This window comes from Lepisosteus platostomus, chromosome 3 (genome assembly GCF_059453375.1).
Source record: "Lepisosteus platostomus isolate fLepPlt1 chromosome 3, fLepPlt1.hap1, whole genome shotgun sequence".
NCBI lineage: Eukaryota > Metazoa > Chordata > Actinopteri > Semionotiformes > Lepisosteidae > Lepisosteus > Lepisosteus platostomus.
In genome coordinates, this window is record NC_142613.1 from 11,317,062 (window position 1) to 11,389,150 (window position 72,089).

Consider the following 72,089-nt stretch of genomic DNA (forward strand, 5'->3'; position numbering starts at 1 on the left):
GAAGAAAGCAGGAATTTAAGGGGCAGGGAGAACAGAAGAAAAATAATTTTAAAATGGGTAGAATTTTAAAAAGTGTATGGAGAAAGGGTGCCCGAGGACAGAGAATTCTAGAAGATGAATTCCTCCAGGACCAACGCCCTTATTTTTTTTATAATACCAGCAGAACACACAATCCCAGTTTAGGACAGCCTCGGTCCATATACTGTAGGTTTTCTAAGACTACATTCCCAGCAGCACTAAAGAACTGGGAAAAGCTGTTATCGTGCTGGTGGTCCATTTAAGTCAATACTCAAAATAAGTATTTAGCTTGAGTCACATAACTTGAGATACTTAACACATGCCTTAGTAGCTAATTCTGACTTTTTTTTAAAATTCGATCATTATCTACAGCTTACAATTTTAGGAGAGGTATGATGGACATTTGTGTAGAGAAATTAGGATTTGTGTGGAAAAAATGTGTGTGCGCGCATCCAGGGGTTTTTATTAAAATTAAAATATTTTAAAATTTTAAAATATTAAAAATTAAAATTATTTCCCCATCCATCTGCAAAGCAAAATTCAAACCTGTGGTCCTCCTCTCCAGTCCAGGTATTTGTATATGAGACAAAGCTGCCTCACCAGTAGTAGGATGTTCAGAGATGCATCTGGTAACACCGTATGCTTTGTTTCCAACTGCTGGCGAAAATATGAAGGGAGGTGAAAAATTTCATGCTGCATGAGGTGAATGCATCCAAAGGTGTTTTACAGATGATCACAAACTACTTTGATACTTCTGATACTTTTATGGCCTGAACCACAAATACTGTGTACACGTATAATGTAGTAGTATGACACACATGAAGCATATTCAATTTTTTCATTGTAAAAAATGATCCTTTTAGATTTTTTGAATAACAGCAAAATACGGACAACTACATAAAGGTATGACAAGTGACAGAAAAAACATGGAGTAAATTTAAAACTTTACAGTGAATCATGGACAGTTTTCTGTCCAAAACTGCATTTCCCCACCCCAGAGAAATTAAAATAAAGTACTTTGCAATTAATCGCCATGAAATGTAGTACATTGCCATAGGTTAATTCTGCTTCTGTTGTTTAAAGACATACTGCCATAATGATAAACAATACAGTACTATAATACTGGCTGCAGCGTTTATGTGAATCAAATACTAAATATTAAAGAAAATGTTACAATGGTTATCTAATTTCATGTAATTTACTGTATATTATGCATTATATAATATTTAGCATTTTAATATAATTGTTTTAATTGCAAAATTCACTGGATTTTTAAAATCTCCTCAACCATCTATCATCATTTTAATAGTGCGGGAGCCTTAAGCTTTGCTGATAAGTTAGACTACGTTAAATACCAAAAAAAAGAACATACCAGATGATTTTAATGTATTTTCTTTTATATTGGTGTTTACATTTATGTACATACTGTACCTGCTGGTAGAAACGCAAACATGATTTTCAAGTCCACTGACCTAAAAACTGATAGCTATAGGAGAAGGTAATGTGATTAAAAACAGAAAATATCCTTAAGCAGGTGTTTCTTGTACAAATACATGCAATTTGACTTTACATTAACAACCAATGAAAATCAGCATCAGTGAAATACAGACAGAATATATACAAAAGTAATTTGCCATAGCAGAGCAACCCTTTATGGACTATTCCATTTTATCTGCCCACAAATAAGGCTTTTAACACCAGTTCAAATTAAACTCAAACAGGCACTTTTAACAGCATAGATGCATGAAACAAGATAAAAATAGGTTTGTTTGTTATGCTAAGATGATATATACCAAAGCCTGATCTTATAATACTGTTAGGATGCCTTAGCCAAAAGGATTAAGTGTACTGAAAGACAAATACAGACTGACAAAACTTTATTTCCTATAGGAAGAACTATCTTCATGAGAAGATTAAGATGATCTAGCATCTATTTTTTATAGATTGCTTTTTATACTAACTTCAATCTGAATTATTTTAGTTTTTTTTTTTTATATGTTGTGAACTTTCAGAGACTTCAGAATAGGCTCCTCTGAAATCAAATTATAGGCATTACATTGTGAGACACTGTGACATACTATATGTTACTACAAGGAAAATTCTACAACTTCAGAATTGCATTTTTCCAAAGGGAGCATTGCTTTATTTTCTGAAATCTTAAATGTTTAAGTACAGAATAATTATTTCCTATGGAGCTTTCTGTATTTACATCATTCTGAGCATTTAGATAAGTTCTGAAAATGTATCACTTCATATTTCCCCACTTTGCTATAGCTGTGACAGTGACATTGCTGCGGTTTTCTTTGTATGATTAAAATTGAAACAATTTTGTTTTGGTACAATATATGGTTGATCTCTAGCAATCTCAGTTTTAAAGAGGTTTTCTTTCCAGCATCCATTATCAGAAGGTCACTACTCTGCTAGTAAAGGAATAATACCGATTCCTCTGACCCTTGAACAGTTTCAAAGGTGTCATGTGTCATTTTTTCTAGGCTAACCAATCAGGGATTGGCCATCAATAATAAACCTATTTTGTATTTATAGTTTGTGCTTTATACTCTTCTGCAAGGATGAAATTCAGACTATCAACAACTTAGACTAGCTGGAAAACAAAACTGTTATGAATGCACAGGGCATAAGTACAGAGAAAATAGCATGATTTCAACCATACAAAAGACAAATTTAACAAATATAACATTCTAACTTATATTACTTATTTCTACCAGTAGGCGGAGGAGCTTTATGTCTTCCTCATAATTCTACTCACTCTTTTCACTGTGTAAAATATGTTGGAAAATGGGACATGAAGAAATGTAAGTACAAATGTATTTCAGCTGTAAGATGCTTCTTTAGTGCTGAACACTTCACAAACACACTTCACAAAATCCTTCAACTAGAAACCAAAACTTTGTAAAAGATCTTCAGTAACACTAACTCCCAATTCCTTAATATTCCTCATTTATTACTTAACCATAAGCAAGATTTCACTACAGGTGTTATCATCTGATATTAAAAAATCAAGAACAACCAAATTATCCTGTCCCAAATAATTTCCAGTAAAATTATTTTCCAATGTTCTGTTCTGTTTGTGTTCTATACTGAAATTGGGGAAAGATTAGCACCTCATACCTTTTAAAAACAAGTGTTGCTTGCAAGGATCGTATTTCCCCACTTGCTATAGTCCATCTTTCTTTAATAGGAACTTACTTTACAGATGCTCAGTAGTAAAGTTAGATTCTAATCTCACTTATTCCTGCTCATCTATATTTATCTTGCTTTCTGGACTTCCCTGTGCACATTTCTCTCATATCCCCTCTCCATCTTCACCCCGGCAGCAGCTCCCTGGCTCATTCCTCATGAAAGTGAGGAGGGTCCGGTCAGCTACATCCTCACAGTCAGGCTGCCGTATTAAACTCTTAATACATTTAGAGCCAAATAAACAAATACATTTATCCCTGTGTCACATTCATTAGGATTTAAAAAATACTATAATTGAGTCAACTCTTTTCTAGTATAATTCAGTGTGTACATGATGGATCAAAAACAAGAAAGTTAGAACTTGACATTTGTTTTTTGTATCATTCATACTAAAGCGTACAATGACCAAATAACAGTTTCTGACCGTTTCTCACTCGTTTTAGCCTACTGAATACCAAAATATTGGCTAAAGACAGCATTGCTCATTTTTATGTACAAGAAACAAAAAAAAGATTTAAGAAAAGAGTGCATTTACAAAAAGAGAAAGCATTTAACAGTATAGAATGACTTTTTTGGAATCAATTATGCACAAAGTGTGCGGTTGTTAGAAAGGGAGTAACAGTGGTTCACAGTATTGCTGAGAAATTAAAAAACAAAAATGTAAAAAACAAAAGTTGAAAACAGGATATACTCGGTTTTAGTCACAGCAATTTCACAGATATCAGACACGCAAAGGCAGAGCTAAATTGCCCCAGTACTGACTTGCTTTGGAATAATCTTTTGTTCATACAAAAGATACCTTTTTATAAAATGGTTTGACAACCTAGAATGAGCTCAGCCTTTAAGAAAAAAACACAAATTGCACAAATGGTTATGGAATTATTCCTATCAGTTTGTCAAATATGGTCTTAAAAGCTAAAGACAGAATGAAAAATCTTAACCACTCTTGTCTTGAATGTGTGACAATAAAGAGTACGCTGAAAGCAGTATCCATGGAGGAATGTACATTCAGTCTAATATAAGTAAAATTATTGACAATTATAAACCAAGTCATGTGCTTTCTTCATGGAAAACAGTTTACTTGTACATGTCTTATTTACTCATTGATGAAGTAAGATTTTTTATTAATCAAAAACTAAGAAAAAAACTTGGACTAATGAGTAACAGAAATAAAAAACTGTTTAATAGACTAACATGTGATAGTACTTACTTTGCATGATATGTAGAATAATAGTTCACATTCTCATAGCAATGTAGATTTCAAAGAGCGACTAGTTTGATGGTTTTGAATTTAATGAGTAACATACTCTATTTGTCTCTGGAACTTGATTAGGTGTCCATCGGATAATCAATAATCAATCAGTTAAGCTTGATTCAAAATACTTAATAACTACAACATACTTTTCAGCACCTTTTTAATTGTTTTAATATCATTATTCTTCTGCAAAGATTTAAATTCCTCTTCTTTGAATGACCTATAAATATGGTGGCATGCACATTTCAAGGTTGCGCCACAACACATCAATGTTAATCACCAATTCACATTATAATGCACAAATGTTCTGCAGGCACACATGTTGAAAATAAAGTAAGAGAAATAAAAAATAGGGCAACAAAAGAGCAGTTTACAAAGCAATATATATATTCTTTCCCATCCACTATACTCTGCTGTTAAGGAGAAATCATGCAGAATAATGAATTATAAACATTCCACAAAAGAGCAGAACCAATCCAAATCATCAAATGGTAACCTTACATTATGATGTTCAAGGGAAAAGGTGGATAGTATCAGAAATATGACATTGTACTCCAGTATTCAAAACTTTGCAAAGGAATGAAGGATTATTAAAACAAGATCCTCATGTATAATGTACAACATTTAAGTGGCTCAAGATACTCATACTCACTTCAAGACAACAGAATTCTGACTAGTACAGAAAGCTAACTTTTTAAACCACATTGAGTGCAAACATAGGGTTTTTAGTTTTGGATCTAATGCATCATTTCTTTATATTTTTCATACATTCTTTGTGGGGCATCATTTCTAACCATATGAGATAATTATTTAAAAATAGAATGTGCAATTTGCAAATGTGGTATGAAAGTCCAACTAAGAAAAAACAGTTTTGAGGAGGGGTTTCAATAAATATTGGAGCCTGTAAAAAGCTTCGGTATCAGCTTCAAAGAAAGAATTTCCTGGCCACTTTGCTGTATGAACAGCTTTGTTTCAAGCTGCAATCTTTTTTCACTTACTACAAAGACCTGTAGGACAACACTTTGAAAACAAAACCAAATGTGTTCAAATCAGGGTGACCTAAAACGGTGGGTGGTAATTAAAAAAAAAATGGCATTTGATATGGCAATCTACTATGAGAGTAAAATCTGCATATATATATTTATATAAAAAACAACAATAACAAAAAGAAGGTTTGGGTTTTTTGTGCAAGTTCTTATGTTCTTGAGATGCAGCAGCAGATCCTGATCATTTGAAGACAGTCTCAAAAGCTGGGCACTTATGGCTTTTCATCTTCTTCATGGTCTTTTTAAACTCCTTGCTAGACTTGTCCCACTTGTGGATGCCAGTGAGTAGGTACTGCTTGTCCACTTTGCGGCCCATTATCAGGTAGGTGTTGCTCAGGTGATCCAGCTGCTGGCAGGGGCAGTCAGCGCCATTCTTCAGGTACAGCACCAGCTTCTTCAGATCCTTCTTCTTTAGGTTACCAGCTTTCAAGGTCTTTTTCTTCTTCTGCAGAATCACCTTACGGTCAGAGTTTTCCTTCTTCACCTCCTTGATTTTGGTCTTAATGGCTGAAACAAGGAGATGAGGTCACATTAGACGAAGGAGCTACAGGGCTTTGTAGTAGCAAAGTTTATTATTACACCAATAATTAAGTGTTAAGTAAGATTCCTAATAATCTTTCTGTTTTTATTAAATGGACAATGGCCCAAACTGAGCTTAGCTATGCTTATTCAAACCTTTAGGAATGCATCTAAGATGGGCCTCCTTAATAAGCAACATGTCCTGGCCCTAAAACACATTAGGATATCATAAATTAAGTCCATCTTTGACACCTCCAATGATGAAGTACCCAATATCAGCGGCTCTTAGTCTACTACACCGAAAGTGACTCATCTGGACTGGGTCCCTAGCTGGAAGTCACAAGTTAATCATCCAAGGATGACCAACCAGTGAGGAACCTGCAACTGTGATTACTGGACTTAAAGGATATTAAAAAATTCCAATTTTGTCAGTCTCTCTCTCTCACTTGAGACCTGTGATAAGCTAATCAAAGACATAACTGCAGCCACTGTTGTACCATCTTCAAGAAACTTCAAGGTCAGTGAAAGTTGGACTTTTGTTGACAAGTCTTAATATCGACATATATTCAGTAGAAGCAGCTATACCGTGTGGATCAAATAATTATCCCCACCATACATTCACCTACAGTTGCATCCAGGTCAGAATTTTGTTCACAAACAATTAGAAAGCCACTCAGGTTCAAATCTTAGTGGATTCATTTCCCTTTCCTCCTTTTTCCTCCCCCTTTTCCTTATGCTGAAGTGTACCTTTGGCGCTAAGCAAGTGGAATCAGATTGGATACGGCTGCAATGAACCCAGCTCAAAAAAGTCTAAAAACAGTGTTTCCTGTTTGCAAGATGCAAGAACCTTATGAGGTTCATGCATAGCTTAGCTGAAAAAGTCTTATGGTATGCAGGTCCTTCTTCAGCTTCACAATAAACCCTATGGTTCCAGCAGCATTTAAACTGTAATTCAGGTCCTCAAGTGCTGCATTTGTTTCTGGTTTTCATTTCATCATTAATTAAACTAATTAAACAGATATATTGAATTAACCACATTTAAAAGGTTTTCATCAAATAGTTACTAAAATCTGAAGACAACCAGCACTCAAGAACTGGATTTGATAATATAGTAAATGAGTGGATAACGGTGGGCAGTCTAAATGTATATTGCAGCCATTAAATAATGTTAAACTGGGAAAGTATTCAAATGACTACCAAAATATACATGTATTGCTGAATAAAAAATATCACTAACATTACATATTTTTTTATAAACATCTTTAACACCAGAGATTTTAAAGACCAGAATCTGATTCCCGAGAGAGAGGTTGTTCAAATATCTTCTTGAATGGATATATATTAGTTGTTTTATTATGGTGACAATAACCACAAGGCAACAGGCTCATAAATAATGATTTATTGCACTTGTGATCAGAAAAAGATGTTTCCTTACCGTGATATAATAATAACAGGCTGCATCTGAAGACCAGCCAAAATGAAAACTTAGTCTTACTTGTTGTAAACCCTTATTTATAAGGAAAAATAGTCAGATGAAGTCCTAGCATCAGAAATAAGTATCATTTCTATTTATTTTTCATGATACGTGTAGATGTTGTGAATGTCATTCAATCATTCAGTTCTTTACCCATTCTGAAGTTTCAATTTTCAAAGTCAAATATTAACACCAAGGGCATTTACAGTTTCAAAATATAAAAATGCAGTTTAACAAATTCCATAAAATCTTCATGAAAAACTACAAATGCCGAAGGCCATCAATAGAAGATAAAAAACGTGTCCTTTGCCATTAAATTACTGAAAGCATGTTTGAAAAAAAAAGTCTAAAAACTGTTTCCTGTTTGCAAGATGCAAGATTCTGCAGGACTTCTAAGGATTATGTATCTGAAAGTTATTTTTACTTTATGGAATGTTATGGTACTGCAGTTTATGTATACAATATCATTGAAACTGATCACACAACTGAAAATGATCACATTTAAATAAATATCACATTTTTTACAAAAGCTTAGAAAGCTAATATGTTTTGTGAAGTATACAAAGTTTGTTCTCTGCCAAAAATGTAATAGGTTATGTATATATTTATGTGTGTAAATGCATCTTCTGCTTTAAAATAACATTCATGCAGTGAAATGATTTTTTACTGGTGACTGCTGAAAACTGAAAACAGGGTTTTGAAGTTCTGGACAGACATCTTGTGTGGTACATGAACTGGGTCTAGCATTCCTCTCACTCTGACCAAGTCTCAGAATATCAAGTGTCCATTTCCCTTCCTCATCCCCCAACTCCATGTTGCTAGACAACAGTCTTATCAGTCAGTACTGCCTCTTTAAACAAGGTCTAAATAACCTTATAACTGAAAAACAATACTGGGCCAGACAATTCTTTCCTCTCGGTGAGTGCTCTAAAGAAGGAACTTTGCCAGAAGACACATTACAGCAGTAAGTGGAGAAGGCCACAAACAAGGAGCTGTCTGTGGACCCTGAAAGAAAAATATAAAACAGCTATTTTTTCAAAATTCCACACAGTGTGAGATGATAAGGTTTCCAGTGTTCAAAGAAAATAATATCTTACCTGCAACAAATCTGAGATCTATAGCAGAAATCCAACATTAAGCTGTAGTAGCTAAAGTCCTAAAAGGAGTCTAATGTCAGAAAGCCTTTACATATGAACAAAGCCACTGTGCAGCCTCATCAGTTACCATTTATTATAAGATAATCCAGACCTTCAATTCCAAACATCACTGAAAACTATAAAGTTCACACAAATATGTCTAAATATGCAACCATTCATAAGAGCCTACAAACAAATACAATTGGTTTATAAGCTCACATGAATGGAAGTATGGAAGTAAGAAAAAAAAATGAAGGTAAGTGTCCCAGACACTGTACATGTGGTGTTTCACAATTAAAATTTATTTTAAATCTGTTAATTTGTCTAATCTTGGTGGCCAACATGCGTGTTCTGTCAGAGATTGGTATATTCATTCTGGGAGGACTGAAGACATTACATTTTAGATTCTACAAAAAGTAAATGGAATCCAGATGTTGAACACTACAAGTCAGTCAGTCAAGACTTGCTTGAAAAAACACTCAACTACATGGACCAGTGGTTCAGTGTCCCTTTGAAAGTTGTCTGCCATCTGGTTGTGGGAGTTGCTCACAGAGAGTTGAAGCTTTAAAACAAGTGAGGACTCCAAATGGGCTGGATTTAACTCTTTACAGTGTTTATGTTATCATAGAGGCTTACCAGTTTTGAGTGGCTGAAGCCTATCTGTTGCACATCCCCCTTTAAAATGCAGTGAAGAAGTCAATTGCTTAATGACACACTGAGTCATTTGACTGTATTTGGACACTTGATAGAGTTTTCACTTTTTACAGTAACTAAAACAGCATGCGACTACTAGTCCCATTTTGTTATGAATTAAGCTCTTTATCTGTTAAATTGTGCAATTCTTATAATTGACATTTATAATGAATGAAATGAGAACAAAATGTCCCTTTCCTACAGTGGGTGCGTCCTGCTGTGCATACCTACTGCATCTAATTAGAGCTGCTGCTTTCTGAGCCACAGCACATATTATCTCAAATCATGTCTAAAATGAATAAATTTAATAAAAGTCAGCATGCAAACTATAAAGAATAAAAGTTTTTTTGTTACAACTTGCCAAAGGGAACCTTAACCTAAAATTAGTTTTTCCGGAGATAGTAGTGCCTGCATGGCTTTAAAGACATGATTTAAAAAACTAAATCATTTTTATCATTTCCTCATGCAGTACTTCTTTATATGAAAATGAAGGGGGTAATTCTGAAGGATACTCATCTTTCACTACTAAGGAAATTTGATGCCCTTCATTTGTGTTAACAGTATACCTGTATATTCTCACAAAAATAAAGCTTGAATTTGCATTGCATTTTAATGGCAAAATATGTATTAATAATGTACTTTACAAATTCACATTTCAATAGTTAAGTTCCCTGAGGCCTGTCCAAATGCTCAAATACAGTACTGTGAAAAGCCACCTTCACATTGTTAAATTACACAGACTTTTTTTATCACATACATATTGCCAATTAGCTCTTTCCTCTGTCAAATTAACACCAACAATGGCAACTGGTATTTTGGTGAGCAAGATTCTGAGCTCATTAGGGAGATATATTTGTACAACAACAAACACACACACATGACTTTAACCATCATGAAACGTCTTAGTAATACAGCAGCGCCTTCCTGTATAATCCTGTCATTTTATCTTTTAGTTAAAGGGAAATTTTAAAACATCTCATGGAATTCTGCATCCATAACATAGTAAAAGCTGTCAGATGGGGTCTTTACAGACAAGATCAATCTGTCCCTTAGAAAAGCAATCAGCCTGCCTTGTACCATTGCTCTCTCTGTTGGAATTTTCCTTAAGAGGGAATTTTCTGCCTTAAGAGGTCATTTGACCAAAGGCTTTGTGTCTCTGCTCTGAAGTTTAATGCATCTTTTAATCCCTTGACAGGACATGGCTGAGAATTACAGGCAAAGTGCATTGGACTGAACAAGCATACTGTAGCTTTTACGTACTTTTCATAATCCCAGTTCCAGTAATGCAACTGTAATAACTTGCAATTGTGATTTAATTGGAAGCACTGAAATGTGGCTAATAAGAGTGGTTGCAAATACAACATTTATGGAAAGAAAACATTGTGAAGAGACAGAAAAGACAGAAGAAGTGGAGAACTAGCATTACACATCAAAAAAAGCATTCTGGCACATGAACCTAACCGAGGTAAAGCAAGGGTCTTAAGATATATGGGTCAAACCTAGTTTTAAAAAAATCATTCAAAGAACATGAATGACCCACTGTTAGGAGTATGCTACAGACCACCAAATTCAGATATGAATTATAATGCAGTCTTACAGGACTACATAAGGTATGTATGCATAAAGGAAGCAGTGGTTTTCATGAGAGAATTTAACTTTCCTCCCACAGACTGGGAAAAATGTATAGTAATGCCAGCAGCTGAAACCAAACGAAGACATGGGTAATGACTGTTCCCTTCCTCAATTTGTCAGAGCACTTACTAGAGTGAATACTTGTATTGATTAAGTGTTTGCAAACAATCAAGGGTGAAGAAAACAGAGTTGAGAACTGTAATATGGTATTCTTTGAAGTGAATTTCTACATTACTAAACCCACAGGGGGAATCCAAAAGGTTTATAAATTTAAGAAGGCAGAACAAGGAGGAATAAGAGATTTAGACGCATGCTGGCAGCAAAAACAAGCTACAGATACAAAATGGGGGAAATCAAGTTTAAAGAGGCTACTTATGAGAAACATAGGAGCTAATGTAGACACATTTTCATCTTCTAGACACCCTGGGGAGGCAAAATAATAATAGCTTAGTATTCTGGTTGCATGTGAGTTTAAAAGTGTAGATTTCAAATCAAGAAGCATTAGAATCATATAACACACTTTAAGGTGTCATTTAAAAATATAATGTATAATACTGGCTTTCAAAACACAAAAAAAGAATATTGAGGCTCTGGACTCCAGAGAACAACCAGATGCATTTCCAGGTCAAAGAAATGTCCTACCTACTGTATCTTCTCCTTCATGAGACATACAGTAGTGGTAATCTGGTGTTCTGGCTAGATTCTTCTTGCACAGTTTGACCTACTTAAATATCCTGCTTAATTCAATTGGAGTAGTAATTTCTCAATTTCCACCCCTGAATTGCTGTATAGTGGGCCTGCTGGTGCATGATCACCCAGGTGGGTGTTGTACTTCAATCATGGATTAAATAAGTCTCCTATTTTATATAATACTACAGGATGAACAGTGCCAAACCAATGACTTAATTTCCCGAAGACTAAAGAGTGTCAGGTGACTCTAACCATACTCATGTGTTGAGAGTCACTCATGTGAGGTTGCAATGTTTTCCACAGTTCTCCATTCACTGTTCTTCCCTGCCTTCTCTTTGATCTCTCTCCAGTTCTCCACTTCTCTTCCCTTGATCTTTCCTAATATGTCTGATCTTTCCATAATCTCTTTTTTTTACCTCCTAATCGCCTTGTTTTTCAGCTTCTCTGCCTGAAAAGGTGTGACCACTGACCTCCACCACACTTACAACCTTACTTCAGTAACTAAAATCTGTCCTCTGATCTCTTAAGATACCTAAAGAAGCCACAATCAATCCAAATGGGTCAATTTTGAACTTCAGATACAGCAGGAGCTAGCTGTGACTTTTCATGGAGAAAGTTTTACATTTGTCATTAATGCTCATTGGAACTGCTTACTCAAGACCAGCGACTACTGCCAAAAAGGTTACTTGCAAAGGTCGAGCTCAATGTCAAAACAAGCATGAAGTTTTCTTTGTTCAACAAACACTAACATGATTTCTCCCTCCTTAGGTTCCTCAGTTATTCGTGAGAAAGGACTGCCTGTCTCCATTGATTTTTAGCAGGTTTTAAAAGAAATTTACATAAACAAGATACAACGGCATGAAAATTACACCGAATTGCATGCATCTTCCTCAGCCAATCAAAAACGTCAGTCATTCTTCACACTGAACGATTTTCAACTGGATATTCAATAAGGCCATGCCACAAACTCAATAGTAAAATACTGTAGGTTATATAACCTTATAAAACTTAAATATGTTCTCATTATTCTTAATTTTGCAATCATAGTTGAAGTAAAATTGGATCTGACAGCCAAATTCAAAAGTGCCACGTTGCCATTTGAAAATCATGAATTCTCTCCCAGTGCTCTAGTCAGAAACCTTGGTATGCTATTTTATTAAATATCATATTTCAAATACAGAATCCTACAGAATGTCCTGTATCAGGTCCTGATAAATCTGTAGTTCTCTTGTATCCTCTTGTAGTTTCCATGCTTAGACTGAAGACTCTGTTTGGGATCACCACACAACAGAACTCTTTCCACAATCTAATGAACTATTAGATTAAAAATTAACATTTGCAGTTCAAAATCAAACTTCTTTTAATATACATTTATTTCAAAACAGAAAACAGAGAATACTGAAATCCAAACCAACTTGACATGTTTGTTCAAAAATTCTATGTGGCTTTTTTTGTAATTTAAGGTGGTTTTTTCCTCCAGTTCACATTTGTATAATTTAAATTCAACCTTAAGCATTTACGAGCTTCAGTGTTTAGCATAAATTTGGCAACCATTATCGTTTAGCTATAACACAGCTGTTTTAAAACCTCATGGCTTTAACAGAAAAAGGTGTATTTATAAGCTTGTGATCAAAAGGCTTAATGGATTGCTGGAATGTGCGATTAGCGTTCTTGTGAATTATTTTTAGTATAACCTAGAATGGCATTTCGGCATATTCTTGTAATACATTCTTGATTTTTGTTCACATGTGCTCAAAATAAAAGTTCCAGGACCCCAATTACTTTATAGCTGCTCTGTGGTAACTAATGGCCAGTCAGTGGCTGAATCAGGGCTTGAATTGGGAAGTTGCTGCTACGCAGCCTAACCACTATTCCATGGTTTATTTCAATGGAGCAATAATAGGCGTACTTTTTATGTTTTAATGCAACAAGAGAAAACAAAAAGTGACATTGAATGGAGGATTTAAAAGGTCTACCGCATTTAAAATGGTAAAAGGACATTTACTCTAGGCAACTGATGCAAATGGTACATTCAGTGAAACAGTTAACTGTAATGGCTGCCTGTTACAACAGCAAGAGCCAAAGCGTCTCATAAATCCCATTTACAATCCCTCTCCCTTTGACTTTGTTCACACTTGTTAATTAAAGGGGCAGAAACTAGCTGAAGTTTTCCAGGTATTAAGAACACACATGGCAGGGATTAAGAGCTTTTATACCTCCATTTCTATTTTCTGAATAGAATCTTTGAGGGTGATTAGCAGTAAATGGAATCAAAATGAACAGCTTTAATAATTAACATGTCATAAAGAGAGGGCCAACAGTCCCCTTTTTCTTGTTAAATGTTAGTTCCAATGACCTGAACTTTCATTAACCTCCAGGTTTAATTTAGCACCCCTTTAACATTGATATATTTGCTGTGTACAAAATAATGCAATAAAACTGAGAAAATCTGGGTAGGATGTTAAATTGTTTTTTTAAACCTGTTAGCTGTACATCTGAAAATTTATATTTTCACCCATTTTAACAGCATCACCATGATATTTACAAATAAAATCAATTACTTTATTAGAATCTGCAATGGGAAACAATTTTACATGAAGTTAAAACAATGCTTAATGAACCTGAGAAAGACAAAATGCCTGAATCTGTCAATGTTTACTTTCAGGTTTACAGTTTACTTGACTTCTGTGGTAATGGACAACATCAACAACAAAAAATAGGTAGTGTAAAACACAATGATGTCCCACCATGTCCCATCTTTAATGATCATAAAGTGAAAATGTGATGGAGTAAGAGAAGGTAAGTTAACAAGATTTATTTAAAAAAATATGCAAAGTCACTAGGATACAGTCAAATCTGGTGATTTTCAGTATTCCAAAAGATGCATTGGATACAAAAATGCCAAAAAGTAAAAGCAGTGCCCGTCAGATTTCAAGTAATTGTGGAATAAACAAAGTAAAATTCTTACTCAACAACAGCTTCAGAGGCTAAAAGAATCTATTGTCAGAAAAGGAGATTTGATTAGTCCGTCATGCTTTAAGATTTCCAAAACCCCTGTCCAAAAGAAAGATTACAAGCAGATGAATCTTGAAAACCTATTATTAAGAACAGTGACTGTCGACTAATTCACCATACCATTAGCAGAGTTTCAGAAAGGTGTGAGGAGGAACATTGCTTCTAAAATAATGAACATCTGGGATCAGAAATATTCCTGCACTACAAAATGCTTCCAGTTTAACATCACCCATTTCCAAATCATTAATATGATTCAAAAACCATGAAGACATCTGTTGATGAGGAAAACTAATCAATTCCTAAACATAACCCCACTGGTTCCGTATGTGTTCACTAAGTCAGTTAGCTTGCCAGGCACCAAAATTCTAACTGTGGCAAACAGAATATTTGTGTTCTTAAGACCTTTATGTGTATATCCAAAACAGACATATAAAAATAAGCAGCATTCCAAAAAATGTATTTTCAGTTGCAGAAAGACTAAAAATGGACTCTCTTCGGTTTCCAGCACATTCTGCAAAAATCACTTCACATTTCATTATAGAAAGTTTCTTGGCTTATCCTTTTGGCAAAAGCAAGACCAAAGTGGGATGTTTCTCAATGAGTTGCTGGGTCCTGAGGAGCTGGTGGAATGTGATGACCTGTCTGACATCACCTCCCAAGATATCTCCCCCAGTATACAAGCTGCCAAACCTCTGGGGCAGTCCTTACATATTGCTAAATTCATTCCCTCAGCCTTCAGCAAACACTGAATATCTGGCAATAAATAATTCAATCAATCACATGCCTAATTCCCATCTCACCAACAAAAATAAATCACTGAGCCTGGTCTAGACTACACTGGTTCTTTTCTCTACAAGAAGTGAAAAATATTAAGGAAATTCTGTGGTTTACAATCCACCCAGAAGGCCCATTACATTTCCACACTCTTTGCAAAAAAAGGAGGAAAAAATGGCCAAATATTAAGCAGCTTCACAATCTTGAATAGATATACATGTTCACAGAGTTGTGGCGTTTCGAATCTACAGTGGATATAAAAGGTCTACACACCCTTATTGAAATTGCAGGTTTTTGTTATGTAAAGCCAGAAATCAAGATAAATCAAGACAGGCATTTTTCCATCTTAAATGTGACCTTGCAACAAAATTCAAGAGAAAAATAAATAGATAATTAGCAAAAGTAATTGAAATGAAAAAACCTACAGTACAACACCCTAGTTGCATACGTGTGCACACCCTTTTATAATGGGGACTGTAGCTGTGTTCAGAGTTAACCAATCACATTCAAAATCATGTCCAAAGGTGAGTAGCATACACCTGCCATCAATGAAACTGACTCTGATTAACCCCAAATAAAAATCAGCTGTTCATGCAGGATTTCCTTGAAATGTTTGTGGTTGCATCCTACTGGGATAGCCATAGTTTGCAAGGAGCTGAGAAAACATCTACGGGATCCAATTGCTGAAAGGTACCAATCAGGAGAGGGGTATAAAAGAATATCAAAGGGATTGGATGTACCAAGGAGCACTGTGAAGACTATCATCAATAAGTGGAGAAAATGTGGCACCACAGGGACATTGCCAAGATCAGGATGACCCTCTAAAGTTGATGACGGGACAAGGAGAAAATGTATCGGGGAGGCTACCAAGAGGCCTACAGCACCATTAAAGGAGCTGCAGGAATTTCTGGCAGGTACTGGTCACTCCTTGCATGTGACAACAATCTCCTATATTCTGTACCTGTCTGGGCTATGGGGTAAGGTGGAAAGATGGAAGCCATTTCTCACAAAAGAACATCCAAGCCAGTCTAAATTTTGCACAAAAAAAAATACAATCACCCCAAACCATGTGGTGGAAAATGTCTCAGACCATAAGACAAAGGTTGAACTGATTGGCCTTAATTCTAAAAAATATACATGTTTTGGGGCAAAGACAACAGCTCATCCAAAGAACAACATACCTGATGTGAAGCATGGTTGTGGCAGCATCATGCTTTGGGGCTGCTTCTCTTCAGCTACGACAGGGGCTCTAATCAAGATAGATGGGATAATGACTAGCTCCAATATCAAGATATTTTGGCACAAAACCTGCTGGCTTCCAACATAATGACCCAAAGCGCACATCTAAGCCAACCAAGGAATAGCTTCAGAAAAGGAAGATCAAAGTCTTGGAATGGCCCAGACCTCAATCCCATAGAAAACGTGTGGAATGACTTAAAAAGGGCTATGCACAGGAGATGGCAATGGAGCCTTGGCAATTTTGAAGGAGTTTGAGCTCTTTTGCAAGGATGAGTGTGATAAAATAGCAAAGGTGATAGAGACTTATTCACAAAGACTAACTGCTGTAATAAATGCAAAAGGTGTTTCCACAAAGTATATTGGTTAGTTGGGGGGAGGGAGTCTATGCATACTTATGCAACTAGGGAATGTCTGATATGATTTCTGGCTTTACATCACAAAAATCTGCAATTTCAATAAAGGGTGTGTAGACTTTTTATATCCATTGTGTTATTTTGCTCCGATTGCACAGATCCATATACTTATGGCCAGACATGACTGAAAAACGCTTTATATTCTGCTTCTATGGGAGGGATGTACAAGACCATCTTCATAAGAATATTTACCATTTTAACCAACTGTAAGAACCTGCACACAAATGTGAATGCTTTGAAAGATACTGCCTTAAATAGAACTAATATGCAAGGTACATAGTAATGCCTTTCAGACCAATTTTCAAATGTCAGTAAATTTAGACACACAGCTGTACCAGTTGAGCACTAAAAATCAAGGGGGTTCCAGAGATGTCAAGATGGATTTTTAGATGGTTTGGATATTTGTAATCCCTGGTTGACACTCAGACTGTAGAGACATTCTGACATTGTTTGAAGCCAAAACTTTATTTTTATAAGTGTATAACAAAATGCTTTTTCATCCAATTGGTTATGGAAACTATTCAAGGATAAGATTCTTCAAAGCTCTATTGAAAGGTATTTCTTCATGCTTCTTTTAGTTAGCTGTTAAACTGTAAAATACGTATTGGCAGTGTTTAACCTGTGATTAACTATCATCCGATAAGGGGAGGGGGGGAGTCATGTGCTCTCTAATCTCTTAAAGCCTAGAAACAGGATAAATTCTGGCCTGATTGAGCCGCTGTGTGTGGCTTGAATCGGATTACTTACCAACTAATGGTCAACTTGAGACTGGCTTGATCACTGAGAGAGATCAAGGACCAAAGACGGTAACTTCCTCAAAGCTAGTATTTATAGATCTGGGATTTGTGTTCGATAATGAACTGAAAATTTGTTTCATGCTTATTACAGTGCAAACATTGGTTCCGGGAATTCTTTGCTAGAACTTTTGCAGTCTCACAATTGCAACTGTTTCAATATTCAGGAGCGCATATATTAATCAGGGATAGAGACCACATTATTCCAATTCCTAAACATTTGGTTTGGCTTCTAGGTGTACTCTGCCTTTTTAAATTTTATTCATGACAGCTTCTTTACATGTTGCTTTAACACCCCTTTGTTTTAAGCTTAACTTGTATTATGAAAGCATACTCCTTGATTTAATATGAGTGGGCATATACTACATAAGTTTATTTCCCTGTGCATGTCTTCTCACTTCAGCAGAAAACACCACTTAAATCAAATTCTCCACTGTGCCAGCAACAAAGCAGAATTGCAATTAAATGGGGAGGACTGGTAACACTGCAAAGTGGAAACAGCTGGGAATGTCACAGGGTTGTACTTCATGAGAAGAAATGTAAGAGATGAAAAAAAAAAGACAAACAGAGGATGCAGATCTGAAACACTTCCCCTGCAGGCTTGATTTTAGTAAGTCTGCCTTGTCATTGGCTTCACACAGTTTCAATGATTACTGTTAACATCAGAAAAAATGTACAAGTTATTTAACTTAATTCACCATGATAAACAAAATGACAAAAACTTCAGGAGCTTATCTCCAAACATTTGCAAAACGTTTTTACACTGGAAATCTCCAACAACATAACTATGAAACCAGAATAACGAAGACCATATATGAAAAAAGACCATTTGGCCCACCAGGCTCACATGGTTTAATTCTCGGTAGTCCCACAGCCAGTAATGGGAATTAACTCCCGAACATGGAAACCAGTTGAAACTCAAAGAAAGGGACAGCTTAGAGTAGCCAATCAAGACTAAAGTATCCTTTTGATAGGAGGAATGAAATTGTGAAGACTACACTGTGTGATCTGTTTCAGCATTACATGTAACTATTACACCAACTGTAGTTTAAGAATTGGCAAAATATACATATAACAGGATTAGCTCTAGGTTCTAGATTTAAAAACTGCTTTTGATATTGATTCATCTATAGTATTCTATTTTCCTGTGAAGAAAAATGTTCACAATATCTGACATTCTGCAATAGGAAAAAAACTTTTTTTACTATTTAATATTTTTACAGCAGTCACATCAGGAAGTATTGGATTCCAGTACAATAATATTTTTAGAAACATTAAGTATGTTTACAATTTTCTTGGGATCCACATAAAAATGTTAGAACTGACTTTTTTCTCACCTGACTGTAGAACAGATCTGTAGTTACTTAGATGCTATAGTGGGCAATTGGCTCTTTTGAGATTGTTTTGTCATTGCACTGTACACACTGTCATAATGCTGCAGCAAACTGAAAATAATTGACAATGAGATTACTTTCTATGATGGCACGCATATATACTTACAGTGAATCCTATCAAGAGATTGTCTCAGATAAAGTAGCAACTTCACTAATGTGTTTTATAAAAATTTGGGAAAACTACAAATCTGATGCTGAGGCAAAAAGTATAAATATTTAGCTTTGTATATGAAACTAAGATATGAAAGCATTAGTTTGCTTGTAGCAAAACTGCAAATTTATCTGGGTAGGTGTGAGCTATTGCCTTTTTAAGCATTTATTACTTAATGAAAATTAACTGAGTTTTTATACTCATATATAATGAAGTGCAGTATTTGTGGAAAGATTGGATCTAAAAAAATCTTTTAGAATCTTATTCTCTAGACAGAGTGTACAGACAAATCCTGTTTTCAAGAAATGTTTTTTTCTGGCTAAAAACAATGTATGCAAAGATATTTCAGGCTGGTTGCTTATAAAAGTGAGTGAGTTGCCTGTACATTTTTCAGGTTCCTTGAGTCTAAATTATTAGACTTGAAATGCATTTTACCCCAGTGTTACTTACATGTTTTCTATATTCCCCCTTCAATACCAAAATAGTAATGCCTACAGACAAATGTAAATGTGGCAATACATTTTGTATGTAACCCTACACCACCCAAAGAGACAAGTATCCCTAAGATCCTCGTTACCCCCCTTGAAAGTCAATAGTCCACAGATTTCAAAGAAATAGTTATTTAAAAAGAATTTGTTATAAATCTATACTACAAATTCAATAATGAAAACAAAATCAAGAATAAACATGCAGAAATACCAATCCCTATAGCCCCAAAACACAAGAAACAAGGATAGGTCAATAGCATTTAGTTTACAAAATAGCATGTACAAAATTACAAATCATTTTTATTCTCCAAGATCAATAAAATAGCATTTTCTTAGACGTTATGTTATAAAACGCTGTAGGTCATACAAGCTACTGTACATAGCCATGACCTCACACAGTTTGATAAACTGTATCTTGTCTAAATGGTCATGAGCCCCAGAAAAGGGGGGGGAATTCCACACTCCAGTCTTAAAATATGTCTTTTTTTTTTCCCTATTCCAAAAAACATACAAGGTCTACAACAAGTAAACCAATCATTTCCATTCAGCAAACTCACACAATCCCAGGGGGAAACCCCAGGAAGTACTGGATATGATAAATGGTATTGAATGATAATGACAACTTGATCGCTCAGATAAATGATTTTTCCCCAACTTAAAATCTTGTACAGATGTGTTGCCATGCAGGGTCCAGAAGTTAATTGCAAGCAAAGCATTTCTCTGGCTTTAAAATTATTTCAGCTGAGGGAGCACAAACCCAAACAATCCCAAAAAAAAAGTAGAGGGCTTGAAATGGTTTCTGCAGGGATGGATGTTATTCCAATACCAGTGGTCATGAAGGTATAAGTGAACAATCCTGGGGGTTCCTTTCATGGTAATGGTTTGAAAATAGCTCGTGGCCAGGAAAAAACATGTTTCAGTTCCTGTCTCGGCATTTTGGATTCTTCATTTTAAAAGTCATCAAATCTCCCGGAATTCTCAGGATTTTTCAGCGGCAAAGAATTTCATTTTGAGTTTCTTCAAATCACTAATTAAGAAGATTACAATTTAAGAGATTTTGAGATTGCTATACGAGTTTGTTTATATAAGAATGATTTATTTATGCCTGTTTTGTCTTTCGAGGTGCAGTTTTTCCACTCTTACAAGCTCTTGCATCTTCTCAGATAAGGAATTTATTAAATTTGAACTATTTTATAATAAAAGCTTGTGAATTAAGTGTATCTAGTACAGAATTGTACCCAACGTTTATGCATTTGCTAATGAGTGCAACAATGTAACTACTGTAAGTGAGCAGTTGAGTGTTATTGTTTTTCTACTTCTGTTTTATGAATCAGCTAAAGATTGTAAGCATGTTAAAATAATTATCTAGGAATCTTAGATGTTTTATACTGAGGTACCATTTTGTGCTGTATTACAGGGGAAATGTCATCCCAATTTATAAGACCAGTTATTAAATCTCGGTAACAAAATAAATTCATTGATAGTATAAACAAAAGTCTACAAATTTTGAATTATGCACAAAAATTATTAACTTTGTGGAAGTACCGTAAGTCGCCATGTTGTCACAAACCCCATGGCAATGGTGGTCTTGCTCTGGGCGAGAGTTTGCACAAATTACATTTTGAAGCAGTCCTTCCTGCTCACTAGTCAGTGTAATGACTAATGTAATGCAATGTACAGGCAAATAAGTACAGCCTATGCAGCAGACATTTCTCTGCAGAAAATTTCCAACATGATCCGCATGCAGAATTAACAATTAAGTTCCATTTATCGGCAAAATCGTCTCAAAATCAAGAGTAATATTTCTATTGGATTAAAAGATGTATTCACAAGCCCGCTTGTTTACAATGTAATAGGGACACAACACATCATCGCAAGTTTTGTTGCCTCATTCTAAATATATGGCACTGTGCATCCCTGGAAATTTAACCTATTATGTGATGGAAATTTGAGGTTTTAGAAGTCACTGTGTACATTTTACTTTTATTATAGTTTGAAATGCACTCCAGAAAATGCACAGCTGATTCTCTCTACCCCTGAAGTAGATATAAAAATACCATTGCAGTTCCCCTTTAAGGTGAAGTTTTGGTGTTTGAGGAATGCTTTTGAGTTCTGGAACCAATCAGCAATTATAAAGCTGAAATAATGGGAATTTAATTCCAGATATACAAGCTTTCGCATTCACATTTCATAAATGCGAATGTTTTCATGTTCGTTGCAGTTTTCAAGGAACAAAATAAGATCATATAATGAGGGATTACTGCACACAAATTCCTGTACATCACATGATACTATAAAATTTCAAAAGCAAACCATGAAAGGAAGAAAAAAATAAGTTAAAAGGTCTACAGTAAATAAGAAAGTAGCTAATTTTGTCACGTGGCAGGTCAACAACTCATGTTCAAGCATTCTAGACATATACATTAAAAATCAAAATGAAGTCCTGATCATTTAACCCAGCAGCTCCTAACTCCTCATAGTCAAAACTGCAGAAGGTTTCCCATGTTTCTTTACACCATCAATCGCTTAAGACTGGAAAAAGTATAAACTGGTCCAATTAATCCTTTAAGGGTAAGAGTTGTTTATAACTTAAGGTATCCCAACAATATTTCTGTTTGCTTATCTTGAGTACTGGAAGCTGGAAACCTTACCACAAGTGTGACATCACAGAGCCCACTGAAATTAACCAAAAATGTCACCTCATGTGTGAGGTTCTCTAAATCTGGTCTTGCACCTGTAGGCTCACAGTCTGCTGCGATCATACCTGTACTAAAATAGCTGTCAGGACAACAAAGGAATAATTGCCCTGATTCCAATTAGCCTTTTCTTGTACAGAGGAACAGGTAGTGGCAACTCAATTACAATCACACCTTGCATTTTCTGAACTCTTCAAACTGTTCCAGTAAGGATTTAGAAAGATTACACTGAAGTTACCAGTCTGTTGATGACATCTGATTTGGTATCACTTTGTTTTACATCTGATGTTCCCCTCATACAAGGTGTTCTATAGGGTTCTGGGGTGGGAGGTTTACATTTCAGCACTTACCGATTTCACAAATTGGTCATATTTTTGCAGTTCTATTTGCAGATCAAATGCTGTAGGTCTGGCAATTTAGAGATGCCAGTCTGATAAGATTTGCAACAAGAATTTAAGTTCAACAATGAACTCTTGTCACAAAGTCATTAATTCAGTATTGCTATATTCAGTTCCAGCACTAAAAAAATAATTTGATGGACAATAAACACTTTGGTGTTACCTTTCACCCTCTACAATCATTTGATATCAACATGTTAGGAAGATCAAGGGCATCATTTTTTCTACCTGTGTAACATTGCTTAGTTAAGACCACTGCTCTACCTGTCTTATTATTGAAATACTTGCACCTTTATTTAATATTAAACTACATAACGGCTTAAATAGTGGGATGTATTCTAAGGTACTAAAGAGGCTCCAATATGTACAGAAAACAGACTTCTAGCCTAAAGAATTAAGAGTAGCCCAAGGCTGACTCCCTGCAGACTGAGCATCCACAGGTTAAAGAAAAGTCAATATTCCAAACATTCAAGTGTGAGGGCATTACTATCTATTCAGGGTCACACATTTCACAATGTTGTTCATTTTAGGGTGAGCTACAGTATAATGTTTTTGAATCCTTTAGTTATGTTTTAAATTCATGGCTAAACCGGTCTTAAAGCTTGCAAGACAAGCCTCCAGCATCATTGAAACTTTTTTCAAGCACTGGAGTGATTTGGAAAAGTAAAGCTATGACAGGTGTTAACACTTTTGCACTCTATCGTGTCTCTCTGCGTGTTGAAGTTTCTGTGGCAAACCTTGTAGCGTTTTTAAACCATTACATCTCATGATTTTCACACGACATTCCTATTCAGCTGTAATTAAATACTTAAGAGTTAACTAAAGCATCCTTTCAAATTCACATTGGCACTGTAACCTTTTGTCACTAATTTTAAAGCACATAAAAAGAGGACCATTAAGTTAATAGCTACACTGCTTTTATTTCACTACTTTTCAATTGCTGAAGCCCTTTGTTGATCCAAATGCTTTTTATCTGATTAAAAGTACTTTGCGTGATGAAAAGTTAATTGATTAGGAGGCCAAATTAGGATCAAACCAAAACAGATGCTGTGTCAAGGAGCACTTAGCTCTGAAGTAACAAATAAGCCAAATTGCTTTCACCAGTCTTTGCTTTCCTAATACTCATAGCTAATACCACTGCAATGACCTTTTTAAATGCTGTACAAACAATATACCTGTAGTATAAGAGCTTTGTCCAGTCCGGGTCTTGACTCTGTATTGAAGGCTCATATACAGAGAATACCACACTTGGGCTAACTATTGCAACTTTTTCTGGAAAAAAACAGTTTGGAAAACCTTATGGAAACCCACTTAAAACTTGAGCAAGGAATGCAAAACATTTAAACCGTCTGTTTTTGGAGCCGATTGAGGTTTTAAGCAGTGGTCGTAAAAGAGTTTTTGCAACCGTGTAAATGGGATTGCCTCATGTGCACAAACCTAAAACTATAACCTGTGCAATTTCACATCAATCATTCTAGACACAACAAGAAAAAGAGTATTTAAAAAAATACAGAATGGAAACATCAACACAAGAGAGACAAATATCTAAGGCAGTAAAATCATTTTCATTGTGTAGCCACAAACCACATTAGAATCCCCAAATGAGAGGTGTGGTTTATTCTTAACTATTCTCTATGTACTCCCTTCCTGACCAGGCAACTCGGATATACAATAGGTGCAGCACCAGGAACCCTCTACAATCTCACTGTCCCCAATAATCATATTCATACTATGTACAGAGGTTATTCTCTTTCTTGCAGTTGCTCAATGCCACATCATTTTTAGCACTATTTTTCATGTTTAAGGCCCTTCAATCAAGTGGAAAAATGTAGCCTGACATGCTTGGCTGACCATACACTTGTTCTCTCTATCATTAAATAGATTTACAATTTGAAAAACTTGAGCAAAGTGTGTGCCAGAGGGCTCAGATACCATAGACTATGGAAATTCTTTAATGTATTTTTGGTTTCTCTAACTACGGAGATACAATGGCTGTTATTAGCATCCTTTCAGCCACTTTTCCCCCTTTAATGAGGAGAAAAGAACTCCTTAATACTCTCTTAAATTATTTGCATTTTGTGTCAGCACACACCTTGGTCTGAATCCTCTGAAACATGCTCATTAACCACTAAATGTTTTTCTGTTCAACAGAACTCCTTTTCTAAAACTGGAAAATGGTGGGGCTATTTGTTATACAACACTCCACTTCTGTTGGCATTGTACAGTAATTCATCTACGCAATAAGCTTTATGTAGTCATCATTGTCAGGAACCATGCCTGGATTTGTTAGGACATGTAATTTATTATGATTTTTTTTTAAAAAAACTTCATTAACACGCTATCACTTTAACAGATACGGAAGACTTGTTAAACAACATTAAAGGAAAATGCATTGTAAAACCTTGATGTCACTCAAAAAAGACCAACCTCCTTTCTAATAATCAGAGAAACGAGAATAAACAAGAGGTTACAGATTTTAATTTTAAAAATGTGATTAGGGTCACTTAAGAAAATAAGAAAGGTTACAAACAAGAGGAGATCTACCCAGTGTGGTGTACTTGCAGGTGTTTTTATACTGTAGGTGTACAAAATACCAACAGAGGTCATGTAAGGTGTTACTGTATGTATAACTCTCCTTACATGACCTGCAATTCCAATGATGAAAAAAGCAAAAACTGGCACCACACATATAAAGTATGAAAACAAAGGAACTGAGGGCTTCAACATTTTGAAAGATAAGGTTTCAGTGAAGAACATAATACATTATGAAACATATACACATTTGAACTTTGATTTAGATTGTGTTTAAAGTAGGCACGCTAAACTTAACCAAATGATTTTAAGTTTAAAAAACATTTGCTGAAAAAAATTCCCCGATGGGCGACAATGTATGAACAAGGTCTCACGAAATGAAGCCTGGGAACCTCTTTAAACACGAGTTAAAGGTCTTTCTCCTGACATCTCCCAAGTAATATGGCCTTGAAATTAGTAGATTCCTATCATCTATATATGTGAGCAAGTAAACAAAAGCAGTCTTTCAGAGGTCTAGCTATTCTGGTTAGACTTAATCCTACCCACCATGTAGTCAGCATTCTTACACTCCTTACTTTATAGATTAACAACAAATCATTAAGCTAAATTTCATTGTTTACCATTTTCAAATGTCATCTCCATTTTATTTAGAAAATCTCAATGATGCCTTAAAAGGTAAAAAACAAACGTCTGGAAAAGAAATAATAGGCCATGGAAAAATGAGCTGTGCAAACAAGGCTTCAAACAGCTCATGCACAATTTTGAATGCACACAGCAGGAATATTAGAACAACATGATACTGCAAATGTGATTTTGATTTACTTGGGAAAGATCGTTTTAGGCACCACATGGTCTTGACTTCTATGCTTCATGACAAGTGAAACACTTCAAAGTGTAATATAACATTGCATGTTCTTAAAGCCTCATAGAAAGTTCTAAATTTGTCATTACAAGGTGCTGCCATTCCCCGTTATGTGTCGGTCCTTGACACACATTTTTGTGACTGTTAGTGCAGTACTTTTGTACAAGAATATTGGACAAAATGATTAGGCTTAAACAAAAATCTTTAAACAAAATAATTAAAATCCCCACTTTAAACTTCATATTCCTCTTACAAATCCATGCTGATCAGTATTTGTTAAGCCATTTTTGTATCTGGTTTGTTCTGGTTTCTCTGCTGGGAAAAGTAAGGGACTCTTTGAATGCAACTCATGAACAGTTGTGGAACAGAACAGTACAGAGGTGAGGGTTAATGACTTTTTACAAGGCTGTCTCCAACAAGCCCATCCAGACAAGAGAACAAATATTACAATTTATGACCTGTAACAAATGCTTAAAATGCTCTAGCACCAATTGGAATTATACCTAATTCATCTGTCACAGAGTATTAGCCTTTGCCCCCCAGTCCAAACTATGACCCCGATTTAGCAGGGTTAGAAATCTGCAGTGTCATTTTTGAGTTCCACAATTATTTGTCTTGGTTCAACAGTTTGTTTACCAAAACAGTGTCATTTTAAGGGTGGTAGGCAGATGAATTGGAACAGCAGTTTATCTTGCTTTAAAATTGCAATATTTTATGTTTATACACAATTTGAGACTGTAATGAATATTGAAAACAGAAAACAAGTTAAAGAAAACTGATCTGTGGTAAATCCGTCCTGAATGTAGAAAATGGCTTAGGTTTCAAGTTTCCATTGAGGTGAGTACAGAAAAGTCTTCATTGTGAGGCTGTACACTTGACTTCACTCACTGCTGAAACATGCTGAAGTTTTTTTTTAATATTTTTGAGGACAAAAATAATCATGCTTAACATCTTTATGTTTTTCAAAGCAGTCAGTTATAATGTTCCATGTGACTTGAATTAATCCTTTTTTCCTCTCAAGAAAGGCCATTTGGAGTTCATGTTTTTATAATCCTCTATTTTGGAGCATTTTTATTTCAATTTATAATTGTAACTGATTAACAAAACATAACTTTTCAATTATTATGCACTATTGAAAAATAGTTTAGGACCAAAACTCACTTATCATTGTTTTAATGCTGTAATACTAAAACTCTTTAGAGATAATGTCAGTTATCTGACTAATTTGAACATAGTTTTGTTTTAAGGGGGTTTTAAGGGGGTTTATAATAGTGAGAAGCCCAATTTATTAATGTATTGATTATGTATGTACATAGTAACACAGCATATTTGTTAAAATGTTCCGTTATTTTTAATACAACTACATAAACTCTAAATTACTCTGCATAATAGCTATTAAGCTTCCAAATTGTGTTGCAATCTGAATTTAAAATATGACATATATACATTTAGAATCTACTCCAAAAAACTACAAAATGACGTTATATGGATACAAGAAAGATTTAAAAAAAGATTGTCAATTTCATAAGTATTCAAACTTTTTGCTACAGCAACCTAAATCAGTTCAGGTGCAGTTTGAAGGGTCACAAAATTAGTATAATGGTCTCCATCTGTGTGGAATCAAAGTAGTTTAACTTGACTTCAGAGTAAATGCATCTGTCTTGAAGTTCCTTCAAATATTGAATTTCAAGTTAGAGTTCAAATAGTGATACAACGCATCAACTATGAAGACCAAGGAGATTTCAAAACAAGTCACAGAGAAAGTGGTAGACAGGCACAGATCAGAAGAAGGTTACTTATCCCCCGAGTACAATGAAGTCAATCAACAAGAAGTGAATCATGCAGCATACCACCTAGACTACTTGGATACTAGGCTACCTTTCCAAACTGAGCAGTAGGATTAGGAGCAAACGTATTAGAGATGCCACTGCTAGCCAACTGTGACACTGATACATTTGGAAAGTATATGGGAGTCATTAGCTTTTGAAAATTTCAAGATGGGAGTCTCATCATCCAAAAAATGAGTTAACAAAAATCATAAACCCTACAGAAAGATGACCTGTATGAATGAGTGGCAAGAATGAAGCCTTTACTGAAAAAGATTGATCTTCAGTCTTGTGTCTGCTTTATTGCCAATGTGGTAGGAAGGTTTTATCGTCAGACAACAAATTGAAACTTTTGGTCTAAATGCAAAGCATCACACCTGCAGCAATCACAACACAGTACATCACCCAATCAATCAGTACCATGTAATGGGGATGCTTCTCATCTCGGAAGCTGTCCTGATTGAGAAAAAAAAAGATGCAATTTCTTTCTAGGTGAATCATAGAACAAAACCTGCTTGAATCGCCAAAAAATCTGAAATGGATCTAGAACAAACTTGAAGCATTAGGCCCAAGTCACACTCAAATGGTCATATGAGAAACACAAGAGTAAGTGTCCCTGAGTGGTCCAGTTAAAGTCCTGTCCTGAATCCAATAGAAAATGTTTGGCCAGGTTTCACAATTTCAGCTACTGGCAACAAACTTGTCAAAATTGGAAAAATGTTCTGGGATAAATAGCCAAAAATGACACCATTCCACTGCACAAACCAAATGTAAAAGTCTATGTAGAAAAATAGTAAGAACTGCAGCCAAAGGCACTTTAACCAAGAACAGACACAGACAGTGAATACTTATGGAATCAGTACATTTACATTTTGCACATCTTAGAAGGTTTTTCCAACTTTTAGTTGTCTATTAAAGTATAGTATGACTATACTGAACTAAGACTATACTAAATACTAAACATAGTATGACTTTTAAAGAGAGAGGAAATTCTACACCTCACTCTTGATCCGTACTCTTTATAGTAGAGTAAAACTGGTATACATTGTTGGAAAAATACTGAAGAACAAGTCCATATGTGCCCAATATTCATTCTGTTTTTAAAAAGTCTATTCATTTTATGAAGTGTGCTTTATGTCAAATCATCTACAAATGTTCAAATACAAAGAATTAAATAGAAAACTAAGTTTCAGTAAAAGGCATTTCAAACAGGTTAGTTTTAAATGTATCCAAGCAGTCAAGAGTCCTTAATTCTTCTGGGAAAGGATGTGTGAAGTACGAACACACAAAAGATGTATTGGCAATATTGGAGTTCATTTGCTACTGGCTAAGCAGGCAAAGTGAAAACAAAGCAACTTCCTGGAATCAATCACAAGCTTTATGAGGGGCTGCCTTACCAAACTCACTGGCACACATGTGTTCCAGGATGGCGTCTGTTTTCATTTCATTGTCACATGGCGGGCAGATGCCAGAGTCTGCAACAAAAAGGCAAGACGTTGTTAAAGATACAAAATGTGAAATGTGTATATATATATATTTTTTTGTGCAAAAGGTCAATGTTTATGGACAAGAAATGGTAAAAACAACAGAATTAACTGAAATATTTTAGTATGTTCTTCCACATTACTGGATCAAATGGTCTCAGAGAAAGTATATCTATTTCAACTCATCATTTTCTTCACAAGCACTGTGCTTTATGTTGGGCAGAAGGGAGGTTTACGCTGTCTCACAGCTAATAGGCCTTGGGTTCAACTATAGTCATTGGGACCTTTCAGAATGGAGTTAAGTTTGTTTCTTCTTCCAAGGTTTTCCTCCTAATTCCATACTGTATAAGTGTGCAGTTGAGGTCTGGCAACTATAGCTGAAAACTAATTCATTGCTAAATCTGGGTGCAGTGCATCTTGTGACATGCTACATCTGCTAATCTGCATGTTATCTCAAATGTAAAGTTGTGAAAAATTATTCTCCACATACATTTATCTTTAAAAATAACAAGTAACATTCTTATAATGTGGATTTCAGTTTATTTAATGAGAAACATCCTGAACATGTGAACAAGTTTTTCCTACATTGTTACTATACAAATGTATGATCTTGACCTGCAATTACTACTATTTTTCTATAGTTTTTTTGCACAGTGAGAAAGCTTACACTAAGGTTGCCGTATAGAAAACTGAATTGTGGGACACGATTCCAGACATAATGAGGCCTTCATAAGATCTAATAAGTCAGGTAAAAAGAACGATACTGAAAGGAGAATAATCCAAGGCGGTTATTCATGTCAATACTAAACTACCAAAAAAAGACATTCAACAGCATGTTTAGGATTAAGGAATGCTTCCCCAGATGAGTCAATCCAAAAGTTATAACCATTTCCTACATATACAGTATATGGAAACAAGATGCTTGCAATTCTTAAAGTGGCATAGGGTGATTCATGGCTTTGCAGTCATACAAAAAACCCTATAGTAAACCTAACAGAGATGAATGACCGTCACCACCAACCTTGAAATACAACAGACTTTGGGAAAAGAATCAGCCCTGTGAACGTCTGCATGATTGGCAGATTACATTAGTACAACAAAAATGCTTTAACCATTTTGAAACATATATATTTTTTTTTTATTTTATATGTACCCAGTTTGGAAACTGAAAATTATTTACATCCCAGCTCACAGCACTGCAGGGGGAGAAAAAGGCAGACCTCCTTAAAGCAGTCCGTCAAAAGATAAGGCACCCTGGAGGAGAGGAAGAAATATTTGGAAGAGTACAACATCTGTCACCAAGATCACTGGAAGATCTTAGGTTCCATCTTCCAGAGGGATGAGAGAGCTCTAATTGACTTACCGCAGTCTTACCACTGACACTGCACTGCCAGCTATGCACCATAGCTTAGTCTGCTGGTAACAGGACCCAGGATCGAGTACGAGCTCAACACACAGTGATGGCATTTATTGTTTGGGCTTCTCACTAGTCCTTCACAAAAAATGCATTTAAAATAAACTGTGTGAATGTATCATGCTAGTTTTTGTTGGAATATTTTGTTGCATTTTGTTTAGATTGAACTTTTTCTCTCAAAAGGACTGTATTTTGATTGTGGAACTGATATTTTATTTACATAAATTAAAAAAAGCAAAAAGGTGTAACTAAAAACAATGAAAAAGTAGCAGGTAGGTCAGGTCTCCTGAACTAAAGAAAGAACTAGCTGGAGGTGCTTCTCTAAGTTTCTGAATGACTGGCTGTATGTCAATAAGAATGAGGCACTTCTATAGACAATTTCAGACAGAGACAGTGCCTGTCTTGCCACAACCTTTATGTGAAGCCCTACTTAAAGACATCCATGTTATATTCTGTTGCTACAGCACAAGTATTGTTCAGGAAACAGTGGTGCTGACAACAAGCCCTATAAAAACTTTCGCAAAAAGCATTAGAAAAAACAATAACTCCAAAAAGCCTTTCACGCTCCAGAAGTCTATATCAATCTCATTTAAACATATTTCAAATCAAACATTATTATTCTAACTTGTTTGTGCTTTTGCCTTAGCTGTTGAAAACAAGTATTTGAACTACAAGAAATCAATCTTAGTTTTAAGAGCCGATCCAGACTTATTTATGATTTGTGTGCTGCAATGTTGAGTCTGCACACAGAAGAACGTTTGGGAAGTGATCAAGACATTGTGTAAAGTATACGTTTATAATTTCACTGCCAAGTTACTAAAAGGCTGCCAAATTGTCATCCTGTTCCACAATTATCATTACTTGAAACAGCAGTAATGGTAGAAATAGTTTCTTAATGTAATCAAATAATACGAAAACAGTGATAATTAAACTCAGCTCATGTGATAATTTAAAGATGATTAGATCTCGTCCCATTTCTTTATACATGCTAGGAATGAACACAGCAAAGGTACAATAGTGTGCCGCCTGGACATAATCACAGTAAGAAATGTACATGGATGGCTTCGCTTTATATTCACACCCAATCAAAACTACAGAGACCATGGGTTGTTGTAACAGGTTTTACATACAAAAATATATTGTAACTTATTGGGGAAAATTGGAATAGAGAGAACTAACACTAGTCTCTTTTCTGACCTCCCAGTTCTTGTCTGCCTATTACAAACAATATGTAAACTTCAAAGAACCCCCTTGACGTAATTTATGCATAATTTACGCAATTTACTTGAAAATAAAATTATAGCTGTAGCAAAACTAAGATTCTAGTGACTTTAGCACTGAAGTGGAGTTTGAGCAATAGACCTTTCAGAAAAGGCTTTCACCCTCACTAGGTTACCAGAAATACCAGAATTGTTTGCATTACAGAGCCAAGATCTGAGAAATCGATTTGACCACCACCATGAGGCTTTCATTTCCTTTCTAATCATAAAAAAACAAGACAAGAACAAAATCCTTAAGTATTTGTTAGATGCATATCCCAGAGGATTCTATCTCATTTTGTTCCTGACACATAATAAAAGATAATCAAATAAAGAAATTCAGGTAATAAAGAGTCTAATAAACACCAAATTCCTGTTTGCACTTTGTAGTTACCATTTTACAAAATAAGGAGATATTCTACAATGGCAGAGACTTTCATCCAACAGAGCAATTTTTCCCCCAACTCTCCACACTGGTTTTTCTGGTTAATTTCGAATTAATATAAATGATGATCAACTTAACTAAAATATGGGTAGATGACATTTTGCAATGAAGTTAAAAAAAGAGACGAATTTTCAAAGCCTGACTGTTTTATAAGGACATAAGCGTTTTCAAATACCAAGATGTTAAAAGAGTTTTATTGGAAAATTATATTCAGGGGAAGTTCCAAATCTTTTTACCCCCCCAAGATCAAATTTTCCATATCCAAATAAGATTTCTGAAATGATATTTAAGTGATGACTAAAAAAAGCTTGATTTCTTACTCGCATGTTGTTTCTAATGTTTTAAACTCTAAAATATTCACAATTCTTTCCAGAAGCAGAGAGCAGACTCTCCAGGGCAAAAGGCCAGAAAAATCACTATGCCTTCTTATCATCAAGGGCCAGAACCCAGCGCCCTGACCTTGCTGTGGAATTTGCTTGTTTTTATGACATGTCATAATGTCATGGCCCGCAGTGCAACAATACATTCTGCTATCTAGCTGGCTGACCAATGGGGAATGCAAGTGTGCCTTATCTGACAAGGAGAATCCCCCCTTTGAAGCTATAAAACATCACAGTGCTTTTTCAGTTGACTTACGGAACACAAATTGTGTTAAACTGACCAGATATAAGCCTTGTGCATGACTTTACCCTGTCATACAGGGCCTGATGCAGAAAGCTACCAGCCATAAATTGTTTCCTTTGAAAAGACTTAGAATGGTATATGGAAAAATCACATGATGATGATGTTAGCTCCACATTTAACGCCAATTGATCATGCCTGGTCTAGTGTGATGCAATATTACATTTCCCATAGCAATTGCACAGTTCTACCTTGGACCCCCTTTTTAATGATCAGTTAACACTTTGTATCCATGCAAATATTTTTTGCATAATGAAAGAAAACTCATCTATATTTTAAAATAAAGATGAATTAAAGAAAATCAGAAAGAACTCCTTCCATCACAGTTCATTACATTCCATCATGTCATAATTATCTTTTTGGCCTCAAGTCAAACAACTCAGTGTCCTGTCTGGCTGACTTACCAATGAGGAGTTAAAGTAAATGCATAAGGCTGTATATCTGAAGTCCCCTGACTGATCAAAAATTGGCTTAAGAGGAATGTGCAAACAGTTTATTTTCTTGGCAACCTGTACAACAGCTTTCCATTAACCTACACAGTTGCTTTATTAAAGAACAGCTTCCTATCCACACAGAAAAATAAGTGTCCTTTAACATCCAAAGAAGAAGCCCTTAAGTAATGAAATTTCACAGCATTTCTACACCAATAATGTACGTTTGTGCATAACAATCTGAATCAGGCCCTGTATGAGGCACAGAGCTAGGCTAACAGACATACCTGTCACAAAGTGGAGCAGGTATAAACATCGTCACAGCTCTGATTGATCATACATCAGATGTGACGGATTTTAATATGGTGGGGTATGGATATGTTTTTAATATTTCACAATACATCTGCCACAAAATCTAAAACAGAAAGTCAAAAAGAAAAACAGCATTTGACATCTGCACCCCAGGCTGCTTTCATCATTAGGAACAATTCAAAGAATGGCAAATTATGAATGAACAAACCATTCAGGAATATTAATATTTTGGTCAAACAAAACCACAGAGCGCACTTTACACTTCAGTAGGCTGAAAAACACAATCAATAAAATTCAGACAAAGGTCTTTTTTTCAAAAACAGAGAATATGCTCAGATGCTTCTGAATCGAGATAGGAATGTTTAGAGAATTTCAGCTGAAATGGAATCCAAGCAGTGCTTTAATGGATTAACCCGCTCCAGGGGACCAGATACAAATGCTTTTGATGTTACCTGGAAAACCGTTGGAGGAGCTTCAGTTGAAAAGTTAGTCAGAAACATATGTCTACATTTAATTGTTGGATGTTTCGCTCCAGGATCTGGACAGCTGATCGTATCGAAGAAACCACAGGGTTGTCTGTATGTATGGTGGTAGAAGATTGTGCTACCTGCTTTTTAACCTTGTTCGGAGAAAGCATTGCTAGATCTGATTCCTAATCTGGTCCAGGAGAACTGTAAATACAACAAGGTTTACTGTAACCTCCTAATATTTTCTTATGGCATTAACAAGTCAATGTTTCTGATCAATACAGCAAGTGATCTATGCAATTCTCAGATCAATTTGCTACTCAAAACCAGATGGGCTCGATGGACCAAATGGCCTCCACTTGTTTACAAACAGTAAATGTTCCATGAGGGATGTTTCCAATCCCAAAGAGCTCTAAATTACTTAATTGACTAAATAACCTTATTAACAAAAGTGATCACTGAGCATTTGTTCCACGTTTAGGAATGGATGATTTAATGTTACATATAAGACCTCCTGGGAAGCAGCTCTTTAGGACCAGCTTCACCATCCTCTCTCCCATTAACCAGAGAGGAATCAACTTTAACTGCCAGTCTTACAATCGTGGATTATCAAGAAACATTGTCAGATGCCGTTTAACCAGACACTTGCTACATAATGATTACAAATTCCCACATTAAAAGATACATGTTGTAACAGATCCATCTACTGTATATACCTTTTCAGTATCTAAATCCTACAATGCAACATTCTAACAAATTATGCCCTTTATCATCATGCTCAAATGACACTATATGTCATGTTTACCCACTTGTAGTGAAAAAGTGCTAGCAGAATTAATTTGCCATACTTTCATGTAATACCCAAAGAGGCAAAGGACTCTCATTATCATTTCAGCACATAAACCAAGCTGTTGCATATTTTGTTCAAAGCAGAAAGATCTAGGCTCCCGCAAAAACTTCCAAGTTTTAGGACCGAAACACACTGAAGAACCAAGCTTATCTACAGTGGTGGAACATTGCCCCACTGGTCAAAAACTGCTTCTTTTCCATCTCCCGGTTTAATTTATTCCAGTAGAGTTCTCCAAAATATGCATTTAACCAGAAAATCTCACACTTACCTAAGATCAAAAACTTGGACTCCTTCATGGAAAGCAATATTACTAGGTTTTAAACATGCACATTTAGGGAGATAGTTATTTTTGTTATTACTTTTTAATTTACCTTGGGAAAGGAATATGTAATCATAGGGTGTGTGGATCCATTTTTAATTATAAATGGAATTTTCACCCTGTGCACTACAATAAAATCTCAGGAAAGGGCTTGTCAAGAAAGACACTACTGTCTGACAGGCAAAATAAATTACAGCTGGTTTGACAGCCACTTCATGCCCAGAGCAGCCTACAAAACCAAAAGCTTAAGGAATAATGATGAATCATGATAATGAATTTACACAAGCAAAAGCTTTAAGAAATTCCACAAGATTATACGCTGTGAATCAAAAGATTCTCATTCATTATGTTTTTTTTTTCTTTTAAATGTTATAATTAGCATAACAATGTTGCTTAATATGCATCTTTTGATCAATTCTTATTTCTAATGTGGAGATTTACTTTTTTAATATGCAAGTAATACCTATAAGATGCGGAGCATTAGTAAGGCAATAGTGTGCAAATACTTTTGAGCACTGTTCTATAACTTTTAAAGCTGTTATAGGGTCTTTACACAATTTAAAAATCATTTCAGAAAACACTTTTGTAATAAAAGGGCTTTGATGATAACAATGACATTCTAATATATTAGGCAATACAGCATTTTCAACTAAAAACTATCAGGTCACTTACAAGTTCTGTGCTTACATCTGTGGATGTTTCAAACTGTTTTGAACATGTGGGAAAATTCAGAAGACATTCACAGCATGCAATCTGGATAAAGTCAAAAGACTGAATCAAGCCCCAGACCCGATAGCATTTTACCAATCTTAAAAGTAATAGGTATTGAGGGGAGTTTTACCTTTTGATGTAATTCAAGTAGAAATTAATTCTGGAATCTGTACAGATTAAAAAGGAAACATCATAATCTTTAAAAAAAATTACATCTAATTCTAAAACAAAGTAGTTCTCAAAGCTCTAAAGTGAAAGAAACGGGTATGATGACCTTTTTAGTTTTTAAAATCCTTCTTCAATTATCAGCTCAGCTGGTAAAAACCTTTACCTTTTTACCATTTTTTTTGTTCTCAAATCTAGGACTTGGAGGCAAAACCAGAGGGCGTGGAGGCTGTCCAGTGAAGGGGCACTCTCTTCCCCAGTGTTTGATATCAAGCTCTTTACAGTACAAATAAGACCTCCAGCTTAAGCATAGACACTATTTGAGATGAGGGAGGGTGGAAATCTGCTAGGAGCTCAGGAAAGGTGATATGCATTTTGAAATACTTTGGCATTATGGAATCTGCTCGTACAGAGGCATGGATATTGTGAAAAGGTAGAACTGAAAAAAAAACACATGCTTGAGCTCATTTGGCATTACCTGGCACCTTCATGCCAATCTCATTAATCAATGTCAGCATTAAAACTTGGCTACAAGTAACCGACCATGCAGGTGGGAACACTGTGCATGGAAAAGTCTACCAGCACATTACTCAATTCAGTTACACTGAGGAGTGCCAAGTCAAAGCCCATCATTTATTTCAGGATTTCCTAATGCAGGTCTTTAGATCCCCGTTGTCTCCAGAGTTTTATTCCAAGTATACCTCTAACTACTTTCAGCAAATAAACTTAATTGATCAATTAGCTTTATTTGACTTTTTCCCCAGCATTTTCAGCTTGTAAAAAAAAACTAGGTAGGACAAGAGTAAATAAAAAGGAAAGAGTAAAGGAAAGAGTAAAAGAAAGTAACCTTTACTCTTAATACCAAATGTATGTACTGTAAATGTAACATAATAACCTCCTACGAAATGCATAATTATTCCCAATGACCAGGTATTCAGGGAAAAAACAAGGCACTGCCCGACTTGGAGACTAAACAGATTCTTTTTTAATTTCTTTATAATAATATAGTCAGGTCTAGGCATACCTCAAACCAAGGAACTGATCTTCAGCAACTAGTTAAAAAACATGTAATAAAGACAGTAGTTCAATTAGCTTACATACCTTGTGTTCAGTTGGAATGATAACATCAAAAGGATTGTGAAATGCTGCTCACTCCGTTTATAAATGCGGACCCTGGGTTGTGGATGTCTAAGCTTTCATGTCATTTATACTTAATTTTCCCATGATTTGATGCTTAGAACATCTCTCTTTTTATACAAATATTAAATGAACCAGCATTTGATAAACTGCTACCTGTCATGTCCAAATACAATCAAGATCAAAATATTTCTGTCTGGTTGGTACATACATAAGTGACAATTTTCCAGACCAATGCCAGTTATTTTTCAATTTTTTGTTCTTATTCCTGCAGTGCATAAGTATGTCTTTTAAGATGCCTTTAATATCCGTAACTCATTTCATAATCCTGCCAAATTTAAGAATATCTTTTAGTGAGACATGGTGTTTGGGGACATTTGTCAGCTAGGGGTAATTTAAAATGTTAAAAAATGTCAGTTACATCTGTAAACACGTACATTAAAAACAAATGCATGAATAACCTAGCATTCATTAATAGCTATAAAAATGCATGAGGTCCTGTCATGATAAGTAATCAAAATTTCAAATTCTTATAACTTTCCTTAAAGTTAATAATTAAATCAAATTTAAATTGTGGTTAGGCTGAATGAAAGGCTATACTCAGAAAAAAAAGTAAATGTGTTCTTTTTATTTTAATTATAAGGAAGGTTGTGAATATTGGGCTATACATTGAAAAGTTTTGATCTTTAAACTATTAGCAGAAACTTTCATCACAAAATGGTCACTTCATTTTAGCTATAATGATAAAACAATTGCTTTTGTATTAATTAAAGCATTAACAAATTTAAGCATGAATAGAATTCAAATGCAGCATACAATTAAAAGATCTCATTAGTGCTTAGTTGCACATACTGTACTGCATTGATTACTACTCATTTTTCAAAAGTTACAACTTTAAGTATATTTTTCTGCTTTCTTAAGATAACTAAACTTTCTAGTCACAGTGGCTTCAGCTATGCTTCCACATAGGTTGGATACGTATTGTGCTGGCAACACTTGTAGTTTATTTTGTTGTTTTTGTATTATATTGACTAGTTATGACCATTGTTTACCACAAATATGCACAATGCAGACATGTATCCATGTTTCTAGATCACATAAAATATAAGAACAGCTCATAAAGAAATCTTTGGCAACAAAGAGGAGAAGTCTAGGACTTTAAATAAGTTCTTTGTTATTTGTAAAAAAAAATGCAGGCTAGTCTCCAGAACATAAGATTCTTACCTTAAGATATTGCATTTTATTATACACAGAATCTACAGTTGCAGAAGAGTCTTTAATACTACACTTAAATAAAAGCTGATTTTCCAAAATACATAGTACTAATATATTAAAGAAACAAAACGTTGTTAATAACTGAAATTAATTTAGTAACAAACTTAAGTCTCAGATCCCCAGTCACTAATATTTCAAAGTAAGAGCCTTCAGAATTTAGCATTAAAAACTACCCAGAAATCAACAAATTCACAAAGGTGGTGTGAAAATAGTAAAGGAAGAGAACAGAGGATTACTCACATGTAGGTGCCAATCACCTCATTCTTATTGAAATGAAGTGCATCTGGAAGTAACAGTTTTGAGTGGCAAGACCCCGAGAGCTGTGGTTAAGACACTGATCATAATTAGGTGGTCTTCATTGGTATGTAGGCTCCTGTTGTCATAGAAATTACGTTTGCATCTTTTTAACTAATGGACAGTTACTTTTTTTCTCAAATACAATCCATCAGAACTTGTGGTCTCATCTTCTCATGAAATGGCAACAATTTTTGTGTGCCCTCTTTAATGACACTGTGAAATTCTAAAAATATTCTCAAAGTTAATGGCATTGATGGGGTCAAATTAAAAGAACAGTAATGAAGTATAAAAGTATAAAGTACATAGCAAAGAAAATATCTTACATGTTCATGTCACAAACCTTATTATATATCAGTGTTAGCATACTTTCCTTCAATAGTTAAAATGACCTTAACTTTGCCTAATTTAAGATTTAGGAACATTAGCGATTGATCTCCACATTGAATATTTACACTAGATATACATAAATACACATGCATGTGGTCTATTCAAACACCTTTACTGGTTACACTTTGATGAAGCAAAGTACAAATTGCACCCATGTGCGAAGAGTATGGATAAGGAACTACCTGGTAATTCAAAAGATGCTATTTTTAATTCCCATCTTTTCATCTTTGCATCTTTTCAAATTAGCACCCACTTATGACTCTAAGTAGCACTCTGGTAAATTGCCCGCCAAATTGCACACCTTATGCGCAGATTAAAATAATTGATTGTCAAAGTAACATCATTGTATGGACTTCACCGTTATGAAAGGGAATCAGGTTGGCAGCAGCAGAGAAATGAAAACCACTATGTTAATACGGTCTAAAATCCTTGCTTGATTGCAGCATGAAAAAAAGGAAAACGGTGCATGACTCTTACTTTATATATTGCCCACTACTTGCAATTTTCCACACATTCTCAAGCACTTCTACAACCTCATGTCTCAGGGAACTGGGTCACAGAACTCTATATACCCAGAAGTGCTTTTACAGAACCTTACTCTCAACTTCTAAATCAGAACTTTTCATAGTAAACCACAGCAAAATCCTGCTCTTTTAATTGAGTGGCAGCTTTTATGGTGGTAGTACGACAGGATTTCATTCATTCATTTCAATGTGATTTTTAAAGTATAAATCACATATATCTATTAATAAAGAAAATGAGCTATGACAATTTTAAGTCTAAATACACAGGTAAAGTACAGATTGTTCCATTGTTTGGGTCAGAATCCATTAAATTCAGACTAAACAAGAAGCAAATGAAATCAGGAAAGTGGTACACTAAGAACATACTGTGACTTTTGTGGTTATAAAAGGATTTACAGAACCAATTTCAAAATTATTCACTTTTCCAATCTTTATACTAGGTTTTGGAAAAATTCTAAAACACAAGACTTATTTTATCGATAATCCTGCTGCCTCTTGCTAGATTTGCACAACAGCTGTTGTCAGATAATTGCATGCAAATTTTTACTGGAGACAAAAACTTTGAAAAAAGCCCACTCAACTATAGTTGAGAAAACTTAATCCTTGGATGATTTGTACCACAGCCAAACAAATTTTAAAGCATTTTACAAGAACTGATAAGACAGGAGAACAGGTGTCATCCTGTAACAGGAATGCTGTGTGGTCGTCTGCAAATTCGGCTTGTCTAAGCTGCTGTGAGTTATTTTGGGGCTCTGTGCCAAAATATACTTGGGACCAGAATTTTTGACTAACTCTGCAGTAGACTAAAAACCAGGACTACGAACCCCTTCCAAGAACACAGAAACTTTAAATGCGCACAACAGCATGCATTTCCTTATCTCAATACAATTCATTACAGAAACTTAACAGCCATATCAGAATATCACTGCAACTGACAAGAACTGCTTACAAGACAACAAGCTTTAAAGCAAAGCTTATTTCATTGGCTGAATAGATGTTGGCATTCATTCATGCAGATGTTTTGCACACATTATGCAAAGACAACTTACAGTTGTTGGTACTTGTTTTTATTTACCATGTCTTCTCAATTCTTATTTTTACCTAGATTATATTGTACAGTCCTAATTGATCAAATAATTGACTTCTTATGACCACAGAATGTCTATAGCATGTCATTTCTACTCTCATCATTGTACTTTGTAGTCAGAAAAACCAAAAGTGTTATTATCCTCTAACTCTGTAGGAGTCCAACGTTTTTCATTTTAAACCAGCTGAAGAAGAAAATCTTTAATTATAATCATATATGACCTGCAAAAATTAAGATTTATCGAAAATAAAAGATTTTTACCTACGGAGAATGCAAGGAGCCAACTCCCTGAAAAGTAGGAAATGCATTACATCTCTACAGACACCTTTAGCAGCACAAACAACATTTCTGACAACAATCAGACTGTAGTACAAGATTTCCAGTCACACCGTTTTCATTTTAAATAACTGAGGCAATTCATCTTGAAAGCTTACTGCATCACCTTTTAAAACTAGTGTACAACTGCAATTCTTTCAGACTACTCATAAAGCTTCCCTTGCTTTTAAATCAGTGTTTAACATTATCATTCCTTTGTTTTAAACCACATTATGGGATCCCCAGATGAGGGCTGATTGATGTCAAGAGCAGACAGAAACGGAAATTAAAACTGAAGTGTTTATCAATGCTCCTAGGCACAATATTGGAAGAATATGCAATTTTTTGCTTGGAAATTTAATCAAGTATTGTTAAGTTTGAAAAAAACAGCTTCTTTCAATCTTTAACCAGTTCCTTCATGTTCAGTATTTATGCAGAATGTAAAGTGCTCATTTTTAGAACTGTGAAAACAACACTTTGTTTTTTCCTCTTGAAGATGTGTTGTTTTATGGTCACTGACATTAGTCTTATTTTTATAGCTGTGCAAAGCGTAAAAAAATAGTTTCAGAACACGCAAAGTACATTTGATAAGTATATTTGAGAAATTGTAATTTATACATTTAAAAACCTTGTCATTTAAATATTTCATATTTTTCAGTTACCAAAATCTAGATGTGCCGATTTTAGTGTTCCAACTCTATGTAAGTCTCAAAGGTCAAAAGACATAATTCAGTAAAAGCACAGTTACAGACAGTTTTAAAAAAGTATACAAATTTCAAATTACAGTTAGAACAAGCGTTACGTGAGTATTAATACCACAAATCTTTTCCAATTTAATTATTTTACATTTTCGAAATGATTTTATTGACAAAGATATCAATGGGGGCTGATTTAATTAAACAGGACTTCGTTATGGAAAATGTTCCCACAGTTCATACAAATTTAGTCAGTTACTGTATGTTCAATTACACAAAATATTGTTAAATTTACCGACATACTAACACATACAGACTGTGTATCCCCTTGTGTGAATGTACAGACTAAGTACTTCTCATCTAATTCATTGCACTGGATTCAACAACTGCTTTTGCCTCCAGTAATAGAAGTTGCTGGTCAATCATCATGACAAGTATTACAAAATTGCAGCAATGACCCATTTTATGGAGGGATAATGATCCTGATAATGGTATTTATTTACTTCACATTTGAAAATTCCCTTTGGATTTATGACAGATAACCTAATATTTTATATTCTCTGTTGGGAAAATGGCCCTCTGTAAACCAGTGTCTTTTGATTTCTGCACAAGTAATGTTGAAAGCTGTAGAGACTACAAACCAGTAAATCTTTATGATTTGAGCACTGAATAAAACAGTAAAGAATAGCTATGAATTCCAGTTCAAAAGCAGCCTAGATGTAACATGCCTCTATAGGAGTGTGTATATAAAAATAATATACTTCTATGATAAATTTAAATGTGTATGGTTAACCAGAAGTTTTCAGATTCTATTTTTTACTATTCAGAATAGTAAAAGACAACCCACTGTCAATCCATCCTTGAAAAAGGAAGCCAAAAGTATGTGCTCCAGAAGAGAGAAGCCATTCAGCTATAACATACAGCCTTAAACCCTTTAACAAAAGATGCATTTATGTAATCCAATGATTCTCTCTAGAATCAGGAAAAAAAATTATGGGGGGAGGACTGCAAGGTTAGTCGTGAACCTGCAATTACATTTGCAGACTTAATAAAGGAAGGACATTTAGAATTTGCCAAAGATGCTGACTGCTTTTAAACACCATGTGCAGCTCCTTCTGTCAGTGGGTTAGGAAACAAAGCTTCTTAGTTTATTAAAACCAGTTTAAGTTAAAGTTTAATTATACCTATTATTTTATGTTTATTTGGAATTACAGGCAATTAGTATAATTGAGCAGTGCAAGACCATTAACAGAAAAAAAATACATGAATTAATAGTAATTATCTAATAGTAAATGTAACACTAAGATAACCCCCCCACTAGCATTTTTACCAAAACATAGCAGTTAAGAGTACATGACTTAGGAGTGCTTTCGAAGAATGAAGGCTTAATCATGAAAGTAAATCACAGACACATGCATACAGTGCATGCCAAACCATTTTAATGTTTTTTAAAATTGAAATTTCTTATTTTGCTCAAATGATTCATGTAATCTGGAGCAAATGAACTAAGTTTAAGATTTCTCTTCCTTTACCACGCTTTTGAAAAATAAAACATGTGGTTTAAAGAAGAGTTGAGTATGTTCAGCATAGAAGTCCATAGTGCAAGACAAAAATTGAGGAATTCATATTCAAAACATAAACATAAGAACAAAACAAGGACAATTAAGAATAATATTCATCATCATCATCATCATCCAGATGAACTATACGTATTTACAGTAACTTGTGATCTGCTCTTTCTCCTTTTGAAAATTCCTTTGCTTTGTTTGCGTACTAGATGAAATAGTAAAAGTAGCCTCTCTTCTTTGTTTTGAGTGACTGAAAACACTCTTCAGACACATTATGTTTTTACTTGTTAAGGTGTTAAAACCTTACCCAATACTAATTAAATGCTCATGTGCAGCAAGGATTGTGCAATAAATTATCACTACCTGAAAATAATAAAATAGCAAAGACTATCCGATTGCAGTCTGCATCATTATATTTTTAGGATATAAAGGTCTAATTTACTCAAATGGTAAACTGGAGATCTAGAAAGGATACAGGCTGTTTCTGCTTTCTATTAAAATTACTAAAGAAAAAAAATCCATATTGTTTATTTTTAGTAGAAAAGTATGACCTGCATGTATTCAAAGCATTAACAGAAAAAAACTTCTCAATAGCTCAATAGATCTCACAGATCTCTTCAATTATTCTCCCTTCTATAGCTGACAACTAAATGGCTAAGTGACAAAAGGACAGGTTTAGTTTTTACACTGAATCGTTTCATGGGCATTTGCAACAGACTCACCTTCATGCACTATGTAGAGAAAAACAAAGAATTAAAAGATCATCTTTTACCTTGGGTTTTGGCGGGTTCTGTATTGTTGCTCATGGCGATGCAGACATCATCTTGGGGGAACTTGTCGCAGGTAAGCATCTCTGGCCAAGGGAAGCCAAACGCCTCCATGATGGGGGTACAGCCATCCCTCACAGCCTCGCACAGCCAGCGACAGGGGTAAATGGGGCGATCCAGGCAGACAGGGGCAAATAGGGAGCACAGGAAGACTTGGGTGCCTGGGTGGCAGTTTTTGTGCACCAGAGGCACCCAGCTGCCGGCCTGCTGCCTCACCTCTGCCATGGTCTCATGTTCCAGGAGGTTAGGCAGGAGCATCTGGTTGTAGCCCACATTGTGGCAGAGCTTCAGGTCATCAGGAATGTCCACACACTGTGGGGGCTTGCCATAGATGCGCCCCGTGGGGTACTGATCCGACTTCCAGCTCAGGTATTCATATTCAGAAGCCCCAGTAACAGGCACCAATAAAATAATTAAAGCCAAAGACATGAGGCTCCACAACGGCAAGGTGAAAAAGCACTGCATTCTAAGGGGAGGCACAATTCTTTTTAAAAAAAATACCTTTATATAATACGTTAAAACAGCTTGATTGTATAAACTGATAGCCCCAGCTGTTGTGTTTGCTGACTAAATCTTAATGACAGATCCCCAGCATCAAAGCTCAAGCCGCTGTCTCGCAACCTAAAATGAGAACCTTTGCGCTGCTACTGCTACTGCGGCTGCTACGCTTGCTTTCCCTCCTCTGAAGTCAAACTACCGCTCGGCTAGGTAGCATTGCGAAAAATGCACGCTGTCCAAGCAGAAGAGGGGCTTGTGAAGTGCGCACCGTCCAATCGGAGAGCGTCAGCGCCTTTTGGTAGTCGAAAGTCAATCAAAGAGCTCAATTAGCCAATCAGCAAGACAGGGCTTGACATTTTTTTGTTCAACTTTACTCCTCCCTTCCCAAATGTGCTACCTGATTGCAGCAACAAAGTACATGTTTAGCTCATTTTATAGCAGAACGCACGTCCCCTTCCCCCACCACACATCCACATTTTAAATAATATTTAGGTCGCTGCCTAAAAAAATGTTTAGCCCCTAAAAGCGTATTTCTGATAATGGACTACAGGACGGGTGCTGCGAGTTGCGCTATTCTGTATATACATAAATAAGAGAAAAGTGTAATTCACAGAAGTTGCATCACAATGCACATTTGTAGTAGACAATGTTTTAGCTATGCGTCTATTAAGGGGATCCCGAAGCTTCAATGCAATTTCTTTTTTAGTATTTCCGTTCACTAAATTGTAGGTATGCACTGGAACACATTTACTGTAGTCACGAGATAAAAGGTGAGATTTGTCTTGGACAAGATCGTTGCGTGTTTTCATGGTTCAGTATATAAGCCATATATAAAATCTCAATTTTCACGAAACAACATATGTTAAAGACTCTGTTTTCGCTCATCACTGTCATTCTCTCAAGGTTAATTCTATGTAAATACCTAAGAATTGTTCTTAATAGCTGCTGAGACTCCCAGACAGTATTTTTTAAGGCTGAACTATGAACAGCTTATGATTTATTTGAGCTGGTATGCAGCAAAACGAAAAGGAAATGACTTACTGCCGCTTCTGGGAAGAGGCAGGTACTGAAACCTACCTAATTGTTTCCATCTTTAAAAGGATGCGGGGGATTCTGAAATGCAGTGTGAAGAAGAAAAGAGGGAAATACGTTTTTCAGTGTAAGATTCAGATTCGTTCCATTATGCTTTGATTAAGTATTACGTATCCGCTTGACTTTATGATGACAGTAATGAAAATGCAGATTGCTTCATCTTTTTAGGAACGCGAACGTATTACAGCTTTTTACCAAATAGCTGTCACTGTCTTTTTTACGTGATTGAAGGCACATCTTCTTAAAACACAGGAATCCACAAATGGACTTGGTGAGAAGAGTTTGTGAGCTAATAGTTCTAACACGTCCCCTCATAAAAGCACACAGCGAGGGGGTTAATAAATGCTTCTTAACTCCAGTCTGAAAAGCCGAGTAGTTTTTTGAAGTCGGATTTTGTCCACGATACACTTGCATCGGCAACACTCACTATGAAAAGCGGACTGAAATGGATCAATGTTACACGTTTTTAACTTCGTACCATTGTCTTTTTTTAGTACGGAAATTCTTATTCGATCAATCTAAAATCAATCAAATCGACCTTAACCCGTGTCTAGCAAACATGAAAAATTACTTGTTTCAAGTATTTTCATTTAAAATTAATGGTTAGCTATTTTTCTTTAAAATTATCAATAAGATTTATGCATTACATCACTGTACATTTAAAACGGTCTGCTATAATATGGTGACTTCTAACGTATTTATCCTCGTCTCACTGATGTTGACAGTTACCCAAATAAATTACCATGTTAAGCAGTTAAAAGACCATTACATTATGGTAATAATGAGTTGCAAAAAGATTTGTCTTTGCTAATTTACTCCGCTTTAAACCCTCAATGCTCGGGCGCTAATTAGAAAATCAGCAGGACTTGTTTAAAGAGTTTAAAAGAGAATAAAGGTGTTTCGGAAGATGTCCATAATCTCCTTTTTAAATAGAATTTCAAAGAAGGACGCTTAAAATGTATTATCGAGTAAGGTCAATGAAGTTAAATTAATCCATTTAACCTATGGTAAACGCAGTAGGCCTTTTTGTTCACAGGTACTAAAGCATACAATCAGTACATATAGTATATACACACACTGAAAGTCAGATAAGTTCCATTGCTGACGTAATTATTATCGATAAAATTATTATCGAGTCTATTAATTGCCTTAAAAGCTGAAATTGCGTGTCAGTTCATTTCTAGATCCGTTTTCGATCATAGAATTGTTTGAAAAAGCTTTCGAGTAAGTTGTTTGGAATCCGTTTTTCCACAAACACTGCGATTACATCTGACATTTACAATGCTGCAATCATGAAATTACTTTAATTGTCACCTTCCACGTTACCTCGTGGTGGCTTCGTTCAATATTTTGTGAATCTAGCGTTGTGTTCCACGTTTTATATCAGTTAATTTGCAAAACGTCAATTTGCTTTCAAAAGGTGTATTTTCAAAATAATGAAAGAATAGTTATTCTGCAAAATGTTCATGATGAAAACAAGTTAAAAAATGCCAAACAGTACAGTGGTGTTATAACTGTATGTACTGGATAGTGTGGTATATACTTTTCATGATCTCATGACATGTGACGGAGGCATGTCACCTGAAGTTCTGCTTTACACAGTTAATATGTGATATGTTAAAATACCATTATGTTTTGCCCCAGCCCCATCCAAAAACAAGGATTTAGTTTTTCCAAATACATTAATGGCTTCTAAATTTAGTAGACTGTAAATTGTAGTCTTTGTGATCTGCTGCTGTGTTACAGTTGGGTCAATGTGAGACAACTGGACACAAAGGTAATTGATCATTGCTTTTGATAGCTATAACAAGTTTTTGACAACAATACCAATGCCATGTTATTTCCACAAATGGCAATCTTATATAGGAACTATAAAACATGGTAATAATGAATACCATGTATTGTGTCAATAGAGTAAACTAATTGTTCAAACCACCTAGAGTTCAAATTTGATCAATGAGAAAATGACGTGAAAATATGTATTATATTCATTATTGATTTTACTCTTGAAGAACACCCACCTGTCTGGTATAAATTCTTGTCATTAAAGTCATATTGATGACTTTAAGGACTTTAGATTTGTTAAAATTGATTTGTTTAAGTTCTGCTATTAGAACATACTGTTTACATTTAATGGATAAGAGATTATATTATAAATAAACTATGGTGTGTATACTGTACTATGTGACCTGATGTTTTAGGTATGATTTTTTGTCTCTATAAACAAGTTTTGGAACAGAGCCATATGTGATTTTTTTTATGATAATCTTATATGTTTATGTATTTCATAAATTATTTGTTTACCTTTTTGACCCACAAAATTTCAGCCATTTTTAATTGGGTTTCCATATTTGACTATAAGCTCTGTAGTTCAAAGGTTGGTTGATGTTAACTGATTGAAGCCATCAGTTATTACTGTGAAGATCTTATTAAACACACATGTGCTGAGATGGATGTTTGAACCCCAAATGAAGATTTGTCTACAATATTGCAGTGGAAGAATGGAAGAACATAAAGCAATTCTGTCTTAAGCATATTACTAACCAAAGTATTACTGTATGTAGTATTAAACCTGTGTTGATAGGCTTAAATCTACACTTTACATTCTTAGAGATATACAGTATAATTTTAATAAAATAATGATTAGTAGTAGTAGTATTATACAAGTAGCTACTCACGCTATGAAACATTTAACTAATGTAATATTTTGTGTTATAAGGTGGTTTCTTTGATTCTAAAAACATTTTCTCTTTATGTCTGAAACATATTTGTTTCATTTGTGCCTCACCATGCTATTTAAACTGAAAGGTAAGGTAAATCTTTGCATAAGAAATGGTGATCACTTTTACGCACTTTTCAGAATGTAATTGTACTACACAGTAATTGAACTGTAATGAAAAGAACTGTTTCTTAAGTAGAGACACACAACTTTAATTCAGACTGCACCAATTTTAGTATTTGAACTGAGTTATGTGATACTATTAGGCAGCATATTGTATATAAAACATACAAGGGGGTGTCACATAAGTTTAGTATTTAGACAGTTTTATGAAGTGATAGCAATGAATGATTTGGGAAGGACCGTTGCTAAAACAAACCTTGCCAGTATTTGGAAAGAGAAGGTGAGAGAAGAAAGGACTAATTCTGCTGTTTTGCTGAACTTCAGTTTCCCCTGAATGATGAGAAAATGGCCAGGATTTGGATAATATTTGTTTGAAACACATTGTCACAATGGTCTGCAACTGTCATAAACCACATGGAGGTTGAGATCTGAAGCCAAAAAAGTAAAAAAAAAAAAACAGAAATAAAGACCAAATTAAGTAATAAAAAAATCAAATTTAGCCAGAACTTTGCAAAGAAAATAAATATGGGGTATAGACACATTGCAGGGACTTACAAACACCGAAGTTTAGGAGAAATCACTGTAGAAAAGATAATGTAAGTTTAGAGAAGGGACAGGATGTATAACCCTCCCTCTTAACAATACTCAACATAAACAGGACATCATCCTTCATATCCCAGAATCTCACAATGTGCAGATCACACCCTGTTCCACTCACAAAGCTCTTGGTGGTATAAACATAAAAGAATAAAGATAAATGTTAATGGTTGCAGGTACTGTACAGAATACGGAGTGAATGTTGTTTTATGCCAAAGCTCTAAATGTTTTCATTTTTCTGGTGAACCTTTTTTCTCTTTTTGTGAGCAAACTATAATTATTTGTAATGCCAGAAAAAGGATATCTGGATCGTATAAAAGGACAGTGTCATGTAGCAGGCTTATGACACTGGATGTATTTAAACAGATTATTTTAAACCCATTTGTAATTAAAAAAGTTGGAGAAGATAAATAAAATCTGCTAAGGGCTTTTTAGCACATTAAATGAAGATCCAGTCATGTTATAAGATGGCTGTTCTTTCCCTCTGGTATTAAAGCTTGATTAAAGTAAATTCATTTTGAAATGACATGGAAGAAAACTTTCACACACCTCCTTTGGAGAAGAGATGCCTTTTCATTGGGTTTATAACCTGGGTGTCACACACAAATTCAAGAAGACACATCTGTACAGTTGTCAGGAGAAAATGTTTCCTTTTAAAGCAGATTGTTAAACCTTGAGCACTTTGGTAGGTTCTTCATCTTTGGTTTAACAATAGACAAAGACTAAATATTTAGAGTTTAGGAGGTCTGAAAAATGGATGCGGTTATCCATTTGGGTTTACCAAGTTCTATTTATATCCAGCAATGTATAAATATGTACCTCACCATACATACAAGAGAAACCCATGAAAGGGCATTTCATACACCAGTCATAGCATGTGTTCAGTTTAACATCTGTCAACCACAGGCAAACTTCATCTGCTCATAGAAAGCAAATGCTTAGTGTGAATAAAATGACTACAGATTTAAGAAAAATTGCCACACATTGCAATGTGAGAGATTATAACATCCCAATAGGAAAGAGAATTCAGTTGCAAACATAAAAAGATGACATTAGCAAAAATAATAATATTGTGTTGAGTTGAATTGTTATATGCTTTGTAGCAGAATAATATACTTAGAAAAAAAGTAGGTATGCTTTAGCACAACAGTGATAAAATATTACATAAATACCTAAATTCTCCAAATAGTTTATGACTCCAGAGTAAGAAATATTCTGGCTATAATTTTTATTCAGACAGAATTGTGATTATTGTGAACAGCAGGTATAACTTGAAACTGTGACATGTCTTCTTTTGAGACTTTTGAGAATTAAGAAGTAATATTTAACGCAATGACTACATGAAGCTGATTGTAGGCTTGCTTTTCTCCATTTTAACCTCTTCCATTGGATTTGGTGCTAACTCACAATACATTAAACAATCCCAGGCTGTTAAATGAAGCTGTAGAGGATGATTAGAGAAATCTCACACTGCATAATCCTTACAATTTATGTAATTGACTTATCATGTACTAGCTAGAGAGCAATCATGAGTTTCTTTACAGGCTTCCTAAATTCGCATTTGAATTTAAGATGAACAAGACAAGTCAGTGTCAGTGGGCCATTTATTTTAATGAAGGGCTATTGTGTGAAAGAAAGGAGAGATGCTTATCAAGACCTGACATTTAAGTCAAGAAGATGTCAATTACTATCTGTTAGCAAACACGCCTGGTGCCCAGATAAGATTCTGGCAAAATTTAAAAGGAGAAAATGAGGGACTGTTAGATTGAATGTTATCTCAGATGCAATCAGAATATTGTTTTCCTTCCTCTGGAGCAATAGATTTTTTTCTATCTGAAAACAAAAAAAAATATAACAAAGAAAGGCATGCAATGGCAAATGTTAAAAATTTTAAACTCTTGCACATTTTCATCACTGAAGATAAGAATGTAAATTAGTTACTGTCCTCTTTAAATGTGGTCAGTTTTTAAATGTTAAACATGAACAAATCCAAAACAATACCTTTTTTAAATGTTACAATGTTTTTTTTTAACTAATGGTTTTATAATTTAAGATTTTCCATATCCAGTCCAGTCTTTTTCTGTTAGGAATTTTCTTTTTTGTCGTGTTGGACACAGGGCTGCATATTGTAAAACACATTACGATTAGAATTAAGCAGGAACTCTTAACAACTATCAATATTTCACAGGCTCCTAGAGGAAATTTGCAGCACACACAACCTCAGGTGTCAACAATCCTGTAAGAGCTCGTCTTATGGAAGTGTATTGTGACAAATTCAGGTAATTTTTTGCTTCATATGGGAAGGAATAAAAGACAACCTAAGCTTGTGATTTCATAGGAGATTAAACTAAAAATAGTTTTCATATACAGTAAGTCATAATGCCCAGGTTTCTGGATGAAGGGATTTAGGAGATATTTTCTATGTGGAAATATGCTGTTTATGTATATTTTATCAAGCAAAGTCATGCACAATGCAGTTGACAAAAGGTTCATTATGATTTCTCGTAATTTGGTAGAGCCAGAGATGGGAAATTCTTGATTGGAGTGCGAGGTGGTATAGTGTTTTTTCATGATCACCTGTTCTTAGGATAATTAATGATCTTGAGACTGCCGTGACTGTGGACATCCACAGTTTTTTTTTTTGCTGTGTTTTGCTGCTCTCACGGTAGTTCAGGGAAATCCGTTCAATAGTTAAGAGTTGCAGATGCTGTTTCAATACCAGAAGTACTCAACGCCAGTTCTCATGAAGAACAGGAGTTTCTGGTTTTTATCACATCTGTGTTCTGTGTTTGTGCATTAAAACTAATTATCCCCCCCTGCCCAAAGTCTTCTTCAAAGTCTTCCAATCAACTGAGGAGGTAGCAGTAACTAGAAAACCTGCAGGATTGTACGTCTCCAAGTCTGTAGTTAACTACTAAATGTGATGTATTTCAACGACCATATCATTTTTAATGGCATTTAAACACCAAAAGTTGAGCCAAACCCCTGCTCATGGCACATATGAAAAACAGCCCAGGGACTCTGGCTTGAAAGACAGACTGAGTATCTGTCAGGCACACTACACAGCAGGCACCACAGTCCTGCCAAAACCAAGGCCAGGTTTTCAAGCATTTCTCTAGGCCCATCACACTGCGTTGTCTATCCAGAGCCAAAAGTGTCAGCTTAATTTGTCAAATGACAAGTTCTTTCTCTTTTTTTTTTCCTTTTTTTTAAAACAACATACATTACCAATCCACTGTGGTGAAGATTGCACATTCTCTTATCACTGCATTCCAAAGTGTATCAGCTGACACTATTTAAAAACATATGAGATTTTAAATTTCAGCTATTTATATGTTATTGTATGTAACTGTAAGTTACATTATATAGATGGTGCATTATCTAAATGTCTATCATTAAAATTCAAATGGAATGTTCCAACAAAATATAAGTTAAACCTTAAACCTTTTGCATATGTAAGGTAACTTACATAGGTACCATGTGGTACAAATACAGTAAAGAATGCAAAATTACAATTGGCAATTACAGTTGGTCTTCAATATTAATGCTCCCAACAGCAACATCTGAAAACAGCAAGTGGTGTTAGAAAGCAGCCGTGTGAACATACATTCACATCAAACTCAAACGGGAACTCAATGCAATGAGCTCTAACTTTTAAATTTGAAAACTACCCAATACAGTAAGTGTAAGATTAAAAGGCAAAAGTAGACATTTCACTTGAACACTTGAAGGAAATATGCAAGGCTGTATTTGTTTTTAAACATTAATTGCACTTTCACATTCAGCATTAAAATGTGCAGTGAGAGGCATAGTGGTTACCAGTAGTCTTTAATATCCATGTAAAGAATGTTAACCTGCAATCACTGCATTTCAATAAGCTAATACAAAGGCTTCATTGAGAGAGGTGTTAAACAGAAAACATGAGCAGAACAGATTCTCAGGACTGTTTGCAGAGTCAACTTAATGAAACAAGCAATACAATTCCTGTAGTTTTAGGTCAGAAACAATGCACAATGCAATTGAAACCATATAAGCATGGAAACCCATTATTTTATTATTTTATTATTATTTTATTTAGCTTTTTTTTACGAAAGGAATGAGAGGATCTATTAAGATTAAAATTTCATTTGGCTTGCTTATAACTGAGAACTAGTACAGGTGCCATCAACACATTTGGTCAGCTTTTCCTGAACTATTTTCAATTTTGAAGGCTGGTACTGTACAAGGAGGAAGGACACCTTTAGCATTGCACTCAAATCTTTAACACATCCCTTAGGAATACTTTGGCCCTTCCAAGTCATCATTGTGTATGTATTAAACACAACAAATTGGTCAATGTCTCACTGTCTTGTTCAAAATTTTAAAGTCAGCCGTATAGGAACAAATACTTTTAGTGCAGTTTGAAATGTAGGAAATAAGTGGCAAAAGAAATGAAATGTAATAGCTTCACAGACGTGTTTATGTTAATCCATCCCATGCCAGAATATGTTCATTTGATGAGAACAGAGCTCACATATAAATGTCGCACCTAACAAAATTACATGGTGTGTTTTACTTTAAAAGATTTCACAGGTCAAAAAATAAAAAGCGGGATATTTTTTCTTTCCCACAGTGAGCCCACATGAAAATAATTCTCACTCCTTTGTAGACTAGGCTGACAGACAGATAGCAGAATTGTTGTGTTTGCTATGTTTCCCACAACCTGTGGGGTGTGTTGAGTGGAGAATTTGGCGCTTGTATCCTTTTTTTTTGTGGAGAGGGAAAATGTGCTGTTGATCCCTCGCCACAAATTTCTTTTCCCTCACATTATGGAATGTCCATCAAAGAATCTTAATGTGTGCTAACAAGAAAGTAAGGTTAAAACATTTCCCATTTTTTCTACATGTGGCAGTTATCCTAAATTATACACTGCAACCTCCTAAAGCAATGTCAAATTTCAACCTCATCATAAAGCTAAAAGCACCTGAACTAGAAACCTTTATTGGACCTGAGTCAAATGATTTAAATCAGACACACTAAGCAGACATGGAAAAGCACACCCTTGCATATTTTATTTTTGGTCAGGAAGTCTTTATTCAATAGCTTAATTATCATGTCCTTACTTGACCTGTAGGAGACACTTAAGACAAAGGTAAATATTACTCAGCACCACAACATCTATCCTTCCATTTTCAGTCCACTTTATCTGGTACACGATTGCAGGGGGAGCTATAGCCTACCCTGGCAAGCAATAGATGCAAGGCAGGATACACCCTAGATAGGAAACCAGCCTATTACAGGGCACAAAAAGACTCAAACACAGACATGTGCACACTCACATCAGGGCCAATTTTCCTAGAAGCCAACTAATCTACCAATACGTCTATGGACTGTGGGGAAACTCAGAGACTCAGACACTCAAAGAAAATCCAGCATGGGGTAACCTTGGGGTGAACCTACAAACTCCAAGCACATACTGTAGCACCAGGTCTGGAACATAGCACTGTGAGGCAGCAATGCCAATTTTCCCAGAACCCAAATAACCTACAGTACCAGTATATTTTTGGATTGTGGGAGAAAACTGGAACATCCAGAGAAAACCCACAGGAACATAAGGAGAACCAAATCTGAGACTGGTTTCTGTCTCTGTCTGTTGTCCCATTTTAAATCTACCCACTTTCTCCTTTTAAACAAGTTCCTCAAAAACACTTTTTGCAGGGCTTGAACTACCTCTTCCATGCCCTGGAGGGACTCCAAACACTGCTTCCATTGTGAGCTCCTGCATCTTGGGCAATTAAACTAGTCTATTTTTTTTTTTACATTTTGCTCACCGAGGAAGACTATTACAAGAAAATATAATTACAGATTCCTATTGTATTTTAAATACGAACCGATTATTTTAATTGCAGTATTTAAAATAATACTTACATTTCCCTGATATACTATATGAAATGCGTGTAAAATATTAAGAACTCCAACACTCTTAAAAATTATTAAAGTCAATGTTGCCATAGATTGTAGAAATCACTGTGAAAAAGACGATAGCAGGATTAACAGAAGTTAAGAGAAAATAAACAATACTCAGTGCAGGCCTCAAGGACATGACTTAACAAAACAACAGCTAGCTAAAGCACAGGTTACAAAATAGAATACCATTGATTTAAAATGGAATTGTATTTTGTGTAGTGCCAAACAGTAGCTATGTCCAGGAGACTCACTGTCAAAGTTCTAGCCTGAAATCTGGTCAAGTGCTTTTTTGGAAAACCCTGAATGAGGCTTTTTCTCCTAGAATGTGCACTGCCATGCCATTCACTATTTTACATTGCAATACACCCACAGTGCTTTGAAGAACCTCTAGTACTGTAAGGAGTTATGTGTCTCCTAGTGACAAGATTCCAAGCTCAAATGCTAATTACAAGGCTTTCTGCTCTCCAGCTACCCGAAGATGTGTTGTCTGAAATGTGGACACCAAACCCAAGTCCAGCTCTAGGCCAATTATGTGGTGCCAGTTAGGGAATCCCAGTAACATTTGGCCCAAAAGATATCTTAGGTTTAGACTGGTGATGTCTAGACAGAAACCCATGTAATTAACATTTGTTTTTTTAGTATTGGCCTAAAACGTTCTGTCTGTCTTAAGTGAGATAAAAGGCTTAACGATAGAGTTAAATTTCAAAACCTGAGTTTATTTAGAAGCAACAAATACTATCGTCATAGTATTTTCACATAGTATGTAACCTACGATTAAAATATACTGTTCCAAGAGCAATGCAGATTATCTTCTCCCCTGGAAATGTATTGTTTTAGTTCCTTCATAAATTTTGAAAAGATGCAAAATGACAACCTAAGTTAGCAATTATTATCTTCAATCAGCTAGTTATAACCGAGGGTGAGAAAGGAAGTGGGGAAAAGGGACATTGTATCTACCTTATGACTAACGCTGGCAAATAAAATAAGAAGTATAATTTGTTTGCTCTCCTTATTTATTTGGACATCCCAATTCATTCAAGAACTCTGCATTTGATTTTGCAATCTTGAATAATTTACAAAACATGCAAATAAGTCTCTTCCCAAACATTCCTCAGACGAAATCATGTGAAAAGGGGAAACTGCATTTATCCGTTCCTTCTGTCCTCTGACAATACAATACCCATAAATACAGCTAAAGTGGCACGGAAGTGATAGAACAATGATAAAACTAAGTTTTTATTTTAAACCAACCTTACAATATGTGACCTACCGAGAGATAATTAGGTTCAAATGTGGTACTGGTTGTTACAATGGAAGGAACAAATGCCTGGCTATGAGGTTGAGGCTAAGGCAACTTCTCACTAGGTGTAATAAACCAAAACGCTGCAGTGAAGGTGATAATGGGCAGGGAAGAAACAGAATTCTGGGATAGGCAAGGTAGATACCTTTAGTTAAAGGGGAATTGCAGTTCCAATTTCTCAGAATAAGTCCATATCACGTTGCCGGAAGTTGTGTTGCCTCATTCTCAATTGCAGAATATGGTGCCGCACATCTGGAAGTTTAGTCTATTTTCTAATGGAAATTGGAGGTTTTACAAGCTACTGTGTACATTTTACTTTTATAAAATGTGGTTTGAAATGCACTCATCAATGCTGATTCTTTCTAACCCTGAAATATATAAATAGCCTTGCAGTTCCCCTTTTATCACAATCAGGTCATGTTAAGGTTTGACCTCTCTCTCAAACTTACATTAAGAGCTCTGTTTAACCTTTTTGGGGAGGTAATAGGTTAAGGTAGAAATCTCATATTGTTTTTATAAGTGTATAGTTCTATATGTGCTCTTTAAAACAGCCATCTTAACAGAATAAAATGAAAATAAATATGTAAATTGTTTATCGAGTGAAAATAGGTCAGGCTGTTTTACTGCTGAAGTTATTTTCCAACCCACACAATGTGAAGAAAGTGACTCTTTTGTAATGTCAGCTTGGAACTGAAATAGAGTTTCCCACTACAGATTATGTAACTTAAATTGACATTTTTTAGTATTAACCAGGAAACTGTAAAATGCTATGCCAGTTCAAACAGAGGTGTCTCTCCAAAGTTTTGTTTTATTTTTTGTATTGCTATGGCTTAAAAGCTACACAGCTAACTAAATAATTAAAATATAAGAAGAGGAGCATATGGATTTGACAAAGTGAGTGTTTATACTTCAGAAACATTACTCACAACTTTAGGCCCAAGACTGGACATTAATCACAATTGTTTTTTTATTACAATTATTTATTTAACTTTCATTTAGCAATTACTGGATTGAAATGCAATCCAAATGTAAATGAAAAGCACCACACTTTGCATTTTCCTAGTGTTTCTTTACATTAACTGTTTCTAATTTGAAGCCAATTGGTATTTTGCATGTTTTCACATATCTTGAGTCTGTGCAAAGCAATACCCTGTGGAAGACAGAGGGGAGAGAAGCATCAGAACCACTAATGGACAAGTACAGAGAGGGATTGAGCCTATTAACATTGAAGATTTCAATGCTACACGGAAACCAACTAAGCCACCCAGTTCCCCAGCAACAGCAGGGATTGAAATTATTTCAATTTTCTATGGTGTTTTAAAATTTAAATGTTTCATGTTTTTATGACCTACAGGCCTTTGTATACGAGAAAACACAGGTGCTGCACATTTCATGCTTGTTAACTTGGTTTGAATGAATTTGAATACAGCCATACTCTGTTAAAATGTATCCACTGTAAATCATACTTTTGCTTCACCTGTAAAATTCATATAAAAGCCTGCAGTTCATAAGCCTCAAAATGATCGAACTATGTATAATAAAAGATTCATTTTCACTCTTGTTATAGAGCTAGAGGAGCAGTTGGCAGTCACACAATCTAAAGTAACCAAGGCAAAGTACTGTACATAAACAGATAACTGTGGTTACAAGAAGCAGGAACATAGAACTTTGGTGCCACAATAATATTTCTGGAAACATCATTTTCAGTGTTTCATTATGGTCTAAACTGTCTCAGTATAACATCAGAAAGATTTAGATAGGGGATAACTAAAAAGTACCTTTTGTGAAAGGTTTGAATTGCAATGATTAGATTAAATAGTTGTATTAATTAATTAAAAATGATTCTCTTTACCCTGCACGTGTCAGTGTTCAAGCAGAGATGACATTGAGTATTGTTACAAAATGTGTTCTTAAAATAGGGGATGGAAATATAAATGGAAAGCTGTTACAGTTTTACATAGGCTTGATAACTGACTGTGGTGTGTGATGTTGCCCCTTCCCCAGCAATCTCCTGCCCTCCTCAGTTCTGATCACTTGAGCAGTGCATCTCACCTGCAGATAAACAAGGGAAATCTGAATACTCCTGAGAACCCTGTCAAATTATCTTTTTTACAGTCATAATAAGTGACGAATGCTGGTAAACGACAACACAATCCAAACTTGCATCCTCAAACACTCAAAGGTCACTTTTAAAAATATGTAGCAAGCCATTTTAGCCAGGTGAACACTGCAGAGCCCTGTTAAGAATCAAAAGTGTGAGGAGAGTTTCAAAGCACATCTCCTGGTGCTCACTCAGGCAATGGGCAGCCCTCCAGCTTTGTGGCTTTTCCAAAGTACCCAACGCGGTTTCATGAGGAACTCATTGCCGTTAATGAGTAAGGCATGTTGCCTTGTGTTTAGTCATTCTAACCACTGAATACTTTCCTCCAGCTCTGGAGAAAACAACCTCACGGTACTGAACCAGAACTTGGAGTCGAAGTGTGGTACAGAGGACCCAAGTGAGATCTGTGGAATGTCTCTTGGTCATGATTGTGGTGGTCATTGTGTAAGTTTAATGCATGCTAGTACCGGACATTGCCCCCTCTGACTTGACTGAGCCTGTACTATTGAGTGGGATGAGGTTTGTTTTGATTATTGTGAAGTTTGTCTATGCTGTTGTTTAAGGTTCCCTTTGTACTGTGGTTTGACCAAATGAATCAGAAAACAACTTCATTTGGAGGTCTACTTACAAATCTGTAATCTGGCTTTGGGTATTTTGAGGTGATTTAAGAGTTTTAGATCCTACAGGTTAACATGAGATGGAAAAGAGAAAGGTAATAGCATCATTTAAACACTTTACTGTACATACTGTATACTACATACTGTATATTCTACAGAACAATACAAATGTCTTGGGCATGAACACTGAAATGCAAAGGACCTTATGGATCACCTTATGGATGCTTATTCTGGTAAAAAAAAAAACAGAATACCTTTTATTAAGCTTTCTGTGTTATCAGTTGGAAACCATTAAAAGTGAATTTACTGTTTTAGTAAGTGCAGATCATCTGTTGCCAAATTCACAGAAATTGTGCATTTACATATTGAAATGGAATGCTCACTTAATAGTCATCCAGATGATAAGTATTCAGGACTTTTAAAAATAAACTTTCATTGGTTCTTGCTGTGGAAAAGGTTTTGTCTGAATTTCTTCCAAACTTCTCAGTTTGCACTTTTATTGAAATTTTTCTCTCTTGACATTATGCGGTCCAATAAACCAATTGCTTTGTGACAAACAGCTTTCTGTTTCACTTCCTTATATTAACATATATATGAAGAATCAAGAAGAGAGACACCAAAAATCCCGTATAAATTGTAACACATGAATGTAGTGTTTACTATTGCTTGCCTATCTGGTTTCTATACTTTCTATGTTCAAATGTACATATTTGCATATATTCACACTAGAGAAAACATTAATGTGATTTTAACACATTAATAAAGTTTAATGTGATTTTATTTGGGGGGGGGGGGGGGTGACATAATTGTTATTGTTTTGTTAAATAATTTATTTGTTACATGGAAGGCTAAATGCTTCCTGGGCTCTCTTCAACCACAGTCAAGGTAACAGTCATTTTGACTGTAATAGACATAATGGGACTTACCTGAAGCACAGTTAGGTTCTCTGGAACAAGACTGTGTCATGTGTTGTAGTAGCAAAAAGAGCTGGCAGTCTCCAGAAAATGTGACAGCTGGGAAAGAAAATAAAAGAAGTAATCCTCTATTCAATCCTTCACATCGTGAGAAATCCTGCAAAGGGTTAGGATGTGTCAACCTTGTCTAGGCGCCTGACAGTCAAAATAATAGCACCTTCCTGGCAGACTCTGAAAAATTTCATTCAGGACGAAATGCTAGGAGACACTGCACCAGGGCTGGAAAAGCAATTAAATTAAACCTGGGTGACAAGCTGATGGACAAATGCCTAGTCAGCATTTCTCAAAACACACAGGAGAAAGGCCAATGTGTTTTCTTAAGGAAGGGCAGTGAAAGAAAGAAAATAAAATCCAAAACAAAAAATAGTGGCTTTTATATACATTCCACATCTCTGGGCAACCAGAATGCCAGAACCGTAGTAGGCCATTATAAAACTCGAGCTTGTCCACCAATTCATGATTTCTTCCGTCCTCTTGGGAATTAAAAAAATGGGGTCAGACATGGTGTCTGACCCTTGAACTGTTGCTTCATGTTTTCCTCATAATTACCTAACCCAACTCCCCGAGTCAAAAGACAATTAAACAATTTGTCTTTTCAATTGTCTGTCACTCACTCCCTTGGCTCTTTTCAGCAGGCGTATATCATTCCATTTATTTTTATTTATTTATTTTTCTTTGAGAGGGGGTTGTCGCTCAACTGTCTGGTCGCATTAGCCACAGAAAAATGGTGTCTTTGTTAGTCCCCTTTTCACAAGGTGACCCCACCCCCACCAGCTATCCCACTCTCCCTTCAGTCTTCTGTTCAGTCTTGTTCTGTAGCTGTGGCTTCATCTGAGTAAAAGGCCTGAAGGGGCCTGATCCCAAGGTCATTGTAGCCTGAGTTTCCAGGCCAAAATACAAATTAATTAGGCCTTTCTATTTATTTACCCCCAATGAGTGGGGTGGAATAGTGAAGGCTCATTTGTAAGCTGGTTTCTGTGGCTTAAGAAACAGTTGCAGGGTTTGTGCTATTTCTATAAGCAGCGGAATTAGAATACCGTCTCATTTATTCACTCTAAAAATAAAATCAGAAATGTATGTCCCCCTTAAAATCATATCTTACTATATTTATATTTAAAACTCCAGGCAATACATGGGTCACAGTCATTTAACCATTCTGGAATGAAGTTCATGCTTCTACAATAAGGTTTTAATTAAAATAAAAAAGAAATATTCAAGTATTCCTCTGGTCTCAGTAGCATGTGTTTGTCATGAGTAATCTTCTTACATAATAATGCACTATTACTTTAATAATAAAAGAAAATTATTGCAACCACACTTTAAAAAAATTAGAATAAAGGGAAAATATTCCATGGCAAGGGAAACTTGCTAAATAGAACATTTCAGTAACCTACAGATTTATGCTTCTGTTTATCTATTGTAGCTACATAACTTTATATCTGTATTTACAGTAGAGGTACCACTCACATTGACTCATTAAATTAAAGAAAAATAAAATGCAAGCACATTTCAAAATAAATAAGTTTTAAATACAATCCAAACAGGAACAACACAAGGGTCAAATGTCTCACAACTCTTTTGTAAGTCAGTAAATAACACTTCAATGCTTCCATATTCCATTTTTCAAATGGTTAGACTGAATTACATGATTGATTGTAGCCTTCCTTGAAGAGTCTGTTGCCTACTTGTTTAATCTACCATTTTTACATGGAAATTCCCTTAAAAATAGTATTTTATGGAAATTCTGTATTTTTCTTTTTTCATAAATTTGCAGATAAAACACTGTATCAACAATTTACAAGTTTTGTGACTATTTTCAATATGTAAGTTAAACAACAGTTACACTTGTCAAAAATGATTTTATAAGTTAAAAAATATAAGCATTATGAATGGGCTCATACACTCAATATACATGGAGAAGAGACCATTAAGACCATTTTGTTGAAAATTATATTGAGCTTTTTATTGAAGCCTCCAACAGATCCTGTATGTTGGGCCCATGCAAGAAGCTAGACCAAGGTCTGACATTTATTGTATATTCCATAAGGTTCTGAAATATTAATAGTTATCTTAACTCATCTGTCCAGAGTGACGGCTTTCAGCTAAGGCTTTGATGAGGATAATGGTGTGTAGGACTGAAATACATGTTCCAGTGATCCACAAGTTAACCATTGTTGATTTAGGAGCATTGGGGATCCTAAGTTTTGGGTGATAGGTACAGTATATACAATAGACACTGAACACTAAGAGTAAAGGTTGCCAATTCTACCACACTGAGCAGGATATGTCTTTGATTAAGTAAATAAAACAATGTCTAAAATGAGCATTAAACATTTGCTAAAATAGAGCTGCCATGTGGCATCGTATTATAAAAACAGTTTGTTTATGGAATGCAGGAAGATAAAACCTGGAAGTATATTTATGTTGTTTACCACATTACAAATCTGATCTTTCTGTCGTTAATTAATACACAATCTTATATGAAAATATGTCCACAAATCACCTAATACTGTGCAAATTTCCACTCATTCTGATTGGTAGCACAGTTGGTCATTTTTACTTATCAAAAACATAATGGAATTAATAAAATGTTTTTTTTTTATTTGACAAAAAACGGTCTGTTATAATGCTGCCTTACTATTAGTAGCAAAATATTTGTTTAGTAAAGGTTTAAAGCTCAATCACAAAGAGCTCAACTGAAATCCATGTTGTCATGTGGTCCTGTGTAAATACATATGAACTATTCTTATTTAAAATTAATTTCACTACAGTGAGAAACTGTAAAACTGGAAAATTCTGAAGATATGAAAGAAATGAATGTGTTTCTCTCAATACGGAGAACAGTCTTTCAGAATAAACAGCTGTGTCTATGAAATTAAATCACTTAAAACAGTTGGACACAAATCTGGAATTACTTCATTAGCAATAGAGATGTATTCAAGAAATTTAGACATATGTCATTGTATAAAAATGTCTGGAAACATATGTAAATTGTCCTTCAACATGTACTTAATGAGTTATACAAAAATCAACATGAAGAGATTCTGTACAATGGTATTAGCTGACTGTGATCCAGATTGCCCGTGTAACTTGGCCAGCACAGCCAGACCTGGGTGGGATCCATGCAGGGCAAATGTGACCTTTTAGTGTTATAAAAAAGAGCTGAAACAGGCATCTGACTGTGGGGCTGGCAGAGTGAAAAGAAGTGAAAATGTTTTGTGAGGCATGCATGTTGTCTTCTTGTCTCTGTTGTTGGTATAAGGAACATATCATTGAGCTGTGCTGATTAACAGTTATAGATCCCAAACTGGGGTGGTTTTAAAAATGTAGATTTTTTTAATAGTTTTTTTTATAAAAGGGAAGATACAGAAATGTTAAAATATATTCCAGGCACTCACTGATACTGAGACACTTTTAATATTAAACCAATTTTCAACACTAAAATTAAGGGCAGATCGCCACCACAGATCCTCTTGTAATGGCAAAGTACAGAGGTGAAGTGTCCAGCTCAATTCCTCATGGGAACTAGGGATTAAGCCCAGAAGCCAAATACACCTAACCTGCATTTTTGGGAGGTGGGAGGAAACTGGAGGTCCCAGAAAAAAACACTCAAGCATGGGGGCAATATTGCAGTCCAAGAAGTTCTTTTAGTATACGCTTCTAGACAGCTCTTTTTGATTTGGTACTGTTTCAAACATTGGTTTGTGAAATCAATGTCAGAAATTGCTAATTTGAAGGAATTTATTGGTAATTGAAAAGGTCATCACAAAGCTACAAGCCCAAAATCTGTTTCTTCTATAGAATGATGGTTGTCACATAGAATGGCTATAAAGAAGTCCAAGGACAACAACTACTCCGATCGACCGAGAAAACATGAACCATGATTACTGTTTTATATGAGGCCTGCACAAATCAAGAAAGAATGCATCGTTTCCTAATATGCTTCTAATTATGCTCAAATTAAATGGCAAGAGAATAAAGCTGACTCCCTTTTGAAAGCAAGTCATCTAAAGATTAAGTTAATTGATTTCAAGTGGATGGCAATACCAAACAGCAATGCTATCTTTCCAACGTCACTAACAGCATACTGTTCTGGCTAGCACAACACAGCGCAATCAGGAGGTCTGATGATTTCTCCACCTGATATCAGTGTAGCTTCTTTGTCTTGTTGTTTGTTACGAGTTCCATGGAGCAGACGTTCACTTTGATTTTTTCCACTTCTTTGTTGAGAAATGAAAAAATATATACTCCAGCGAGGAAATTTAGCAATTAAAGATTGAAATGTGCTTTTTGCATTCACACCACCACTTAAAAAGTACCCTTCCACAAACAGATGCAGTCAATAAATTCTGAAACATATTTCGTAATTCCCAACAAAACCTATGTAATATTCTCGCCTCCTCTTCCAACAGCATAACTGTGACCTCAGGTAATTTACATCCATTTTCTCCCACTTTTTTTCCCCATTTGTCTTATATAATATTTACATGATATCCATATCTTATCTGTTTTAGATAGTTGAATCCACTAACAGGTAGTTATTGCCGCAGATGCAAAAGCACCTTTTTAACTTGCTTACAGAGATGTCTTTTAATAAAGCTTTGATACAAATTTGCAGAAATGTCAAAAATAAACAAATGCATGTATTAATGATTTAGAAAAATAACTGTTGTGTATTTAACTTGTCTTCTTTCAAATTTCTTTCAGTCTGAATGTTACATCAGAGCATATTTACATGGGTTACACTCTTATTTTGTACTTTTCCATCATGCTCATCCCAAAAGAGTTCGGTGCGTTTAGGGTTGGCAGAATGGAGAGACCAGCACAGATCATCAACACCCATGAATTGTTATGTGCCTTGGAGCAGCACTGTAATGGAAAAACATATCGTTCCTTTATTCAGTACAAAGTCTGCCGCATGCACCGTGAGATTTGGAGTTTTCAAAATAGCAGCAGGCAGTGATCATAGCTCTCACCCTTTCCATGTTTGAGGTGGGGTCATAGCCAAATTGATTAACACAACCTGAGTCAAAACTGTGAGTAATAAAAGAAAGACAATATCTCTTTTAGAAAATAAATAGTGGCAAAATATGCATTGTGGCATTGTGGCATCCTCCCCAAGGCTGTCTGTACACCTCCTGACTTTTCTAGTCTTTTTAATGAGAATATAAACAGATACCACAAATTTTTGTATAGACATATATCAAAGCGTCTATAATTTGATGAATAAAAGTGTGCCATTTGTGGAGTAATAAATAATGAAAAGGAGAATGATTCCGTTCAGTGACATAGAAGGGTGTCAATCAAGTCCTCACAATCTGAGTTACAATCTGAGACATGATTTATTAGCATTTCAACCTTTCGGGAAGCTTTTGACAAGCAATGCCTTTGTAAATTAAATCACTGATTGAACAGAAATTTACAGCTTTTAACCTTGAGGGCAGGTGTGTAAAAGACAAAAGAAAAAAATGCGTCTTTTATACCAGAGGAGCACTGCTGACTCTCTTCCATGAGTAAGTGAAGAACATGCTTTGTGTCTGGAAGAAATCCTCAAACCCTAACTTACTTTTATCTGCCCAGACATCCTGGTTTAGGGTTTCATCACTTAACAGATTCCAGAGGTTAAGACCACTTTCTCCTGCTAATTTTAACTGTGGTGGCTGTGATGCGATGATGGCTTTCAGAGCTCACCGTGCAATTTGCTTTAAAATGTTTCCATCTAATTATAAGGACCTTTGGTGTAAGAATGTGTCAAAGATCTGTCAGATTAACTTCTGTCTTTAATGGAAAATAAGGTGTAGTTAAAGGATTAGCAATTAGCAATCCTGTTCAGTAAAATTGTTTTGACTCTGTATGCAAAATACCATCATATTGTATTCATACAGTAGTTATTCTGAGTATCTTATTCTATTATCTGTTTATATTTCATGGTGTTGTGTTTTTCTGATGTAATCTTAGAGTGTGAATACGATGGATGGGCATTTCTAAGGAAGAGTGAACTCTATCTTTCTTTCCATGCTTAAAAAGAGGGTGTTAATTAGCAATTGTTGATTCCATAATTGAAATCATGACAAACATAGTAGTTTCAAATTTTAAAAAAGTAGAGATTTACAAATTTGCAGATTTGTTCCAAGGGGTGAAATCTACACATTTATGTAACAGTATTAGCAGTTGTCTACACTAATTAACTGTCCAATCCCTGCATTCATAAACATTCATTCTGAACCACTGGTTAAACGGCTTGCACATTTGGTAACTTACACTTGAATTTATTGTACTAAGGGTTATGGGGACGTCTCCAACACAGATATTTGTACTGTTGAGGTTTGAGATAATTAATGTTGCATGGTATTTTTTTTTTGATAAATTAAGGCAAAACATAAAAAAAATTCAGTTTCCTAGTCTCTGACCACAATAAACAGTATGGTCTAATACATTCCTTCAGCCTTAATAAAAGCCAGAAGATCCCAAAGATGTTTTGAATTAGGACTGTTTAATTTAAGGTGGTTTGTGGAAGTAAACACAATGATTATTCCTCCCATTTGCTTTGTGCAACCCATTAGTTTTCATTAGCTTTTATCATGTTTTTTTATGAACGACGGGATTGTTACAAGAAACAAAAACAATACACACAATTGGTTTTGATTGATTAAAAATGTACTGAGGGACAATTGATTACTAATTCTGTTGGTATTGTGAGGTATTTTAGGCTTTGGGAAATGAACTCATAACAATAAACAATAACTCCAAAAACATTGGTAGATTGTAAAATGTAGATCTGATTTTTTAATTCTGTTGTTCATATGTAAGATGTTGATGTGGCTCCATCATTCCTCAAAAACTGCTTTACAACGGTGTCTCTTCCAGAGCTTATCTATCTCCACATTTGCATTGCACTGAATGGGTGATAAGGCTAAGATCCAAAAAGTCCTTCAGAGATAAGCATCTAGCTGTGTTTTTGACAGTCTCAACACTGCAGTATTTATGATCATTCAATTCTGGACTACACATCAATTACACAAATGGAATTATTGAAGATCGAAATAAATGAAATATAACATAAGAATATGTGAAATATATATGGTCAAAAATTCTAGCTGCTTCTGAGTAATATTACTGAAATAAACAGGTACATTTGATTGTTCACAGAATAAAACACAATAGAAGACATTTTGCTCTTATTTTACTTCAGACTTTATTTTAAAAATTCTTTCTTGATCAATTTTTGTAGTGTTAATTTTATATGCAGCCAGTCTATGAATTGCCTATTGTCCCCTTGTGATTTGGCTCTCAATAATGGCTCTTATGCTGCACAGGGAGAATGAGAATGGGAAGAGAGCTCTTATGTCTCACCTACCCATCGATTCATCTTTTAACAAACTTCAAACACCACAGTGCCTAAAACGAGAGTTGGCTTCCATTAGAGTAGTGGTGCATGGCACATCTTTCAATGATGTTAGTGCCCATGAATTCACAGGAGTTCCTGTTTGACAAAAAACTGAGACCTGATTGATTAATCACAGCCACACCCCCAGTGGCACTGTACTAATTGTGTATTGCCTCTTGAAAAATTACAGTGACAGTTAGCTAGGGACATTACCTGGGCTCAAACCCATGATGTCCACACCATAGAGATCCTTTACCAGTAAAACCATTTAGAAGCTTAAAAACTCCTCCCTTTGTTAGCTGTCAGTTACACATACTACTGTACAATCTTTCTGTGATTTGGCCATAATCATCTTCCAGAACATATTCATGTTGTCTTTATTTTCATTATTAATTTCATCACGTTCAATACAGTTTAACAGTAGGAAAGGCAAGATAATCGTGCTCTGTCAAACTTGTTGTTTTTTCTTCTTATTTAGATCAAGTTGATTTAATCTGGCTATGAGTTTAGACCTATTAACATGTTGAAAAATATGTTTTTTTTAATTTTGAAACACTGCCATTGTGAGTGTAAGATAAAATAATGTTTAATAAATGTTACTTTTCTGTCTCTTAACTGTGCACCACTTGAATTTTTACCACACTGAATTTATCATTCAAATTTGTTTACCGTGGAAACATTTCACCTAAGTACTTTTTGGAGAAGCAAACAAAATCTTAAAATAACAAAGAGAGACGATTCCATATTCTCCCAAGTTCCTCTCCCCTATCTCCTCGCCAAATGGTCATCACCATCCCTGCCAGGATGCACTTCTCCCCCCCAACTCTCAGAGCACCTTAGCGATTCCCATAACACATCAATATTTAAGGTTAGGTTTAACAAAATTCTAATGGCGATCGTTACTGCTCCCTAATCTTAAACAGTCCCCTCCTGGCCCCTTGGATCAGAGTAATGGAGAGCTCCATATGTACCACTCTGAAAAAAAAGCAAGGGCCTGCTGGTGCCAGGGACAGAAATGTGGAGACCACCAGCACAGATTAGCCATCCTTTCACAACAGTAATATCATCCAGCTGAATCCGCCTCTGCTGCACAGACAATGTGGGTGATGAGTCATTATTCAACAAAAGGAACACTAGAGAACAAGGGAAATTCTTCTTCAGAACAGTAGAGAAACTTGAAGACACCTGCCCCAGAGCACAACCACATTTGGACATTCCCACATCATATAAGAAAAGGTGCCTCTTGCGCCTCGAGGGCACATTGCAGGCTTATGTAAATCCTATTAGAAAGCATCTCCAAGTAGGCAGCTAAATTCTATAGATAAAATAGCAATGGCTTGACCACGGTTGAGGTGATTGGAAGCCAATTTCCACTTATTCTGAACAGTATCCCAGGAAAGGACAGTGTCCCTATCCAAACTGATCACTGAAGGTTTTTATAAGCAGCTCGGTATTGAGATTAAAAAAAATGTAAAGTAAAGTAAATGGTATTAAAATTAACTAGTACAACTGTGTGTAGTGATGGGTAGATTTAAATAGTTTGATGTTGAATATCAAGAAAGAATGCATTGCTACCTAGAGTAAAATGCTTTTAAGCATTTTGGTGATAAAACCATGTTTGTTAGTGAAGAAATGAATGGCAGACCAGTTCATTTTATGTCCAAAAAGTATCACAAAATATTGAAAAGGTCAACTGATAAAAAGTAAGTGGGTATGATATCATTATTCAAATGTCAGGATATCAACGGAGTCAGTGAGTTGCAACAGGGACAAAAGTGTGAAAGGACAGCTTTGGAGTGTGCCCCAGGAAATACAGAACTCTTTCTGTATTAACAACTAGAGACCTGTCTTCCATGTTAATACAATTTAATAGTAGAATATTGTGTTCAGTTTTGACTTGAACTCCTTCTTTGTGGAGTTTGCGTGCTTTCTACTTCCCCATGTGGATTGGCTCTGGGTGTTCCAGTGTCTCCTACAATCCTAAGACTTGCTCCCTAGTTTGACTGGCATCTTTAAATTGTCCCACGTTATGTTTCTTAAGATTGATCGGTGTCCCGTTCCAGGGTGTTACAAAACCAGGTTGTCTAGGTATAGGGGTGTAACATTAAAACTATTTGGACACTGGAGGAATTTGGAAGGGAACAACATAACGGCAAAAATAACGAAAATCAGGTGCAAGTGTGATTTACTATATACTTCAATAAATGAATGTGTGGAATAGGAAAAGGAACACGAGTGGTGCCAAAAAAAAGAAAATATCAAAACTAAAGCTAACCCAAACAAAAAAAGTCTTCAGCATCTTGGGAAGCCCTAACTAACCTACACTAGCAATCAAAGCCTAAATACAAGGGTGGCACTCGCACCTAACCTAGTGTGTCTAGACAGTCGAAACCAAACCGACGTGTATGCAAAGTATCTGCAGCAAATACATACCAGCAACAAAATGACCATTGACTAATATTTACAGTGACGGGGTTACCCACTGACATAAAAAAAAACTAGCAATAATTAGCGAAACGCCAAGAAAACGAAGAGAAGCGTGCAAAAAGATGGGGGGGTCAAAAGTTCTGTTTTTTTAAACTGATGGTCGAGGTTCTGATGGCCAGGGGTAAGGAGACGGCATCGCTAATGAAGAATGGCAGAAAGATGTACCAATGATGATCGAGGTACCTGTACAGAGAAAGTAAAGGGGAGAGAGAGAAACGGAAAGAAACCAATACACACAAACACGTACAGGGACGTAACACAGGGTATATCCTGTCATAAATCCATTGTTCGCAAGGTTTGCTGTATGCTGACTCACAGCAGTTGTGTATTGTTTCCAGCAGTTATTGAAAAGGTCTAAGATCTTCGAGAACTTATTTCTGTACTTCACCATTTTCTATTTTACAGCTACAATACTGAAATATATCTATATTAATTAAAATAACTTGTTTTTCTCTTTTTTTGTCAGTCTCTTACAGTATGTTTTCTTACATTAATTTTAGCCTGTACCTACAATTTTTTGTTCTCCATTCCATTATTTCTAACCATTCTTTTTCATCATTTTATGAAGTTCTTTCATCTTGCATTTTTCCTTACTGGTCAAAAATCATTCTGGTCACTTTTTTCAAATCTTTAATTTTCCACAAACAGCAATTGTTAAGATTAGAGACAAATAATGTAGTAGTACTGCTAATGATGTTCTTTATTGCATTCTATAAGAAATTATACATTTATGAAGCTTTTATTGAAATGTGAGTTTAATAGCAGAGCTGTGTTGAAGTGTCATCATGTGACTTTATTTGGAACATTTGCAAGTATTTGGTTTGAACTGTTGGGAACTAAACAGCAGTAGATCCACATTGTGAAAATAGGAGGATAAAACCAGTTTGAAAATTAAATGAATCTAAGGGAAAAAAATTATGTCTATCAGAAAAGAATGTAAAACCTGTGTTAGGTAGTGTTACGACCCCAAGTGTCTAGGGGTAAAGGGGTGTAACATTTAGGATAGTTTTTGGATGCAGGTGGGTTCTGGTGAGGGACTTAGGAAGTGTGATAACAAGTGTGGGTGCAAACGTTATTATTTTAAAGTGAATAAGTGACCAGTACGCAATAACACGCAAGGAAAGGGAACTAGAGCAGTGCCAAAGAAAAGAAAACAACAAACAAAATGGAGCTGGCTAAGAAAGTGAGGGAAGCTGACTTAACTACAAAAGAAAACCTGAAACACACGGTCTTCGGTGTCTTCAAACGCCCTAGCTAACCTTCACTGACTACCCAAAACCATTCAAGACAGAAAGGCACTCACCCGTACTAAACTACATGTGCAGAATGTACCCAACAACCTAAAATAACCCTAT

General features: G+C 35.3%; 1 protein-coding gene across 1 annotated transcript; it reads right to left on the reverse strand.

The window, feature by feature from the left end:
• Nucleotides 1-1,397: 1,397 nt before the first annotated feature.
• Nucleotides 1,398-45,651, reverse strand: LOC148674362 (secreted frizzled-related protein 1-like). The gene is made up of 3 exons (XM_088624484.1): nt 44,839-45,651; nt 29,641-29,718; nt 1,398-6,024 (listed from the first exon to the last, which is right to left on the reverse strand). The coding sequence occupies exons 1-3, from the start codon at nt 45,356-45,358 to the stop codon at nt 5,699-5,701; spliced, it is 924 nt and encodes a 307-aa protein (XP_088480610.1). The 5' UTR covers nt 45,359-45,651; the 3' UTR covers nt 1,398-5,698.
• Between the last annotated feature and the right edge of the window lie 26,438 nt (nt 45,652-72,089).

Excerpts from the sequence above, each read along its gene's own strand:
- LOC148674362 (XM_088624484.1), bottom strand. The coding sequence starts at position 45,358 with ATGCAGTGCTTTTTCACCTTGCCGTTGTGGAGCCTCATGTCTTTGGCT. Across the intron at positions 29,719-44,838 it reads AGAACCCGCCAAAACCCAAG|ACTCTGGCATCTGCCCGCCA; the intron begins GTAAAAGATGAT and ends TTTTTGTTGCAG. Across the intron at positions 6,025-29,640 it reads CATGTGTGCCAGTGAGTTTG|CCATTAAGACCAAAATCAAG; the intron begins GTAAGGCAGCCC and ends TCCTTGTTTCAG.